The following is a 72,089-nucleotide window of genomic DNA, read 5'->3' as shown; positions in this document are numbered from 1 at the left end:
TTCAGAACCTGGCTGTATGCAAATTAGTCTGTCCCTGGCCCAGTGCATCATGGGAACAGGGCAGACCAGACTACAAAAGCCAATTCTTACACTGGGAAGGAAACAAGCTTCCGGTGACCCGTTTCTGGCATTACAGCCGTCTTCGGCCCGGCTTGCTTGAATCCTGATGGTGCAATGAGCAAAGGACTCACATCTGAGTATACCCTTCCACGCTTAGGGTGGACAAAATTATTTACAACAAGGATATATATAGCATATAGCCAGGTTCTGAGCTGGGATGGGGCAGTGAGATAAATAACGGTGATGGATCAAGCCCTGATCTTTGGACTGGGTAAGAGTGGTCTGCTTAATTCAGACACTCTGTTCATCACCACCCCCTTTTCTGAATCGTTTTTGGCCACTATAGGTGTGGTAGGGTATACTCAGACATGAGTCCCTTTCTCACTGCTCCATCAGGATTCAAGCAAGCCGGGCCGAAGAGGCTGAAATGCCAGAAACCGGTCCCCGGTAGCTTGTCTCCTTTCTGGTGAAGAATTGGCTTGGTAGTTTGGTCTGCCCTGTTCCCATGATGCACTGGGCCAGGGACAGACTAATTTGCATATAGCCAGGTTCTGAGCTGGGATGGGGCAGTGAGATAAATAACGGTGATGGATCAAGCCCTGATCTTTGGACTGGGTAAGAGTGGTCTGCTTAATTCAGACACTCTGTTCATCACCACCCCCTTTTCTGAATCGTTTTTGGCCACTATAGGTGTGGCAGGGTATACTCAGACATGAGTCCCTTTCTCACTGCTCCATCAGGATTCAAGCAAGCCGGGCCGAAGAGGCTGAAATGCCAGAAACCGGTCCCCGGTAGCTTGTCTCCTTTCTGGTGAAGAATTGGCTTGGTAGTTTGGTCTGCCCTGTTCCCATGATGCACTGGGCCAGGGACAGACTAATTTGCATATAGCCAGGTTCTGAGCTGGGATGGGGCAGTGAGATAAATAACGGTGATGGATCAAGCCCTGATCTTTGGACTGGGTAAGAGTGGTCTGCTTAATTCAGACACTCTGTTCATCACCACCCCCTTTTCCGAATCGTTTTTGGCCACTATAGGTGTGGCAGGGTATACTCAGACATGAGTCCCTTTCTCACTGCTCCATCAGGATTCAAGCAAGCCGGGCCGAAGAGGCTGAAATGCCAGAAACCGGTCCCCGGTAGCTTGTCTCCTTCCTGGTGAAGAATTGGCTTGGTAGTTTGGTCTGCCCTGTTCCCATGATGCACTGGGCCAGGGACAGACTAATTTGCATATAGCCAGGTTCTGAGCTGGGATGGGGCAGTGAGATAAATAACGGTGATGGATCAAGCCCTGATCTTTGGACTGGGTAAGAGTGGTCTGCTTAATTCAGACACTCTGTTCATCACCACCCCCTTTTCTGAATCGTTTTTGGCCACTATAGGTGTGGCAGGGTATACTCAGACATGAGTCCCTTTCTCACTGCTCCATCAGGATTCAAGCAAGCCGGGCCGAAGAGGCTGAAATGCCAGAAACCGGTCCCCGGTAGCTTGTCTCCTTTCTGGTGAAGAATTGGCTTGGTAGTTTGGTCTGCCCTGTTCCCATGATGCACTGGGCCAGGGACAGACTAATTTGCATATAGCCAGGTTCTGAGCTGGGATGGGGCAGTGAGATAAATAACGGTGATGGATCAAGCCCTTATCTTTGGACTGGGTAAGAGTGGTCTGCTTAATTCAGACACTCTGTTCATCACCACCCCCTTTTCTGAATCGTTTTTGGCCACTATAGGTGTGGCAGGGTATACTCAGACATGAGTCCCTTTCTCACTGCTCCATCAGGATTCAAGCAAGCCGGGCCGAAGAGGCTGAAATGCCAGAAACCGGTCCCCGGTAGCTTGTCTCCTTTCTGGTGAAGAATTGGCTTGGTAGTTTGGTCTGCCCTGTTCCCATGATGCACTGGGCCAGGGACAGACTAATTTGCATATAGCCAGGTTCTGAGCTGGGATGGGGCAGTGAGATAAATAACGGTGATGGATCAAGCCCTGATCTTTGGACTGGGTAAGAGTGGTCTGCTTAATTCAGACACTCTGTTCATCACCACCCCCTTTTCTGAATCGTTTTTGGCCACTATAGGTGTGGCAGGGTATACTCAGACATGAGTCCCTTTCTCACTGCTCCATCAGGATTCAAGCAAGCCGGGCCGAAGAGGCTGAAATGCCAGAAACCGGTCCCCGGTAGCTTGTCTCCTTTCTGGTGAAGAATTGGCTTGGTAGTTTGGTCTGCCCTGTTCCCATGATGCACTGGGCCAGGGACAGACTAATTTGCATATAGCCAGGTTCTGAGCTGGGATGGGGCAGTGAGATAAATAACGGTGATGGATCAAGCCCTGATCTTTGGACTGGGTAAGAGTGGTCTGCTTAATTCAGACACTCTGTTCATCCCCACCCCCTTTTCTGAATCGTTTTTGGCCACTATAGGTGTGGCAGGGTATACTCAGACATGAGTCCCTTTCTCACTGCTCCATCAGGATTCAAGCAAGCCGGGCCGAAGAGGCTGAAATGCCAGAAACCGGTCCCCGGTAGCTTGTCTCCTTTCTGGTGAAGAATTGGCTTGGTAGTTTGGTCTGCCCTGTTCCCATGATGCACTGGGCCAGGGACAGACTAATTTGCATATAGCCAGGTTCTGAGCTGGGATGGGGCAGTGAGATAAATAACGGTGATGGATCAAGCCCTGATCTTTGGACTGGGTAAGAGTGGTCTGCTTAATTCAGACACTCTGTTCATCACCACCCCCTTTTCTGAATCGTTATTAAAAGTAAAAACATTTATTAAAATCAAGTTTGTCATGAAACATAAACGGTTGATTAAAAATGGAAAAGTGCTTAGTGATTTATTTCACACATTTATGGTGGGCAAGCCGAGCCCTCACCTGGTTTGAACTTTAATTTTCTTTTTGGTGCTGAATCGTTGGTCACTCCGTCCTAGTGATGATGATCTGATCTTGCTCTTGTTCTTAGAAGTGAAGCTTCTGTCTGTTATGAGAATAATGATGCGTGTTAAAAAGCAAGCATTCATCAGTTGTGCCAAAAAGTGCAGCAAGACAACACCCTTCCCTGGAAAAAGGGACATTTTTACTTTAGAGTAGACAGTCACAAATTATTAGATTGGTTTCTGTATTCACATTTCTTCATTCCTAGACAAAATACTAGTGAGTGGTGTATGTCTATGACATCTAACATTCTTAAATGTACTTTGTAGGTGGAACATCTGGTGCTGGGGCCAGCGCGGAGGTGAAGGAGGACACTTCAGGAGAGGAGGCAGAGCAAGTGCCGGAGGAAACTGCTGTGAGGGTTGCCACGGTAGTGGCGGGCAGTGGTGAGCTCCTATATTCCTTACTTATTGATGTAAATGTAAATACACATTTACATTTACATTTACATTCCTTACTTATTGAGATTGCAGACTGCAGAGTGTGCTCTCTGCACGGGTGTAGTATATATGTTGTACAGTTAAGTTACTATACTGTTAAAAAGACTTTCAAATTTAGAACAAAGTTTTTATCAACCAGGTAGTAGCCTCCTCTTAATTTACTTCAACTCATCGGTGAATTGTTTTTCAAGAATCCAAATCAGATCTGAGATGAACTTGATGGATGGGATGAACGAAAAGCGAAAGAAGGGTGTAAGTAAGTGTGGAAGACCGAGCAAGTTAAAAGTAATGATGACTGACAAAGAAGAATGATACGTGTTTGATTGGTGCCCGAGGTGGCTGGGAAGGAATATGATGCATTGCTGGGTGAAGGATGAAGCAAGGATGGGTGGAAGGAGAACAGCCTGGGTGGGTGAAACAGAAACTGTATGTGTGCGCAATATATCCTTTGGTTGAAATTCAAATGCAAGTCAAGCACGGATGTATGGCTTGCGGTTTCCCAAATAAAATGAAAAGGTTGTTTTCCCGTGAGAAAACGTAAGGTTTGTCCAGATGAGAGACATGAAGAAGAATGATTGACATATAGTTTGAATGGATGGATGCCTGGATCATGGTACTATCTGACTCCTAGATAGCATATGTGTATCTAGAGAGAGTAGACGGTCACTGGATGAACTAAGAGTTACTTTGAAGAGCATGTAACACCGCACCCGCACGTCCATTCCAGTGTAGGAAAGGCAAGGAAAAGAAGTTTTAATTTTGTCCGAATTCTACCATGAATAGTAGCCGTAGTTTGTATTGCAAGCACAGCATATATCCGGCTATTACGATGGCCACTCACTACCTCTGTTAATAAGTTTAGTAGAACTCGGTCATTCATGTGTGGATGTATCACTGTTCACTCAATAAAAAGCAAAGCACCTAAACTCATCCCATATGTAAGCAAATACATACCATGTGCAGTGATAGATAATCAGATTATTTATCTTCTTCATTTTCCTTTTCTAGTATTCATTGGCACTGTAGGGTGAAAGTTAAATTAATTAAGCAGTAGCCCAGGTAACAGAGTGTTCTCAGTGCCACCCGTAATAGAAAAGTAAGACCATCACCACCTGCATGTACTGGACCAGTACAGTAACGCAAGTCTGTCTCACTCATCATGGCGGGCGTCTGTTTTTCTCGGGTGCAAGTTGACTGCGCTGGCATTATGCCGGCTTGCAGAAGTTAACGTACCAATTTTGCTAAACAAGAGAGAAGAAGAAGAATAAGACTGGTGTACTGTCATAGTCGACTCTAATGGAGTGAGTCCATAGTGCTCGTAGAATTGATTCCTTAAACTCCCACTAATGTTAGAGCAAGGATGAAGAAGTGGGAGGTTAGATAGATACTGGCCACAATAGTTATGTACTGCGCTTGAAAGTTGCTAGTTCTACTGTGACACAACTTTCTGCTTAATCATTTTGTGTTAATCTTAAAGAGCATTGGTTACAGACTATGTCTTTCTTTCTTCATATAGATGCTCCTTCCAAACCAACACGGAAGAAGCTGACTAAAAGGGCCCGGCAACAGAGGCTGGAGGCGACTGTCGACGAATATCGGCGGCTGGTGGCCCAGGAGGAGGGGGACACGCAGTCGACCACAACATCGACCGGGGCAGCTGCATCCTCCTCCGCGCTCCCTGGGTCAGCCAGTCAGTGCAGCAAGTCTCCAGCGGTACGGAGCTGGGGTACCGCAGCCACCCGCCACCGCCGAGCAGCAAAAAAATCAGCTGCCCCCCACAGCAGTACCAAAAAAAGGTTGCACCGCCTTTCACTCAGGGTGTCCTACCTCGAGCAGGAGCTGTTGAACACCAAAACCCTGCTTGAGACCCTCCGCAAGGAGCATGCCGACCTGGCCCAAAAAGTGAACAGCAGCCAGCAGTAGGAGGAGACTGTCCCTTGCCCCTTTTTTAAAGACTTCTGGGGGGTAGCAACTGGTCCACATATCTGTTGTCAGATGTATATTGTGAACAGCACTCTTCTGCAAAGCTGCCCCAATCGCCTCCAGCACATCTTCATGTAGTGCTGGAACCGCAACTCTGGCAAAATAGAACCGGCTAGGAACCTTCCATTTAGGGCAGAGCTTTGCCACCATTTCAAGAAAACCCACCCCTTCCACAAAAGAAAAAGGGAGAAGGTCCAGCGCTAGCATTTTATCCAGCTTAGTGTTATACAGACTCGCCGTTGGGTGGTTGCGTTCAAATGGCGCATCTGAAAACAACATGCTTCTAATGGTGGGCTGGACCATTTTACAGGATGATGATGACTTCTTAGACCCAGTAACACTCAGTGATGATGACGAACTTTTTCGCATTGGTGTCTCACTCTCTCCCACACTCTTAGTGTGGCTCATATATCTTGCAGGGGGTGTGCTGCTGACAGGGGTACTGGGTGTAACTGAAGAAATGTTTGACGCTTCTTCCTCCTCGTCATCATCAGATGAAACATCAACGGATACAATTTGTTGACTTGCAATTCGGGCTGCCTTGATCTCCCTTAGGTGCGCATGCCATTTGACAGTGTGCTGTCTTTCAAGATGACCTCTCTGGCCTCCGGTACCATAGTTGGTACCAAGCTTACCACGACTAACTCAAACCTTACAAATGGTACAATTGGCTATATTTTCCCTTGTTGGGCTAACACTAAAGAAGTCCCAAACTGCGGACTTCAAATGTCTGTGGGGGGCGGAGGAGGCGATACTGGGAATGCTAATGCCACATGAAGTGGAGGATGTGTGTTGCCGAAATTTACTACGTTGTGCACTTACAGCACTAGTGTACTAGTTAACTGCATTGGTGGTGGTCCCATTGACACGTCGCCAACATCACGCTCAGCAGCATTTCGGGAGAGGGTAAAAATGTCTGTTTGCTGCATGCCCGCTGAGGCTGGAGTGACGTCTATGATGACTGCGTCGTCGTCGTGAGAGTCTTCATCAGCAGGATTATACTCCACTTCTTGTTCAGCGTCATAATCACACTCCATAACTATGAGACTTTCGGGGACCTTCCTTTTACGCTTAGCTACCTTTGTCAGATCATGGTGTGCCTCAGTCTCAGACAGCACTGGTGGTTCCCAATTTTGATCCATATCATCAGAAGGAAGGGGGCTTGAAGAAGATGTAGACACCATCCTTGATCTTTTCCTTGCTGGGGATCTGGAAGACAATGAATCATCAGGAGGAGTGGCTTCCTCAGATGATACCTCGGCTCGAATGTCGATTTCCTGATGTGCCCCTACTTCGGGAGGAACAACTATTGTGGGCACTTGTGCCGCTCCATGCACCTCTGCTTGCGCCTCTCCTTGCGCCGCCTCTCCATCCACATGTACTTGGGCTTGTACTTGCACATGTGGTTGTTGTTGCGGCTGTGGTTGTTGAACACTCGTCAGATGAGTTACAACAACTTGTGTTGATTGAGGGATGCTGCTACTTTCTTGCGATGAGCCAACATCACTGGTCGATGGTGATGATTGAACAACTATACTGGCTGCCTCTGCAGCACTCAGGGCTTGGACCTAAGTTGGCGTGGTGGTGGTGGCACTGAGCCCAATGGAGCGGAGGTGCTGCTCCCAGCTTGGTCCCCAGCAGACCCCGCTGCTGCTGCAGGCGTACTTTTTTTTCCCCAAAAATGTGGCGGTCGGCACACCAGTCTCCTTGGTAAGTAGCGCCACTTGCTTCTTCTGCTCCTTACTGGCAAATTTCTTGCTAGAGGAGCTACGGGCAACTTTTTTTGGGGCCATCTTCTTCAGATGTCAGAACAGCAGGCCGCAGTTGCACAAGTTGCAGAGTTGTCTGTGGCCACACGTGACGTTGTGCTGCACACACCGCAGCAGGACTTCTTCCTGGCACTGATGAGGAACGATGAGGCTGATGATTCGTCTTTCTGCACCTAAAAGCAAACGAAGCCAGAGGAACATCAGTTAAATAAATGTTGCATATGTAGCGCTTCAATTAATAGTTTGCAAGTAAGCATTTTTATTATACCCACCCCCAAAATGGAAAAGACCAATAAAATGCACCACTGACAGAGTACCCCTGGGCATAATGGATGAAAGCATGGCAGACTGGGTGCAGGCCTATGGCACAACAAAGCACACTGCCTGGCTTCAAAATGGCCCTTAACCCCCACCACATGGCCAGGCCCTGCCTGTACCAGTCCTCAAAATGGCCCCCACCCACATGGCCATGCCCCATCAACACCCCAAAAAATCGAAAAACACACAAAAATCACCACAATCCAATGCCATCCATGCCCTCCATGATGTTTACATTAAAGAGACACCACAGAAAGACTCAGTCCATGCACCACTGAGTACCCCTGGGCAAAAGGCCCCAACAACAGCCAAAAAATCGAAAAACACACAAGAATCACCACAATCCAATGCCATCCATGCCCTCCATGATGTTTACATTAAAGAGACCCCACAGAAAGACTCAGTCCATGCACCACGGAGTACCCCTGGGCAAAAGGCCAAAACAACAGCCAAAAAATCGAAAAACACACAGAAATCACCACAATCCAATGCCATCCATGCCCTCCATGATGTTTACATTAAAGAGACCCCACAGAAAGACTCAGTCCATGCACCACTGAGTACCCCTGGGCAAAAGGCCCCAACAACAGCCAAAAAATCGAAAAACACACAAAAATCACCACAGTCCAATACCATCCATGCCCTCCACGATGTTTACATTAAAGAGACCCCACAGAAAGACTCAGTCCATGCACCACTGAGTACCCCTGAGCAAAAGGCCCCAACAAAAGCCAAAAAATCGAAAAACATACCAAATCAGCACAATCCAATGCCATCCATGCCCTCCATGATGTTTACAATAATGAAACCCAACAGAAAGACTCAGTCCATGCACCACTGAGTACCCCTGGGCAAAAGGCACCAACAACAGCCAAAAAATCGAAAAACACACAAAAATCACCACAATCCAATGCCATCCATGCCCTCCATGATGTTTACATTAAAGAGACCCCACAGAAAGACTCAGTCCTGCACCACTGAGTACCCCTGGGCAAAAGGCCCCAACAACAGCCACAAAATCGAAAAACACACACAAATCACCACAATCCAATGCCATCCATGCCCTCAATCATGTTGAAATTCAAGACACCCCACAGAAAGACTCGGTCCATGCACCACTGAGTACCCCTGGGCATAATGGATGAAAGCATGGCAGACTGGGTGCAGGCCTATGGCACAACAAAGCACACTGCCTGGCTTCAAAATGGCCCCATAACCCCCACCACATGGCCAGGCCCTGCCTGTACCTGTCCTCAAAATGGCCCCCACCCACATGGCCATACCCCATCAACACCCCAAAAATTCGAAAAACACACAAAAATCACCACAATCCAATGCCATCCATGCCCTCAATGATGTTTACATTCAAGACACCCCACAGAAAGACTAGGCCCATGCACCACTGAGTAACCCTGGGCATAATGGATGAAAGCAAGGCACATTGGATGCAGGCCTATGGCACAAAGCACACTGCCTGGCTTCAAAATGGCCCCTTAACCCCCACCACATGGCTAGGCCCTGCCTGTACCAGTCTTCAAAATGGCCCCCACCCACATGGCCATGCCCCATCAACACCCCAAAAAAACGAAAAACACACAAAAATCACCACAATCCAATGCCATCCATGCCCTCCATGATGTTTACATTAAAGAGACCCCACAGAAAGACTTAGTCCATGCACCACTGAGTACCCCTGGGCAAAAGGCCCCAACAACAGCCACAAAATCGAAAAACACACAAAAATCACCACAATCCATTACCATCCATGCCCTTCATGTTGTTTACATTAAAGAGACCCCACAGAAATACTCAGTCCATGCACCACTGAGTACCCCTGGGCAAAAGGCCCCAACAACAGCCAAAAAATCGAAAAACACAAACAAATCACCACAATCCAATGCCATCCATGCCCTCCATGATGTTTACATTAAAGAGACCCCACAGAAAGACTCAGTCCATGCACCACTGAGTACCCCTGGGCAAAAGGCCCCAACAACAGCAAAGGAATCGAAAAACACACAAAAATCACCACAATCCAATGCCATCCATGCCCTAAATGATGTTGAAATTCAACAAAACAGTTGTATCATGCACCCATAACTAACCCTGGTCCTACTGGATACTGTGGCTACCCACAATATATTTTATTTAATGTTCTGAAAAAGTTCCAAAATTGTAGTTGCAGCAACTGTAATGCCCCAAACAAACTTACTTGTGAAATTTCTAATCCAAAAGTGATCCAAAGAAAGTCAAAAAGGCCTCAAATCCAAATATCCAGCAGCATCCACAAAAAGTAATCCTTCCAGGTCAAGATCCAAATCAAAGTGACCAGGACATGAACAAAGCGCTGGGAGGAGCCTGCTGGACAGGAACAGGAAGTTGGAGACTGTGGGGCACTTCCTTCCTCCCACCCCCCCTCGCCCCCAAAATGGACTCCTTCCAAAACAAAGTGCAGGCAAATGTCAACCTGAGGAGTTATTCTGATAAAAATCATCATTTTCAGAAGGTTTATGCTGCCTGCTGGTGGATTTCTTGTGCAGAATTGCATTTTTCGCAATTTCGCGAGCGCAAGATTGTTGCTGCCCGCCGCATCTACGTGTTCGCAATTGTTTACTCTCGCGATGCGTGATCACTGGCTTTGATGACGTACTCGTGTTGACAAACTCTCGCTGTGCAAGATGGCGGGCCGCGATGACGTAATCGCGGTCGACAAACTCCCGCGGGATCACGCAGCAAGATCCAAAATGGCGCAGCACACGCAAACATGGAGAAAAACAACTCTTCAAACGCTGAATGACGGTAAGTGAACGCCGCGCGCCGCAATATTGTATTTGTCAAGCGCGACCAAGCAAAAAAATCCGCTGCGTGCGAATTTTCGGCAAATTCGCGAGAATTCGCGGATTGCGAATTTGCCGAAAATCCGCAAATTCCGTGAGCGGAACGGATTTTACGCCCATGCTTAGAATCAACTCTAGGCCCATTTCCATAGTTTGGATCCCTTATTTTTTAAACACAGGCTGAAGTATCTTTTTCCTTGCCTCAGTGAAGAATACACAATCCAACAGTAAGTGGCTCACTGAATATTCCCTACCTCTCTTACGGGGCGCTGGGTATTGTTCTTAACAACCTCTGTTTTTAATCCCTTAATGCACCACCCAGGTCAATTCCTACCCCCCCCCCCCGCACCTCAAGCGCAAGACTTAATTCCGCAAGCACTTGTCTGGAATATTATATAGGTAAAGGAACAAGTCCATGCTCTCCTGTGAAATTAAGAACAGGATGGCTGAGCTCTTAATTTTGAGGTAATGCAAATCCTTTGTTCAACTAGTTTCTATGGCACTTTGCCTGAGTGTACTCTTCATCTGGTTACTTGAAACCACTTTCCCTTCTTCCATACACTGTTCTGAAATGTTCAAGCCCTTTAGCATTATCATCACCCGGTTCCTTTTCCCGGAGAAAATTATCGTTATCTACGATAATTTGTCACCTTTGCTCCCATCTTTAAGATACAAATAAAAGCACAAGCCTCTGACATCACCCAGCACACTCTAGGCTACAGTTCTCAACTCCCTCCTACCAGCTTGGATCATAGCATTTTTAACTTATCCTGAATAACTTCCCTTACTGGCTTCAAGGTCTGACTGCCAAACTTACGGTCAAAACTTTTAATTGTCGAAAGGGCTTGCAATGCATCTTTCGTAATCTGCACTCTGGTTCTCTTGTGATAAACCACCTTCATTGTTATAACATGTGGACATGGTGAGAGAACCTATTTAAAACTCCAGCCTAAGGGCAATATGACAGCTGGCAATATGACGATGTGAAGCCGCTAGATAAACTTTGGGACTCCTACCTGCTGTGGGCTGCCTATTTTGTTGCTGCTGGGTCCGTTCCGTCCCCCTCCCGCCGCCACACCAACCACTTAGCGGCCGCCGAGCGGAGGGGGGCTCTTTACATCGGAGGACATCGGGGCTCCTAAACTACATTTCCTGCCTGCCCTAGCGCCGAGAATCCCGGAGCCAGAGCGCGCCAGGCGGCGCTTTAAAGAGGCGTCACCCCGGTGGAGCGGGTGAAGCCGCTAGATAAACTTTGGGACTCCTACCTGCTGTGGGCTGCCTATTTTGTTGCTGCTGGGTCCGTTCCGTCCCCCTCCCGCCGCCGCACCAATGACTTAGCAGCCGCCGAGCGGAGGGGGGCACTTTACATCGGAGGACATCGGGGCTCCTAAACTACATTTCCTGCCTGCCCTAGCGCCGAGAATCCCGGAGCCAGAGCGCGCCAGGTGGCGCTTTAAAGAGGCGTCCCCCCGCGTTGCGGGAGCGCCCGGGGCAAAGCCCGGGCAAAGGGCGGGCCCTCTGTGGCCCTCGGAGGCCCAAGGAGGACGGGACGGGCCATCTCCCTTTGATTATTGCCCGTAAATTCCTGTTCAAGGTGAGAGACATCATCACAATACCTGCCTGTTTGTACAGTGATTGATACCTACGATTTGAAGCAAAGGCATTTGTACTTCACTGCTGGAGATAAATTGCCTGTTTAAGGATAATCTAATACAGCATGATGAAAGCCAAAAAGACACCCATTGCTACTAGATCTTCCACCAGGAACAAAGTGGTCCCTACTACACCTCTGCCTACTCTGACTGCGATTGATAAAATGCTGCAGAAAACTATTAACGTTGTGGCCGACGCCATTCAAAATACGGAGAGACGTCTTTCCCTAACCCCTAATCTATGTTTCCCTAACTTATCACTACACAACACTCCCGTTAATAACTCTCTGGATCTTACCATAAATTCGCAGGAATCACTCTTAATGCAATCCTTTACAGGACTGCCGAATACCCAAGCTAGAGAAACTGCTAATCTAGACACATGTATACCAACAACTTGTAATAGTGTGGAAAGCAGCTTACCATTAATTTGCAGCTCAAAGATACATCCAGGTACCTCTTCCCCACTGAAGGTTATGCCTTTGATTCTATCGTGTGAAGTAGATTCGGGGGGATTGTTACCTTTAAATACCCCTGTGAATGAAAAGGACAGCCTGATAATCAAACCTAGTAGACGGTATAGGAAAAAGTTTTTAAAAAAAGGAGGTTAATTTCACGACCTATCTGTAAACATAAATCTTTATTAAAAGATGTTTGGTCTAGTTTTAGACTGACCAAACAGACAAATAAGATAACTACTCACCAGACTTTATTACCAACTAGTATGACGCTAATTCAACGGCCAGACAATATATCAGGTAGCGTTGATCGGTCATGTCAAACTGATCCACTAGTCCTAGGTGACATTACGTGTTTGGACCATATAGAACATCTAATAAGGTCCCTTTGGATGCCAATACGAGAGAGAATTATCAAGTTGGAAGAAATGATTGAGAAATCCGATTCCATACAAAATAAAAATACAGCATTACTGCTAGCAACACTTGAATCTATATCAATAAAAGAGGTGCCAGTCAAATGTCCACCTAAATCGACCAACAAAAAGACTGTATGTTCAAAAAACCCATCTGTTATTGGTAATATTGAACAGCCATTACCTCTTCTACTGACAGATTCTGCTTTAAGCATTTCTAATAAAAACTCTATTGCTTACAATATTAATAGTGTTCCTGTAGTAACTTCAGACACTAATGCAACTCTTGAGTCCCCTCTAGTCGATAACGACGAAAGTGAATGGGCAGCTGAGGGACTATGCTTGGACAAACAAACTGACCAGCATGGATCTTTAAGGACCTTAGTGGCACAAAAGGTGCCATTAATTGAGCACACTGTAAATTCAACTCGAAAACCCCCTAAAAAAACCAATTCATATTAACCTTTCCCCAGAGTCTCACCCATATATAATTGTGATGATAGGTGTCCCTAAACGGGGTGAGGGAAAGACAGAAACGTATGGGGAGTTAAAAAACAAGGTGTCTCATTGGTTAACTACCCATAGGCCACTAGATTTAAGTCTACAGAAGGTGAATGCATTATTGTAACTTTCAATGACACCAGAATGGTAAGGTACATCACTAGGTGGAAGGACAGCTTTACAAATAGCCTGATTCGTACAAAGGACCTTAGTTATTTCTACCCCTCAAATGGTCCTGGGCCAAACATTAGGTATCCTCACCCTCCGGGGGAACAGAGAGGGTCTTATACTCACACTAACCAACATCAAAACTGGCACAACGTAGGCAATAACAGCCACCTTAATATGGGCGACCTTTTATATCCAGGTCAGGCTATATCTTGGAATTATAGAACCACAGATTATTCTACAATGTACCCAGAGAGTAGGGAAGGTTTACATCAGGTACCTCAACAGGAATACCCCTACTTCCCTAATATGAACAACCAGTACAACGTTCCAATCTCAAATAGATTTCATGCCTTTTATGACCAGTGTGACTTGGAGGGGGTTGATTGACTACCTGAATCACAAACTTCCTGCGCATATAAAGACATTGTAAATTGTGAGTTGATACTTGACAAAAGTAACAGTACAAAGGATTTAAATGATTTTGAAAGTATTAACAGCTTATCGACAACTGAGCAAATGGGTTTAGATACAAGATCCCCAGTCGAGTGTATACCTCTACAAAATAGATCAGAGCTGCTTATAGACTATGAAGAAGCTCCTAGTCGTGAACCATCTAATGCAGAACAACATCACAATGTATCGGTAGAACAGGTAGTCACTAGAACAGAGTCTATTTTTCCAAAAGCTGCTAAATCCGTAAATGCAAATATAGACTTAAATGCTACAAGTCTGGTTTCCTGGAATACGGCAGGTTTGGCCGATAAAATCTGTGACCCCACATGGCTGTCTTTTGTTAAACAACACGTAGTGATATGCCTGCAAGAGACCTGGTTGGTAGATAAAAAATGTGCTCACATTGAGGGATACCAAAGTTTTTTCAATCCAGCAGAACCCTCAAGTAGCGGGAGAGCAAAGGGGGGTTTGGCAATTTATATAAGCTTGGCACTTACACACCATAAAACCATTCGTCACACAGGAAATAGGAATTTCCAAGTACTTGAGTTAAAAAGGGGCAAATACACCCTGACTTTGATTAACTTTTATAATGCATCTAATCAGTTTGGAGAATGTAACCTACTGCACTTGAGTGACTTCCTGAGTGACAATAAGGGGAATATGTCGAGCAAATTGTTGATTGCCGGAGACTTTAATACACATCCCTGTGGGAATCCTGGAGAGACGCCCGTGGGATATTTAGGGTGCAACTGCATAAAAGGATTTCACTTTGACCACTCGCGGCGCGGAACACAGCTTAACAACATGATGGATAAATACAATCTAGTTGCTGGTATGTCCGAGACAGCGGAGCATACACTCTTCGAAGTCACTACGTATAAAGGCAACTTAAATGGTTCATATATAGACCATATTCTATTATCCACGGATCTTGCCAATTTTGCTTCGGATTTCCACATTCAATGGAATGCCCATAGCGATCATAACCCGATTTCCATCAATATTGGTGGAGGCATTCTTGAATTGCGAGAGAATAGTGAAAGCCGTGGAATTATAAAATCTATAAATGGAAAGCGCCGACTAAAATGGACTATGGTGGACTGTGATAACTTGTATACATCGATAAATAACCTTTGTAGTTCTGATTTGTCAATCTGTGTGTCACCTACATCATCTCCTGGTCAAACTTTGTCTGCTTTTGAGGGGGTCGTTGTAACAGTGGGGTCTTTGTTAACGGTGCCAGCAAAAGGGCGTATTGGCAACAACCCAAAATGGTTTGATCATTCTTGCTCTAAGGCCAACAGAGACCTTAGGACAGCCGTAAAAGCTAGACCTAGAGACCCGGCTTGTATCAAAGCCATGCGAATACAATATAAAAAATGCATCGCAACACGGAAAAAAGAGGTTAAGGCAAGTACTTGGGAGTCTCTCTTAGACCCGAAAATCATGGGTAATAGTGCCAGGTTCTGGGAAATCATCAACAAACCTTTGTTTGATGACCCAAGTAACTTGGCCCTTGGTACAAATATTCCTGAGGAAGACTGGGTTACTTACTTTAGCGCTATTTTTAAAAGTAATAAGCCCCAGGCAGAATATTCTTTTATTACTCCTATGGAGAACTCTTTGCACTTTACAGCTAATGAGATAGTACTAGGTATTCAAGGCCTGACTTGTAACAAGGCCCCTGGGCCTGATGGCCTTCCCCAGATCTCTTTAAATCCCGGCCATCACTATGGGCCCCAGTCCTTACCGCTGTAATCAATGCGGCGGCGTCATCTGGCTGCCCAACGTCATGGGGGATTTCTACCATAATACCTGTATTTAAAAAAGGAGATCGCAGTAGCCCACTTTGCTACAGACCAATATCTTTAATCAATTCCGTAGCAAAAGTGGTAGGGGGCGTAATTTTAAATAGATTAAAAACATGGGCAGATGAAAATAATATAATTTCCCCAATTCAATATGGCTTCAGGCCTGGTCATTCAACGATTACCCAGTGCCTGAACCTGTATATGATTTTAGGGAAATATACTATGGCCAGAGAAGGTACAATCCACATGGCATTCATGGATCTATCGTCGGCTTTCGACCGTGTAGACCGAGGTAGATTATGGGATGTCATGGCAAAAATGGGCATAGAGCAGAATTTGATTAATTTCTTAGCAGACATGCATTCTGACACACGAGCAAATGTCAGATATACACAAGATTTAGAAGTAACAAGGGAATTTGGAATACACCGGGGCGTTCGCCAAGGGTGTATTCTAGCCCCATTCCTCTTCAACCTGTACATCAATGACTTAGAACAGTACCTCCTAGACACGGGAGTCGACTACCCCTATGTAGGCCGGAAAGGATTGCCGGTACTGCTTTATGCGGACGACACAGTCCTGATTTCCAGGACTGCAGCAGGCCTACAAACCTTGTTAAAAGCATTTCACGACTTCATGTACTCACGGGACTTGAGTATTAACAACTCAAAGTCCTATGTCATGAAGGTAGGCCTGGGGTATAAAAAACCAAATACCTTTAATGTTAATGGGGAAAAAATTCCAGTGACTAAGACATTCTCCTATCTGGGTGTCCTCTTGGACCATCAGTTAAACTGGGGACCAGCTGTACAGAGGAAAATAGGAGAGGTAACAAGGGCTAATGCAGCCATACTTGATTTTGCAAGAAAAATGGGAAATTCCCCAGTGGCTGCAATGCTCCAATTGTACAAAGCAAAAAGTATATCTATTGCGTGTTATGGCAGTGAGTTATGGGGGTTTACTTCTTCCAGAGGTCTGGAAGTTACAGAAAATAACTTCCTAAAACGTGTTCTGAGGGTACCAAGGGGCACTGGTAACTTCTCTGTCCATGAAGAACTGGGTATGCCATACCTAAGTGACAGTTTAGCCGTTAATCCTATATTATGTTGGCTAAACTGTTGGGTAAATACTGAAATACCCCTTACCCAACAAATTCTAAAAGAAGCAATAACCTGGGAAAACGGATCTAAAGTCAATATACGGAGGTAACTGTTTATATGTAGAGCGCACAGCAGGTAAAGGGTATCTCAATTGATACTAATCAAAGTTGGTGCTCAAAATGAACTAAGTCGGTTACCTCGACCTAATAATAGAGTTATAACATTTATAGCTCAAAAACATTCAACTATTTTCATTGAGCACTCAAAAGTCCACCAATACTTTTTCAAGCAGTAAAGTTCTGTTTCTTCTTTTTTCATAATTCAATTGTCTCCTTCATTGAATTTCAATCTTCTAAATTTCCATCAAATCAAATAGTACAGCCAAAGTGCAGCCAACACGTGTTTCGTTTGGTCCAATCTGACTTTTAACTTCCTCAGGGCTGCAACCCAAAACAAAATACAATAACCATTATTGTACTATCCACAATTTCAAGGTTAGATAAAATATATTTTATATTTAATGTACCTTTGGGGAAAAGAAGGAAATCCTCCCCAAGCCAAATCCGTGCTGTAGTCGAAATAAAAGTTATAGTTTTTCAACTCACCACCAAGAAGTAGCATAGAGTCACCCGTTTTCAGTATTATTAAAGATTGTGAAGATTTCTCTCATCTCAAAGTCACTAACAGTTATTATTATGTGAAGGTTAGAATCAATCAGAGATCGTGACTGTGTTTCAGGCTTCATACCTATATGTCCTGGCAGTACGCCCGCATACATACACGTAATCCAAATTCTTGTAGTTTATAATCCATCTATATATAACATTTGAAAATATAAGTTAGTTACCACTATGTCTCTGAGTTCATATCAACAAGATCTTAACAGCCATTGGACTTGCGTCCATTTTCTTACCTATTTCAGTAGAAATTCTCATGTATCAAATATAATGTTGACAGGTGGGAGTATCCATCGCCTAAAACAATATTAAACTTCTATCAGTTAAGGATCTGTTCCTTTTACTAGCCTGACACTTAGATATTATCAAATATTGTTATCTATGGTTCTCACCTTCTCATCTAATGTACATCGCGTAGGATCGCGTATCTCCGTGTCAGCGTCCTATTGCGGCGCCATCTTGCTATTCCCGTCTTTTATGCGATGAAGGCGCGAAGCGCCATTTTGGTATAACCGTAACTAGTTCGTATTCAGTATGATATTAGTAGTTTATTGCATGTCATATTTACATATAACAGCTATTATTTATTGCGCGAGTATTATTAGCAACATTCGACCAGTACGAAGTGATTTAGCAAATTATCATTAAAGCCTCAATTTCAATTTTACTTTTATTTTTTCTTTCAACTCTTAATATCACGCATCATCTATGTTTGTTAATACATACGTGATTTATTATCTCTATTCGTTCGTATGATTGTCATTCAATAAAATTAAACAGTTTACTCGCAATGACATATTCGAGTCCGCCATCTTGAAACGGTTTACTTTTTGGTAAAGTTCAATGAAATACATTCATCAAAGAGTAATTTAAAATGTGTCTACATTTCCGTCTCTGTGAATTCTCGCGCACAATCAAGTAATGAATGAAATTAATCCCTCATATCTGTCTTGCTAGTATCGGAACTGTACACTTGTTATTTCATTAGTCTGTCCGCCATTTTAAGACGGTCCATGTATCTGTTTACTATTTGTTAGGTTGCTTAATACTGGTTACAGTATGTTTACTAGCGCAGTGCCAGGCATACTAGCATTCCGCCCCGCACAGTCATTTACATCTGAATGGTTCATAAAGAGAAATAGGGGAAACTAGTTTGGAAAGGGAAACCATTCTCACATATATTCCAGATAAAGATCTAACCTTTACAATTTTCTGCTTCAACAGTACAAACATATCTCAAGTGTATTTAAAATACATACAGTTTTCAGTAATCGTTCACATGTATAGATTTCCATATAGATCTATGTTATACAGAGTGATAATTTACAAACAATTAAATACAATACAGTATATCATTGAAGATTGTGGTGATACATGTCATCTGCATTATTATAAAAACTGTTACTCATTCCCTAGAAAGAATTCATATTCATTATCCAAATTTAATCCCTTTTCAACAGCCTTCAGCTTAATTAGCCATGTCACTTCCTTTCTTCTCAGTGTCAGTATCCTATTGCCTCCTCTTGGGTCTGGGTCAATACGATCTATACCATGGTAGTTAAATATGTGTTTAGTTCTTTCATGTGAATTCCTTATCAGGTGTGAAACAGTAGGATAACATGTATCCCCTTGCTTTATTGCTCGAAAGTGTTCATACATCCTATCTTTCAATCTCCTCTTAGTACTCCCTACATATATTTTGCCACAGCTGCAAGCAATAATGTAAACGACATAAGTTGTGTCACAATTAATAAACTTGTCAATCACATACTCTCCTGTATCATTGTAATTGAAGGTAGCCACCTTGTTCTTTGCCCATCTGCATGAAGAGCATCTACCACATTTGTGGAAGCCTCTCGATCCAGATAGCCAATCTTTGTTTGCATGTTTCTTGGGGTAGCTAGGACACAGAATATTGGCCAGTGTTAGCCCTTTCTTATATGTCACTGAAGGGTAGTCACTAATAAAGGGTACAAGATCTTTATCTAGCATTAAAAGATGCCAGTGTCTTTTTAGGATAGAGTACAGTTTGGTACTATCTCTACTATAGTGTGTTATGAATCTTACTCTGACTTCTGAATCCTTCTTTTTGCTATCAGGCTTGCTTTTGAGGGTGTCTTTACGTTTAAGTTTAAGAGCTCTTTTCACAGCTGTATTAATCACTTCTTTCTTGTACCCTCTCCTTAAAAAACGTCCTGATATGTCTTTCATATTTGCTTCAAAATCACAATCCATAGAACAATTACGCCTGGCTCCTACTAATTCTCCATATGGTATTGTCTTCAATTGGTTATTAGGATGACAGCTTTTGGCGTGAAGCACTGCGTTACAACTAGTCGGTTTCCTATACATACGGCTTCTCAGATGACCTTCTGCCACAAATAATTCAATGTCTAAAAATGTAATTCTCTCAAAATCATACTCTGTAGTAAATTTTAGGTTAACAGTATTATCATTTAAGTAGTCAAAAAATCCTTTAAGTTGCTCTACCGTTCCTGTCCAGATTAGAAGGCAGTCGTCGATGAATCGACCCCAGTAATGAATATACTGGATCCATTCCTTGTTCGCGATGCCCCAGATTCGCTCCGCCTCGTACCAACCCATGAACAGGTTTGCAAAAGACGGAGCGAATCTGGCTCCCATTGCTGTCCCAAGTTCCTGCCGGTACCATTTTCCATCAAATAGGAAGACATTATTTTTCAAAACCAGTTCTGTCATTTTTAATATCATTTGTGAATGATCATAAAATTCTGCTGCTCTTTTACTCAAAAAGAAATCAAGTGCATTAATGCCCAAATCATGGTCTATGTTAGAATAAAGGGACACTACATCTAGTGTAGCTAATATCATCCCTTCATCCCATGGCATATCATCAAGTAAGTTAAGAACATGTTTAGTGTCCTCAATAAAGGATGGTAAGTTATATACATGATCTCTCAAAAAAGTATCTATATATTCAAATAGGTGTTCAGTTGGTCCACGTATGCCAGAGACAATCGGCCTGCCTGGCGGACTGTCCCGGCATTTGTGGACCTTTGGTAAGGTATACATGCATGGTGATTTGGGATAAGTAGTTTGAAGGTAGAGGTATTCGTCACGATCTAGTAGAGACAGATCATACCATTCTCTTATTTTCTCATTAATAGTTGTCACTATTGTTTTCATTGGGTTACTTTCCAATTTTACATAATAACGTCTGTCGTTTAGTTGTGATAAGACTTCATTATTATAATCTGTAATATTCTGTATGACAAGATTACCACCTTTGTCTGCTCTCCGTGTTTGAATATCCTTGTTAGTCAACAGTGATCTAAGTGCTTTCCTTTCTCCAAATGATAAGTTATCCTCTCTTGGGTTCAGATAGTTTTGATAATGATTTAACTCTTTATCAATATCCGTACTCACTGCTTTAAAAAAGACATCTATCGCATTACCCTGTACCAGTTGTGGACTCCATTTAGATCGTAATTTCAGACCACTTCCCTCTGTCACATACCGTTCTACATCTAGTTCTTCCAATAGTCTGGATAGTGTTACCGGGTCTTCTTCATTTTCTGTCAGAGACATCAATAACTGTGTCTCTTTAAGTTCTTGTATAGTGAGATTGCTTAAACCTTTAGAAGTAGGCTTTGTTTTTTTATCCGGTACATGCGTAAAGAATTTTTTCAGTTTTAAAAGTCTAGTAAATTTAAAAAGATCTATTTTGGTCATCACCCAGTCTTGTCTCCTAGCTGGACAGAAACCTAATCCCTTTTTGAGTATACTAATCATGTCTTCAGTCAATTGTAAATTAGATAAGTTAATAACCTCAATGTCACTTACTTCCTTGTCTCCTATGGTTGTTTCTTCCATGATCTCAAGCTCCTTTTTATTGATCCTTGATCTCCCAGTTCCTCTCCTGCCTCTCCTTGTCCTCTTATATTGGTATTGCGATTCCTTCCTGTTTCTCGATTCCCCTTCCGTAGCCGATGGACTTCCTCTAAAAAATTATTTTCTAATGTTGAAGCATTAGTCGTAGGTGCCGCTGTTAACTCATTCTCATCACTAGAAATATTGCTAGATGATGCTTCTGTCTCACTTAGAGTTGTGGAGCTACCTGTTTGTTTCGAAGTAGGTGTTCTTTTCATTAAGTAATCGAATCTCTTAGCATAAGTATATACTCTGCCTGAAAGGTAATCTTTCTCGTCCCTTTTGATTTTACGAGCCTTCCTTCTCTTTATGTCTGCTTGTATCTCATTTAGAATCTCATCCATTATCGTGTAATTTTTGACAGTAGCTTCCGGAAGGTTCATTAACTTAATCTCGTCCTCCACTTTTTGTATTTCAAGCAGTAGTTTTGCCATTTTCTTGTCGGCATTATCTATAAGTATGTTCATCAAGTTTCGTGAGCTATCACTTAATTCCTTTTCCCATACCTTATAAAGTTCTGGTTCCAGGTCCTCATATGCAGGTATGATCTGAGAACGTAGACCACGAGGTATTCTATACATTGTGATGTATTGTTTTAGTGTAGCAGCATCCCACCACTTATTTAACTCCTGTCTCTTAAGTGATTCCAGCTTTCTAAACTTGGTGCTAAGTCCTTCTTTCGTATTGCTTGGTGGTCTAACTGATGATCCTATAGAACCACCCGCCATTAATTTGCCAAATAGTTCCTCTGCCTCTTTTTCTCTATTCATTTTCCCTTTGCGGCTGCTCTATTAACAAATTGAATAAATATACGGAGGTAACTGTTTATATGTAGAGCGCACAGCAGGTAATGGGTATCTCAATTGATACTAATCAAAGTTGGTGCTCAAAATGAACTAAGTCGGTTACCTCGACCTAATAATAGAGTTATAACATTTATAGCTCAAAAACATTCAACTATTTTCATTGAGCACTCAAAAGTCCACCAATACTTTTTCAAGCAGTAAAGGTCTGTTTCTTCTTTTTTCATAATTCAATTGTCTCCTTCATTGAATTTCAATCTTCTAAATTTCCATCAAATCAAATAGTACAGCCAAAGTGCAGCCAACACGTGTTTCGTTTGGTCCAATCTGACCTTTAACTTCCTCAGGGCTGCAACCCAAAACAAAATACAATAACCATTATTGTACTATCCACAATTTCAAGGTTAGATAAAATATATTTTATATTTAATGTACCTTTGGGGAAAAGAAGAAAACCCTCCCCAAGCCAAATCCGTGCTGTAGTCGAAATAAAAGTTATAGTTTTTCAACTCACCACCAAGAAGTAGCATAGAGTCACCCGTTTCAGTATTATTAAAGTTTGTGAAGATTTCTCTCATCTCAAAGTCACTAACAGTTATTATTATGTGAAGGTTAGAATCAATCAGAGATCGTGACTGTGTTTCAGGCTTCATACCTATATGTCCTGGCAGTACGCCCGCATACATACACGTAATCCAAATTCTTGTAGTTTATAATCCATCTATATATAACATTTGAAAATATAAGTTAGTTACCACTATGTCTCTGAGTTCATATCAACAAGATCTTACCAGCCATTGGACTTGCGTCCATTTTCTTACCTATTTCAGTAGAAATTCTCATGTATCAAATATAATGTTGACAGGTGGGAGTATCCATCGCCTAAAACAATATTAAACTTCTATCAGTTAAGGATCCGTTCCTTTTACTAGCCTGACACTTAGATATTATCAAATATTGTTATCTATGGTTCTCACCTTCTCATCTAATGTACTTCGCGTAGGATCGCGTATCTCCGTGTCAGCGTCCTATTGCGGCGCCATCTTGCTATTCCCGTCTTTTATGCGATGAAGGCGCGAAGCGCCATTTTGGTATAACCGTAACTAGTTCGTATTCAGTATGATATTAGTAGTTTATTGCATGTCATATTTACATATAACAGCTATTATTTATTGCGTGAGTATTATTAGCAACATTCGACCAGTACGAAGTGATTTAGCAAATTATCATTAAAGCCTCAATTTCAATTTTACTTTTATTTTTTCTTTCAACTCTTAATATCACGCATCATCTATGTTTGTTAATACATACGTGATTTATTATCTCTATTCGTTCGTATGATTGTCATTCAATAAAATTAAACAGTTTACTCGCAATGACATATTCGAGTCCGCCATCTTGAAACGGTCTACTTTTTGGTAAAGTTCAATGAAATACATTCATCAAAGAGTAATTTAAAATGTGTCTACATTTCCGTCTCTGTGAATTCTCGCGCACAATCAAGTAATGAATGAAATTAATCCCTCATATCTGTCTTGCTAGTATCGGAACTGTACACTTGTTATTTCATTAGTCTGTCCGCCATTTTAAGACGGTCCATGTATCTGTTTACTATTTGTTAGGTTGCTTAATACTGGTTACAGTATGTTTACTAGCGCAGTGCCAGGCATACTAGCATTCCGCCCCGCACAGTCATTTACATCTGAATGGTTCATAAAGAGAAATAGGGGAAACTAGTTTGGAAAGGGAAACCATTCTCACATATATTCCAGATAAAGATCTAACCTTTACAATTTTCTGCTTCAACAGTACAAACATATCTCAAGTGTATTTAAAATACATACAGTTTTCAGTAATCGTTCACATGTATAGATTTCCATATAGATCTATGTTATACAGAGTGATAATTTACAAACAATTAAATACAATACAGTATATCATTGAAGATTGTGGTGATACATGTCATCTGCATTATTATAAAAACTGTTACTCATTCCCTAGAAAGAATTCATATTCATTATCCACATTTAATCCCTTTTCAACAGCCTTCAGCTTAATTAGCCATGTCACTTCCTTTCTTCTCAGTGTCAGTATCCTATTGCCTCCTCTTGGGTCTGGGTCAATACGATCTATACCATGGTAGTTAAATATGTGTTTAGTTCTTTCATGTGAATTCCTTATCAGGTGTGAAACAGTAGGATAACATGTATCCCCTTGCTTTATTGCTCGAAAGTGTTCATACATCCTATCTTTCAATCTCCTCTTAGTACTCCCTACATATATTTTGCCACAGCTGCAAGCAATAATGTAAACGACATAAGTTGTGTCACAATTAATAAACTTGTCAATCACATACTCTCCTGTATCATTGTAATTGAAGGTAGCCACCTTGTTCTTTGCCCATCTGCATGAAGAGCATCTACCACATTTGTGGAAGCCTCTCGATCCAGATAGCCAATCTTTGTTTGCATGTTTCTTGGGGTAGCTAGGACACAGAATATTGGCCAGTGTTAGCCCTTTCTTATATGTCACTGAAGGGTAGTCACTAATAAAGGGTACAAGATCTTTATCTAGCATTAAAAGATGCCAGTGTCTTTTTAGGATAGAGTACAGTTTGGTACTATCTCTACTATAGTGTGTTATGAATCTTACTCTGACTTCTGAATCCTTCTTTTTGCTATCAGGCTTGCTTTTGAGGGTGTCTTTACGTTTAAGTTTAAGAGCTCTTTTCACAGCTGTATTAATCACTTCTTTCTTGTACCCTCTCCTTAAAAAACGTCCTGATATGTCTTTCATATTTGCTTCAAAATCACAATCCATAGAACAATTACGCCTAGCTCTTACTAATTCTCCATATGGTATTGTCTTCAATTGGTTATTAGGATGACAGCTTTTGGCGTGAAGCACTGCGTTACAACTAGTCGGTTTCCTATACATACGGCTTCTCAGATGACCTTCTGCCACAAATAATTCAATGTCTAAAAATGTAATTCTCTCAAAATCATACTCTGTAGTAAATTTTAGGTTAACAGTATTATCATTTAAGTAGTCAAAAAATCCTTTAAGTTGCTCTACCGTTCCTGTCCAGATTAGAAGGCAGTCGTCGATGAATCGACCCCAGTAATGAATATACTGGATCCATTCCTTGTTCGCGATGCCCCAGATTCGCTCCGCCTCGTACCAACCCATGAACAGGTTGGCAAAACACGGAGCGAATCTGGCTCCCATCGCTGTCCCAAGTTCCTGCCGGTACCATTTTCCATCAAATAGGAAGACATTATTTTTCAAAACCAGTTCTGTCATTTTTAATATCATTTTTGAATGATCATAAAATTCTGCTGCTCTTTTACTCAAAAAGAAATCAAGTGCATTAATGCCCAAATCATGGTCTATGTTAGAATAAAGGGACACTACATCTAGTGTAGCTAATATCATCCCTTCATCCCATGGCATATCATCAAGTAAGTTAAGAACATGTTTAGTGTCCTCAATAAAGGATGGTAAGTTGTATACATGATCTCTCAAAAAAGTATCTATATATTCAGATAGGTGTTCAGTTGGTCCACCTATGCCAGAGACAATCGGCCTGCCTGGCGGACTGTCCCGGCATTTGTGGACCTTTGGTAAGGTATACATGCATGGTGATTTGGGATAAGTAGTTTGAAGGTAGAGGTATTCGTCACGATCTAGTAGAGACAGATCATACCATTCTTTTATTTTCTCATTAATAGTTGTCACTATTGTTTTCATTGGGTTACTTTCCAATTTTACATAATAACGTCTGTCGTTTAGTTGTGATAAGACTTCATTATTATAATCTGTAATATTCTGTATGACAAGATTACCACCTTTGTCTGCTCTCCGTATTTGAATATCCTTGTTAGTCAACAGTGATCTAAGGGCTTTCCTTTCTCCAAATGATAAGTTATCCTCTCTTGGGTTCAGATAGTTTTGATAATGATTTAACTCTTTATCAATATCCGTACTCACTGCTTTAAAAAAGACATCTATCGCATTACCCTGTACCAGTTGTGGACTCCATTTAGATCGTAATTTCAGACCACTTCCCTCTGTCACATACCGTTCTACATCTAGTTCTTCCAATAGTCTGGATAGTGTTACAGGGTCTTCTTCATTTTCTGTCAGAGACATCAATAACTGTGTCTCTTTAAGTTCTTGTATAGTAAGATTGCTTAAACCTTTAGAAGTAGGCTTTGGTTTTTTATCCGGTACATGCGTAAAGAATTTTTTCTGTTTTAAAAGTCTAGTAAATTTAAAAAGATCTATTTTGGTCATCACCCAGTCTTGTCTCCTAGCTGGACAGAAACCTAAACCCTTTTTGAGTATACTAATCATGTCTTCAGTCAATTGTAAATCAGATAAGTTAATAACCTCAATGTCACTTACTTCCTTGTCTCCTATGGTTGTTTCTTCCATGATCTCAAGCTCCTTTTTATTGATCCTTGATCTCCCAGTTCCTCTCCTGCCTCTCCTTGTCCTCTTATATTGGTATTGCGATTCCTTCCTGTTTCTCGATTCCCCTTCCGTAGCCGATGGACTTCCTCTAAAAAACTTATTTTCTAATGTTGAAGCATTAGTCGTAGGTGCCGCTGTTTCCTCATTCTCATCACTAGAAATATTGCTAGATGATGCTTCTGTCTCACTTAGAGTTGTGGAGCTACCTGTTTGTTTCGAAGTAGGTGTTCTTTTCATTAAGTAATCGAATCTGTATGTATAGGAAACCGACTAGTTGTAACGCAGTGCTTCACGCCAAAAGCTGTCATCCTAATAACCAATTGAAGACAATACCATATGGAGAATTAGTAAGAGCCAGGCGTAATTGTTCTATGGATTGTGATTTTGAAGCAAATATGAAAGACATATCAGGACGTTTTTTAAGGAGAGGGTACAAGAAAGAAGTGATTAATACAGCTGTGAAAAGAGCTCTTAAACTTAAACGTAAAGACACCCTCAAAAGCAAGCCTGATAGCAAAAAGAAGGATTCAGAAGTCAGAGTAAGATTCATAACACACTATAGTAGAGATAGTACCAAACTGTACTCTATCCTAAAAAGACACTGGCATCTTTTAATGCTAGATAAAGATCTTGTACCCTTTATTAGTGACTACCCTTCAGTGACATATAAGAAAGGGCTAACACTGGCCAATATTCTGTGTCCTAGCTACCCCAAGAAACATGCAAACAAAGATTGGCTATCTGGATCGAGAGGCTTCCACAAATGTGGTAGATGCTCTTCATGCAGATGGGCAAAGAACAAGGTGGCTACCTTCAATTACAATGATACAGGAGAGTATGTGATTGACAAGTTTATTAATTGTGACACAACTTATGTCGTTTACATTATTGCTTGCAGCTGTGGCAAAATATATGTAGGGAGTACTAAGAGGAGATTGAAAGATAGGATGTATGAACACTTTCGAGCAATAAAGCAAGGGGATACACGTTATCCTACTGTTTCACACCTGATAAGGAATTCACATGAAAGAACTAAACACATATTTAACTACCATGGTATAGATCGTATTGATCCAGACCCAAGAGGAGGCAATAGGATACTGACACTGAGAAGAAAGGAAGTGACATGGCTAATTAAGCTGAAGGCTGTTGAAAAGGGATTAAATGTGGATAATGAATATGAATTCTTTCTAGGGAATGAGTAACAGTTTTTATAATAATGCAGATGACATGTATCACCACAATCTTCAATGATATACTGTATTGTATTCAATTGTTTGTAAATTATCACTCTGTATAACATAGATCTATATGGAAATCTATACATGTGAACGATTACTGAAAACTGTATGTATTTTAAATACACTTGAGATATGTTTGTACTGTTGAAGCAGAAAATTGTAAAGGTTAGATCTTTATCTGGAATATATGTGAGAATGGTTTCCCTTTCCAAACTAGTTTCCCCTATTTCTCTTTATGAACCATTCAGATGTAAATGACTGTGCGGGGCGGAATGCTAGTATGCCTGGCACTGCGCTAGTAAACATACTGTAACCAGTATTAAGCAACCTAACAAATAGTAAACAGATACATGGACCGTCTTAAAATGGCGGACAGACTAATGAAATAACAAGTGTACAGTTCCGATACTAGCAAGACAGATATGAGGGATTAATTTCGTTCATTACTTGATTGTGCGCGAGAATTCACAGAGACGGACATGTAGACACATTTTAAATTACTCTTTGATGAATGTATTTCATTGAACTTTACCAAAAAGTAGACCGTTTCAAGATGGCGGATTCGAATATGTCATTGCGAGTAAACTGTTTAATTTTATTGAATGACAATCATACGAACGAATAGAGATAATAAATCACGTATGTATTAACAAACATAGATGATGCGTGATATTAAGAGTTGAAAGAAAAAATAAAAGTAAAATTGAAATTGAGGCTTTAATGATAATTTGCTAAATCACTTCGTACTGGTCGAATGTTGCTAATAATACTCGCGCAATAAATAATAGCTGTTATATGTAAATATGACATGCAATAAACTACTAATATCATACTGAATACGAACTAGTTACGGTTATACCAAAATGGCGCTTCGCGCCTTCATCGCATAAAAGACGGGAATAGCAAGATGGCGCCGCAATAGGACGCTGACACGGAGATACGCGATCCTACGCGATGTACATTAGATGAGAAGGTGAGAACCATAGATAACAATATTTGATAATATCTAAGTGTCAGGCTAGTAAAAGGAACGGATCCTTAACTGATAGAAGTTTAATATTGTTTTAGGCGATGGATACTCCCACCTGTCAACATTATATTTGATACATGAGAATTTCTACTGAAATAGGTAAGAAAATGGACGCAAGTCCAATGGCTGTTAAGATCTTGTTGATATGAACTCAGAGACATAGTGGTAACTAACTTATATTTTCAAATGTTATATATAGATGGATTATAAACTACAAGAATTTGGATTACGTGTATGTATGCGGGCGTACTGCCAGGACATATAGGTATGAAGCCTGAAACACAGTCACGATCTCTGATTGATTCTAACCTTCACATAATAATAACTGTTAGTGACTTTGAGATGAGAGAAATCTTCACAATCTTTAATAATACTGAAAACGGGTGACTCTATGCTACTTCTTGGTGGTGAGTTGAAAAACTATAACTTTTATTTCGACTACAGCACGGATTTGGCTTGGGGAGGATTTTCTTCTTTTCCCCAAAGGTACATTAAATATAAAATATATTTTATCTAACCTTGAAATTGTGGATAGTACAATAATGGTTATTGTATTTTGTTTTGGGTTGCAGCCCTGAGGAAGTTAAAGGTCAGATTGGACCAAACGAAACACGTGTTGGCTGCACTTTGGCTGTACTATTTGATTTGATGGAAATTTAGAAGATTGAAATTCAATGAAGGAGACAATTGAATTATGAAAAAAGAATAAACAGAACTTTACTGCTTGAAAAAGTATTGGTGGACTTTTGAGTGCTCAATGAAAATAGTTGAACGGATCTAAAGTCCCCTGGCTTAAATATATTAGAAAATGTTTAACTGAACAAGGGCGACCTGATCTTTTTGTAACCCCAGAATTTAGTAGAAAATCTGATGTTACCTCTGTGAAGAAGTCATTTATTTCTCTTAGGTACTTAGCCCGGGAGGAGGCCGAACTAAAGAAAGACAGTGTACGGAAACATGTACTTGTAAAAACCTCTGTGCACATGGAACCGTACCTGTCATGGCCCCTGTCAGGCTATGACCGTTTTTTGCTCTCACGGTTCCGCCTAGACTTATTTCATCTTCTACTGGCAGTACCGAGGGGGGCCCATCGAGGCCAAGTGTTGCCACCTTGCGGCTGCGACGATAAGTCTCCGCAAGATTTGGCACACTTTTTATTCATCTGCCCTTTTTATTTGGTAGCACGGAAATTATACCTAAAACCAATACTCAAACAGCTGAAATTTGCACAAATTCGACCAGCACTTTCTTATCTCCAACTACTAAGTAGTGATTGCACTTTGTTTGTATGTAGTTTATTAAAACTTGCGATCAAATTCAGGAAAAGCATGGAGGGATAATTGTGTTTTTGTCGAGAGTTTTTCCTTTAATAAGTTTAACTATTTAAAAGCCTTTTATTGTGTAGTCTGCCTATAAACTTTTACCTTATGAGATTTTTAGGAATATATGAATTATATGCATTAATTGTATTTTATTGAAATGTGCTTTTATGGATGTTACTATGAACATTTGAATAAAGTTCTTTTGACTTGACTATGACAGCTAGGACCCATATCTACAACTCTAAAATCTTTCACCTGATGGAACTGGTGAACTAGTACATCACATAGTCAATAGGTAGTTCACTATTACTATACTTAAATTATTCCCCAGCTCAATAGATCTACTACAATTTGGCGATGGATGAAGTAACCACAACACTGAACCATGATGATGATCTGCGGCACTCTACAGAGAAGGTCGACAGAAGTCTTGGGGGGGAACTCTTCGATTTTGTGAGGACATTTACAGGCCAGTGCGCAGCATGTTATACAGGTTCACCTTTTTTGATGGTTATGGGGGGTTCATAGTGTCTTTGTGTACCTCCTGGAGCTCCTTGAAACAGGACCAGAGGTGGGCCGCTGGGGCAGTGGTCTCTGTGCGGAGGCCGAGCACTAGCCGGGTACGAGCAGAAACAAACTTGCTTGCCTAGTGGAAGGTGTATCATCGGCAGCATATGTAATGCAGACATCATTTGCTGCATGAAGACTCCTACTCCAGGTTACCAGACAGCGCTTCTGAACAGAAAAAGCCAACACAAAACTGAGGGTTGCCAGGCAATACGGAAATAACAAAGCGAGGAAAGCTGACTCTCTGTAGTGCGTGAACTTCATTCTATCCGTCCATGCAGCCAGCGCATTACATGGCCATTTTTTGCAATTTTCACTGTTATTCTTGATGAATTAATTGAGTCCATCCTCAAAGCAGATCCTTTTGGGTTTGGCATTACTGTGATAGCACACTAAGTGCTTGTCACATTCTTCAAGATTTAGTGGGTGGAATCATTTGTGAAATACATACTCTGCCTGCATATTTCCTTTTGAGGAATCACTACTGTGATACGCACACAAAAACTGCATATCACATCCAAGAGCACTGTTTTAAGGTGGTTTCTACTGTAGTGTGCACACTTTGATGTTCAGCACAAAGACATTTGAGAGATACGCTAAACTTTACTAATTGTCTTGTACAAGAGAACGGTGGGGGTAAATTCAATTTGCGGTTGAGCATATACATTGGCACAAACTGTCAGCTGTGATATCCACACACTCTTGCAGTCAATATTGATCATCTAAAAATACAGTGAATTAACCCCTTCGGTGGGCGTGTGCTGATGACGGCTGGGGGCCGTCATGAACCCGCCCACTACGGAAAACGCCGCACAGGCGCCGAATCGCAGCCGCGTCCAAGGCGTTAATGCACCACCTGATTTTCTTCAAACATCTGGAGACCCACCTATATTGTGGAAGTCATGATTCAGGGTGTTTACAAAATATATTGACGCCACAGGAGGAAATAGGTATTGTCCGAAATGAAGAGGTTTCTTCTCGTATGCAATTTGTGGCTTGAAGGTCAACCCATCTAAGAACATTTACTACCGCTTGAGTTAGGGGAGGAGGAGGAGGCTAATGATGAGCGTCAATTAGCTGTCATGAAGCTAGAACAACTTTTTGATGTTAAACTAGTTTGATAGTCATTCAACATAAATATTTCACGAGACAGCAGCGTCAGGATGAGTCTATTTATAGTCATGTGTTACGAAAAACAATGGTCCTGCACCTTATTTAGTAGATGAAATAAATCACAGCCTACAAGAAATTATTTAACATATTATTTTTGGGCCTGTAACCTATTGGCTCATGGTACCTGATACAAAACAGTCTATCAAGATGCAACAACCACGAATTATTTGATTTACATTTTATTTAATCACAATGAGCGCAACAATGTTTGCAATTTGACAATTTCAAATGAATGGCGGGAAAGGGGGGGAGGTTGCTCCACGAGAACGTGCACGAAGAGGGAGTGCTCTAGAGTGGGAAGGTGAGTAGAAATCAAACAATGTGATACAAGAAAAGGTTACAAAAATTAATTCATTAGACTGATCCAAACTTCTCACTCTTTTTTATGCCTGGCCATATTCTCATAGTACAATGCCAATGTTATAATTGATTCTAGAATACACAATACAAATCTTGTGTTGCACGTTACAATCAGGGATTCGTGGTCTAGGTAGGATGAATGTGGGCATCGACGTTTCGACCCGTCTTGGGGCTCAATGGGTATTTGTGGGTCTCGGCCTTCGGGTCTTCCTCAAGATGGAAGGAGCCGCCTGAGTGCAGGTGTGGTGTCAATGTCACACACCTACTGGGTAAAAAGGGGAGGGGGGTTGTCAGGGTTGTGCATATAATGGTAAATTGCATGAATAAGTTATAGGCAAGTTACAATATAGCTTACCCACTAATCCAGTGTGGGATATGAGGATTCTCCAGTTAAGTTGGAGAAACCGTCCCCATCTGTAATAAAGGGACTGGTTTAGGGCGGGTTGAAGCGCATGATTATACTTCTGCCCAAATAGAATTCAAAGCCAAGTGACACTTACCCAATGTAGGAGTGGTAGGGTAATGGCATAGTTCCAATGCAATGAATGCTTGAGCTGAAATGGAGTTAAAATCTAGGATTAGGACCACGGTCTAAATTCAACCCTCCAACACACCTCATGCCACACAATATCTTGGCGTACGGTCAAGTAGTGATGAGGGATGTGAACAAGGTCCTTCAAATAGACAATATGTTAAATATAACATTACCAAAGCTGAACGCCAAGCCCTAGGGACACTCAAGAGTAACACCAGTATAGTTAGCAAACCCGCCGACAATGGCGGGGCGATAGTTGTACAAAACCTTGAGGACTACCAAAAAGAAATTCTCTCACAGTTGGCAGTTGCGGGCAACTATGAGGAGCTTAGAACAGATCCTACTGAAGAGATAAGCAACATTATAGAAAAAACAACTAGGAGTGCCCTAGAGACAGGCCACCTGAGCAAACATGAATATGATTACCTCAACAACAAACACCCCAGGATGCTTACCATCTACACCCTCCCAAAAATACATAAAAGTATGCGGGACCCCCATGGGAGACCAATAATTTCGGGTTGTGGTTTGCTATTGGAACCTCTATGTAAGCACGTTGATGTGTCCCTAAGACCCCTAGCAGAGATGACAGTCATGTACCTTAGAGACATGATGCAGACCATACAACTGGTGGACGAACATCCACACAATCATTCAACCAACCTACTGGCTACAATGGACATCTCCGCATTGTATACCAATATCCCCCAGGTCCCTGCCCTTACCTGCATTGAAACAACTTTGAACACATGGCCGGCACCGCATAAAGTGCCTACAGAGTTCATTTTTGAACTGCTGGTTATCACCATGAGTAGGAATTACTTTTTCTTCCAGGACGAATACTATCTACAAACCAAAGGCGTGGGAATGGAGGCTATATTCACCCCTAATCTGGCAATCATCTATATGGACGCTTATGAACAAAACTATGTCCTGAATGACCACAACCCCTACAGTGAGTGTATAGAACTGTGCCGTCGCTATATAGATGATGTGTTTATCATATGGAAGGGTAGTGAGGAACAACTCAGATGCTTCCATGGTTGGATCAATACATGTTCAAATGACATCCAATTCACATTGGAATTTGACAGGGACTCAATACCCTTTCTAAATATTACCATCAAGGTGGAATCAGACACACTATACACAAGCCTCTACAGGAAAGAGTAGCGAACGTAACACACTTTTGCGCTACTCAAGTCACCACCCACACAACCTCAGGGACAACCTGTCCTTTGATCAGTTCCTGAGGTTGCGGCGCAACTGTTCGAAGAAAGAAGACTACTTTGACGAATCCGCAGACCTATTGTCGCGTCTTATTGAGAGAGGCTACCCCATCAGACTCCTCAAGAAGGCACGCAAACGAGCTTGGCACAATCACAGGGAATTCCTCCTTACACCCCAACAGAGGAATAATGAGAATGGAGAGCGTATAGTATGTGCGACCACTTTCTCAACCAAAAGCAATGCTGTGAAAAAGAATGTCAATCAGCACTGGCATTTGATATCCGACAAATTGGGCAACATACCACCACCCCTACACGCTTTTAAGAAAGCCAAGAACGTGAGGGACCATATCGTCAAATCACTGTTACCTCCATCTAATATCCCTCGCCAAACAACACTTTGGGGGTCTACCACCAGTAAAAGGGGCCACCTCAAAGGTGGACAATGCAAAGCCTGCCCTATGGTACGAATATAAAAACAATTCACACATAATAACTCCACTCATGTACTACAGGACCATAGCAATTGAAACACCGCTGGAGTCATCTATGCCATAACTTGCCCCTGCGACTTTATGTACATAGGCCAGACCACCCAAAAAGTCAAGTGTCGTATTTTACAACACTGCAGTCACATAAGATGCAAGACACAAGGTGCGCCACTCGTGGAACATTTCACCACGTTCAGACATACACTGGAAAGTCTCAAATGGTGGATCTTAGAAAGAGTCAAACCCAACCCCATAGGAGGTGATTTCAACAATGTTCTCAGGATCCATGAATGTAGGTTCATACATCAGTTTGACACCATAACACGGGGACACAATGAATATGAGGAGATTAGCAAACAAGTCTCTATACTTAAAAATAGATAAACCTCACAGCCACCAGTCCATGTCTGACACTGTTGACACACACCTTGACATACCATTGGGTTTTTAAATAATTACAAGTAGCTTCTGTACACTCCGTACAACTGTTTAGTCACCATGTCCGTAAATTTAATGTCACTGCAGCGCACCACTTGTTTTCCATTTAACATCATTTATTATTCACTGTTGTCACTGTCTAGGCTAATTAATGCATTGTAATATAAGCCCTTGTTTATAATTGGCACTTCTGCATATTGCCCTGCTACTTAAGATAATGCAGTATGAATTGTCGAGCTCGGTGATTGCATCCAGATTGCACAATATGTAAATATGCACACATGCACCCGATGGTATGTAACCTCTCTATGAGTATGTCATACAATATTACTGTGTATGCTAATAGTGTGCAATACTGGCTAATGCCTATTGTTTCCTCTTCCCCGGCGGTACCCTGTGTTGCCATGACTACAGCTGGGACCACATTGCGCACCGTCTGTATACACACGTAAGGCTGTTAGGCACTGAATTATTCTGGACGCATACAATCTAACGGAAGACGGTGATCCATGTCTTCTTTCAGGGTGGATTATCATCAAACACACAAATGCCGAATTACGATTCCGTAAGATCTGCTCGTACACAACACAGTTGGGAAGCAGTAGTCTGTCTTCCATGTCCGCGCAACAAGCGTGAGGTTCACGCTCGCGGGACACTGGATTTAAAAACGTCCTCGCAGTCAGACAGTGCTCCGGGCGGACCGCGGACGCAGGACACTCATACTTACAGGTAAGGGCTCCCAGGTTCTCTGTGGTACCATTGATCCTACCCCTTGTATATAATTGTAAATAATCCTATACCCCAGTCCTAATCCTAGCTTTTAACTCCATTTCAGCTTAAGCATTCATTGCATTGGAACAATAGCCAGTACCCTACCACTCCTACATTGGGTAAGTGTCACTTGGCTTTGAATTGTATTTGGGCAGAAGTATAATCATGCACTTCAACCCACCCTAAACCAGTCCCTTTATTACAGATGAGGACGGTTTCTCCAACTTAACTGGAGAATCCCCATACCCCACACTGGATTAGCAGGTAAGCTATGATGTAACTTGCCTATAACTTATTAATGGAATTGACCATTATATGCACAACCCTGACACCCCCCTCCCCTTCTTTCCCAGTAGGTGTGTGACATTGACATCACACCTGGACTCAGGTTGCCCCTTCCGTCTTGAGGAAAACCCGCAGGCCGAGGCCCACAAATACCCCTTGAGCCCCAAGATGGGTAAAAATGTCAACGCCCACATTCATACTACCTGGACCACGAATCCCTGATTGTAACGTGCCACACAAGATTTGTATTGTGTATTCTAGAATCAATTATAACATTGACATTGTACTATGAGAATGTGGCCAGGCATAATAAAGACTGAGAAGTTTGGATCAGTCTAATTAATGAATTTTTGTAACCTTTTCTTGTATCACAATGTCTGATTTCTATTCACCTTCCCACACTAGAGCACTCCCTCTTTGTGCATGTTCTCTTGGAACAACCTCCCCCCCTTTCCCGCTGTTCATTTGAAATTGTCAAATTGCAGTAAGGTAAACATTGTTGCGCTCATTGTGATGAAATAAAACCTGTTGTAAATCAAATAATTTGTGGTTGTTTCATCTTGATAGACTGTTTTGTATCAGGTACCGTGAGCCAATAGGTTACAGGCCCAGAAATAATATGTTGATTCATTTATTGTAGGCTGTGATTTGTTTCACCTACCGAATAATATCCAGGACCATTGTTTTTCATACCACGTATAACCCAGGTCCATGACCACTGGGTCACCCCATTTTTTGGTAATGGCTATTTATAGTAATGTGGCAGCATTGTGAATCCTTGTGGCAGATTTCGAGTTTGACTATCTTACAACAAAAATGATACAGGACCAAGTTGTTGTAAGATGTTGGATAATAAGGTTCTGGTCAAATTGTTAATGCTAAAAGATCCCACACAGGCAGCGACCATTGCTATTGTAAAGAGTAGTGAGTTGTCACAAAAGTCGTGCAAGGAGTTAACATGCAAAGAGTAATGTGGTGATACTGTAGTGAAAGAGTCATGGAGTTACAAACGGGGTACTCAGAATAAGAGAAATTTCGAGAGAAATGAAGTGAAAAATCCATTCTTCAAGCACAAGAATATGTGTTTTCGTTGTGGTTATCCAAATCACAAACTGAATGGTTGTCACTGTCCTGTGAAAAATATCAGTTGTAGAGTTTGTGAGAAACTGGGACATTTCACTAAAGTATGTCAGTCATAAAAAAAAAAATAATGCCATTCCTGAAAAAGAAATTAGTGAAGGATCCGAAGATGAGCATAATTTTGGAAGGAAGTAGTGTTGGCTGTTCAGGGAGACAAGTCAGAGTGTGTTGATCCTTATGAGAACATCATAGATTATGGAAATGTCTTAAATTTGCTGGTCAATTCAGGGGCAATTACGAATTAGTTGTATAAGGAATCTTGGCCAGATAAGGACTTATGCCCACCTGTTAGGAACCCGGTATCAATATGATGGAAGAAAAAATTAATTACCAGGATATTTTATGACAATTTGGGAGTTTAAAGGGAAAAGCATTAGTGGGAAAGTATACATAGCATAGAAAAGTCATAACATTCTTGACTGATATCATCAAGGTCTGTTTGGGATGATACATTGGCCGGGTAGGAAGGCTGCCGAAAGAAATGCTTCAGTGTCTGCATCCTTGGAGGACAATGTTTGGCTTAAGTTGTAAAAAGCAGTTTTCAGTGGCAAATTGGGCAGAATCAAAGGGTTTAAGCACATGATTTGTGTCCAGGAGGTCAACCTAGTCAAGCACAAGTTACAAAATGTACCATTTAGTGTAAGTGAAGATTTAACAAGCATTTTGAAGACAATATGTGAAGATGATGTTATTGAACCAGTGGAGTCTTCCTTGTGGTTGTCTCTGGTTATTGCCCACAAAAAGAATGGCCAACTAAGGGTCTGTGTAGATCTCAGGAGTCTTAATAAAGTAATGTGGGAGGATTTTCATCCACTACTCAGAATCAACAATATAATCACAACTTTTGCGGGTACAATTGTGTTTGGCAAAATCGATCTGGCATCTGCATACCACCAAGCAGAGTTATATCTCTTGGCCAGACACCATACTGGATTTGTTTCACCGATGGGCACTTTCCAATTTAAAAGGATGTCGTTCGGATTGGTATTTTTGGAAAATTGAACAAGTTGCACTGGGTTCCGTGCATGAATTTATAAAACAAACCAAACGTTGAGCACTTGTACTTCTAAATAATATTAAACAAGAAAATATAAAAAAATAAGTATTTAATAAAAAGAATATTTTTCTATGTTTTTACTTATTAAAAACTTTTACATTTGTTTCTTATATCATCTGATGATAAGTCTCATGTATATCTTACAACAACATCAGGTCAATTGATCCTAATTACATAAAAATTGTTTTATCTTATAAATCATTGACAGACAAAAGATGGAAGTGTTATAGTTGCAATGATCTATGGAGATGGTACACAGAACCAATCAACGCGTTTCGGCTACTGCCTTCTTCAGGAGTTCTGTATAACTCTATGATTCTATGAGACAAGAAAATATATATGAGTTGTCTGAAGTGACAACGTATTGGAGAGATTCTTATTTATACAACCTGAAAATACATTTGGAGACTAGAATACATGTGGGTTACAGAGTTCCAGCGCTACTTATCTTGCAGCTAAACAAACCTTGTCTATTCCTAAAATAGTAGACAATGCTAAACACATATTATTAATCAATACATCATTCTTTACCAGCAATACTATACAGATTATATACAAAAATAAACAATTGTACATATTATACATTTTATACATGGCCTATTTACAATTTTACTAAAAACATGATATCTGACCTTCCTATATTAATTGCATTCCTTCGAAGGGTTCTCTGTCCCTCATTCTTTTCCCTTTTAACTTGTTAAATAGCTATATAGATAAAAAATTGTATAGCTAAGTCAAGATAGGTGTTACTGAAATTCTATTTACTAGACTGTTTCTAGTTGTTTCTGGAGGTTGTATCTGACGCCCTATAGTTATATTCTGGGTTGCATAACATGAGTAGGCAACTCAATGCACTCTGTAGCTTTGTATGATTCTGTCATATCTAACAAAAGGGTCAGATTATAGGCTTTGGTGTACTTAATACTTTTTTATCACTCCTCCTATTTAGCCTGTGTGAGACGGGTAAGTATGTATGGCAGCTCCTACTTACATCAAATGCCTCGATGTTACTCGGTCTTTTTATTTCTCACTCCTGGATAACAATTCCATATGTTTGACAATATTTCGTGGTGCTAGGTTTGAAAAGAGACATTTCATATTTACAAATGAGGCGTAAATTGCCAACTGTTTAAGGGATGAGGTATGTAGTAGATAGTTGCATACCTAATGACCTGGATTTGAGGGATTCGCGGCTCGCGATATATGGTGTTAACAGCCCACTCGCTTCCCTTGTTATGAGTTACTAGACTCACTTTCTGCAGTATATATGTGAATCTCTAAGGAATGGAAAGACATTTGAAATAAGGTTAGCTACTATTTTTCCACTTGGTCACCTATTATGACATTAAACATGAGTCAGTTTATATACAGATTTTCAGGAGATACCAGGTTTGGAGGAGGGAATCACGTGTCAGACGGTGGTTTGCAGTACATATTCCATATTCTTTAAACTAACAATCTTCTTGTTGGTCAATTTCAATTCTAAAAGGTAAAGGACATCAGCTCGTATCCATAATGTTTGACATAAAGGGGAGAATTATTAATTCAGTATAGGCATGCAATATTGTAGTTCTTCAAGGCGATACTTAAGTTTTCTTATTAGCCCACATGATTGGAAATCATTATTTAAAGGGGGGGTGGCAATGCGTACATCGACCCTTTGTGGATGCCTGAAGCAATTACACTCTCCATATATAATCCACCCCCGAAACAAACGGACCCGATTACGACCTGAACTTGACACTTATGCCGGTTCCCGTTACATACTCCCCGTTTACCCGGGTAGATATAGATGGTACAAAGGCTGCCTACATTTGGATCAATAGGTCTTACTATCTCCTACTACTCCATCCATGATTCTATACATTATGATGTATGTTGACTCAAAGTTAATCAACAAAATGCTACCCGCTCTTATTCTCTCTGACTCTATAACGTTACTACGATTTCGCGCTACCCTCCGAATGTGTACCTATAGGCTATACGACTTACTTTCAGATCCCGTACATCAGATATGTATCGGCCCGTCTTTGCGTTGCACGCCTGTCCTCGGCCCAAAAATCCTACGTCATTTAAAGCCTCTATTTTCGCGGTTTTCTCTCGAACCCTTGCGATATGTGGGAGGGACGTGAAAACAGTATATGTACTCCATTTACCTGAACTACAAACCAGCTTTTTGGCTGCCATGATGGACTAGTGCATTGTTGCTGCAATATACCACAGAAAAAATGATCACTACATGCTACAAAGGTTAAAAAGATCTAATTTGTATACTATTCTGATGGCTATTTGTATTATTAAAGTTTCATACAGACAAAAGTACACGAGTATTCCCGGCAAGTTAGGATTGTTTATTCCCTATTCTATGGAGTTTGAAGGCCTTATTAAATAGATTTTCGCATTGCCTTCCTATATTTTAAACGTTACTTGTTTCGTTCAGAGGAGTGTTTATGTAGAGTGTGATTCCGATGCCTCTTAAAATTGCCGCCATGATGGATTGGGAAGCTCAAACTCCCTACATGGATAAACTATACAGCCCTTATGAGACTGAATTCTCCTTTCCATATCTTTATTTGGATTGGCCATATGTCAGAAAATTTACTGGTATTTAATAATAACAGTATGATCTAAAAATAAAGGTTACCCTGTTACTCCTGTTCCTACTTAAGTTGGTTGCCTGTCATTTTATGTCTTTTGCTGGTCTTCACACTTATTTTCGTGGTGCCCTAGTATATTAATTTATGGCTTGTTCCCACGGTATCTCCATGTTGAGGCCCTTGATCGCTGTTTCTAAAATACAAATCCAATAGACCTCTCGCGTTTTCCTAATCTTGTCTGGATCTTGTCCTCTATTTTGGTGGATCCTTTCCAGGATATACCATCTCATGTCCTCCGGTGCATGATTTTTCTCAAGAAAGTGGCTGACCATTGAAGCTACAATCTTGTGTGTCCTAATGGCCGAACGATGTTCTGTTAATCGGACATTCATGGCTCGTCCTGTTTGGCCCGCATATCCTTTGTTACAGGGACAAAAGACTAGGTACACTACATTGGTACTTCTGCAATTACTTAAATCTTGTCGTTCGGATTGGCACACAAGGCATCAGTTTTTCAACACATTCTTGAAAATGTTTTTGAAGGGATAGATGGTGTGGTCACTTTTCAAAATGACATTTTGATTGCTGGAAAAAAACATGGATTAACATGATAGAGTAATGGGTGAAGTTCTGAAAAGACTGGGGCAGGAAGGTGTGGTAGCAAATGTAACCAGAAGTGAGTTCCAGTAGGACAGCATTGAGTATTTAGGCCATGTTATTTCAGAGAACGGTGTTCAACCATGACCAACTTTGATTGATGCCATAATTAATGCTCCAACTCCAGAGTCAAGTAAGCGGGTTTCCTATTTTATAGGAGTGAGCGAGTTCTATGTCAAATTCATTATGAACTTTGCTTCTAAAACTATCAATTTATGTGAATTGTTAAAGAAAGAAAGGAGATTCCTATGGGATGAGAAATGCCCAAAAGAATATTTGTCCTTAAAAAATTACATTGTTTTTGCAGATGTTTTAGCACTCTTCGACTCTACCATGACGTGCATTATCACGGTGAATGCGAGCAATAGAGGGTTAAGTGATACGCTAGCTCAAAAGGCAGATGTGGAAAAAATTATTGGTGTTTCATCTAGGGCATTGAGAGAGAATAAAAATTATTTTTGGGGATTGAGAAGGAAATATTAACTTTCTGTTGGACAGTTGAACACTTTAGGGGCCAGATGTAGGTCGGTCGGTAACGGCCGAAAATCGGTATTTTCGGCCGTTACCGACCGGTATTTCAGAAATGGTATGTAGGGGCATTATTTTACAGAATCGGTAAATTTACCGAATCGGTAAATTTACCGATTCTGTAAAATACCGAATCGGTATTTTTACCGATTCGGTAAATCTGAGATGTAGGTGGGACTCTTCTGAGTCCCACAAGCCTTACCGAATCGGTATTTTACCATCAAATCCAATTTGATGGTAAAATACCGATTCCGGTGTCCATGCACATGTGTGCATGCACACGTAGGCCATATGACAGGCAGACCTGCCCTTAGGGCATGTATGCCTGCCACATGGCACCCAAGCCTGTTTTGGGGGGGCCAGAGGGTGTCAAAGTGACACCCCCTGCACCCTTGTGAAAGTCGGTATTTACCGATTCGGTATATACAGAATCGGTAATGCCCATTCATTCCTATGGCCTTCAAAACCCATAGGAATGAATGGGCATTACCGATTCGGTATTTACCGAATCGGTAAATACCGAATTGTTCCGATTCGGTATTCCAGCACATCTGGAATACCTACATCTCCACCCCTCTGATTTACCGATTCTTAATTACCGAATCGGTAAAATTCGGTATTTAAGAATCGGTAAATCATTTCTACCTACATCTGGCCCCTAAGTGTTTTATCTGGGGAGGAAAATTCTCTTTAAAAACAGATAAGCCTTTAGTAAACATTTTTAATGGAATTCTGATAAAAGATCACAACCCAGGATAACAAGGTTGAGTTCAAAATTGTTGCACTATAATTTTCAAGTTCAACATGTGGCTGGTGGAAAGAACATCAGAGCTGACTATTTGTCACAATTCCCTTTACCATTTGATGATGAAACTACAGGCGGTCTAGATAATGACAAATAATGTTTGATAGCCACCATTGATGTGTGTGATGAATGTGGTTTCACACAGTATAATTGGAGTGCAGTGTTTTCTGAAGATGAAGTGTTGAGAGAAGTAACTGGTTTGTCACAGAAGGGTGGCCTACAGAGAAATTGCTGTTTTTGAGACTTTAGCCATTCTTCAAGGAGGCAGAGGAGCTGTCTTTGGAGGGTGATGGCATGATAATGTGAGGAGAAAAATTTGTACCGCCTTCTGCTTTGAGAGAAAAGATTATGTCTTGTGCCCACGAGGGGCATTTAAGACTACCCATCACTAAAAGCAAAATCAGGACGCATTATTGGTGGCCAAGCATGGACCAGGGCAAAAACAAGGAAATGAAGGCTGTAGCACTGAAACTTTTGAGACAATCACCCCCAGTCACAGGTCTGGGCTGAATCCATCATCGTTGTTTAGCTCACTTTGCCACCTCAGTTCAGAACCAGCCATATGCATACCCATCTTGACCCTGTGCCTTATGGGAACAGTCCAGCCCAAACTACCAAGCCAGTTCCTCCCTGGACCGGAAACAAGCATCCTGGGACCGGTTTTGGCATAATACCCCTCATCAGCCAGGCTAGCTTGAATCCAGTGGCAAAGTGAGCAAGGGACCCACTTTTCTGCCTACCCTGGCAACTTAAGGCGAACAAAGCAAACACAAAGAAATGTTGATGTAGCACTGAAACATTTCAGACCCTCACCCCCAGTCACAGATCTGGGTTGAATCACTCATCGTTCTTTAGCTCACTTCGCCACCCCAGATCAGATCGAGCCATATGCAAATCAGTCTTGACCCTGTGCCTCATTGGCACAGTCCAGTCCAAACTGCGAAGTCAGGTCCTCCCTGGACTGGAAACAAGGATCTTGAAACCAGTTTTGAGTAAATACCCCTCATCAGCCAGGCTAGCTTTAATCCAGTGGCAAAGTGAGCAAGGGACCAATGTTTGGCCATAACCTGACAACTTAGGGTGAAGAAAGCAAACACAAGGAAATGATTGACAGAGCATTGAAGCTTTTCAGACACTTAGCCCCAGTCACAGAATGCATCATCATTCTTTAGCTCGTTTCGCCACCCCAGTTCAGAACCAGCAATTTGCAAATCAGTCTTGTCCATGTGCCTGATGGGAACAGTCCAGCCTGAACTGCTAAGTCAGGTCCTCCGTGGACCTGAAACAAGCATCCTGGGACCGGTTTCGGGGTAATACCCATCATCAGGCAGGCTAGCTTGAATCCAGTGACAAATTGAGCAAGGGGCCCTTGTGTGGGCATACCCTGCCAACTTAGAGCGAACAAAGTAAACACAAGGAAATGAGAAGTATGGAACAGTACATAGTAGAAATGTTCATTGGATATATTATTTGTTCAAGTGTTGAAAACTGTACCTGTACTACAACCTACTGATGTGACTGAGGGTCCATGGTCAAAGTTAGTGATTTAATGTATCAGCCTCTTTAATGCTCTTCATTGGAGATTAAGATTTGCCATGTTTATGATAGATTAATATAACAAGTAGGGGGAGGTAGAGTTCATGGAAGAATGTTTTTGCCATGATGGATTCAGTCTATGGCATCGTTGAAGATTCTATGGGACTCTGTGACCTTGCTTTATAAGTTTCTTTCATAACCTTGCATTGTTGATCACAATTAAATATGTAATTGCATTTGTATTGTTCTTTTTGTCCTCCTCCTTGCTTGTTGCTGTACCGTCACCTTTAGGGGTGGGTGGAACTTGCAGAGATTCACTCTGCCTAATTTCGTGGAGTTATATAAAAACTCCACGAGATTCTGCAGAGTTCTGCCAATGGGTGCAAATATGCAACTGGCACTGCAATTTAGTGCTGGTAGCATGGGTAGCACTGAATAATCAGTGTGAATGGCACTATGCATTGTGCAAGAGGACATGTCATTTGAGTTGATTTTGCTGCCACTCAAATAGAAACACTTCTCGAGCTGCAGCAAATCTATTTGGGCAGCAGCCCTCTGACTGCGACCACCTCGACTTCCGCGACTGCCTGTGTTAGAAAATCAAGCAAGGGGATGCCAAATCTGGCTCGCCCTTGCCAGCTTGCATTTTCAGGAGCCTCACTGGAGAAAAATTGGCAGAATTTGGCCGGAACTTCACATTAGAGAGTGACGAGGCATGACCAGAATCCCACCAATTCCACTAGTGGAATGAAACATACCACCCACCCTTACTTCAGGTATGTCTCCGCGATGATGTGAAACAGCCTTTATAACAAAGCTGAAACCCCACATGCCTTTACCATGCAGGCTTAATCATGCAAGGGACACTACCACACAAGTCTTCCATGCAGGATTTTACAACAAATTTCCCTTACCATGCATGCCTTTACAATGAATTTCATTTCACCTCCCTGGGGCACACTGTCTTTTTAACGAAACACAGGGCCACGGGCCCCCAACAGCCCTGGGAACTGCCACCTCACCAGGGCATGTATTTATAATTAAATCACAGCCTTGGGGACCACCACCTCCCTGGGGCTTATTTACATTGGAGGTGGGTTGTGCGGCCCCCAATCGTGAACCCTTACATTGCCCAGAGGATTGCCAGCTCCAGCAATGTTTCAGGGTGCCCACCCATGGGACATTGCAGTTTAGGACATTGGAGTTTCCTATGGGTTGGTGCGAGCACCATTCCTGCCAAGCCATAGCAAACTCTCTGATTTCAGCAAGTAAGAGCAGAAATGCTCTTGCTTGCTGAAAACAGAGCAGTGTGTGTTTCACCTGCCTGCTGTGAAGTGAGCAGGGAAACAGACACTTTGGGGGTCATTAGGATGGCGGGCGAACTTAGTCTGCCCGCCATCCTTTCGTTGATTGGGACCACCCGCCCTAAGGGCAGGGGTCCCGTGGGGGGTATTAGGATGCGCCCACCACTGTGGCGAGCGCATCCTGCATGTTTAGTATTATGGCGGGCGGTGCTCTCAGCACCGCCGGCCAAATGCTAAACATGCATGTATGCATTTACATAAACAAATCGGCAGGCACCACGCGGTGCCTGCCGCTTTGTTTATGTAAATGCAGTAGGGGTACCACAAGTACCCCCCGTGTGCACCCCCCACCTCTCCTTCACTCTGGGGGCCCGCGGGGGGCCCCCATACTGAAGACCGCATGCCTTTTCGTGGCGGCATCGCCGCCACGGAAAGGCATCTAACTGAACCCATGGTAATATAGCTGGCGGTGTCTAATAGACACTGCCACCATATTAAACCTTTTCTGCCCCGGCCACAAGGCGACCGGGGTGGAAAAGCGGCGGACGATCTTTCCGTCCGCCGCGGTCCCCCTGCCATACTAATATGGCGGGGGGTCATTTAGCTGAGGATGGCGGGCGGATTGCCCCCGCCAGGCCGGCGGTAGCTACTGCCAGCCTGGCAGGGGCAATCCGCCCGCCAGCCTAATGACCCCCTTTGTTTTGGGATCCATGGGGCATATGTAGGTAAGCGTTTGCGATTCGCAAACGCCGGAATTCGCAGACGGTGCTTTGGTATGTAAGTGCATATTTGCAAATATGTAAGTGCATATTTGCATATTTGCAAAATAAGGAATCGCAAAAATTGCGATTCCTTATTTTGCTCAAGCATTTAAGGAATCGCAATTTTGCGATTCCTTAAATGCTATGTAGGAGTGAATTTTAAAATGCGATTTTGGCTTAAGGAATCGCAAAATACCACCTACTCCAAGTAGATGGTATTTTGCGATTTCCTTTCAAAATGCATTTTTTTTTATTCAAAGTGCCATGTGGTGCACAGACATGCCCTTCGGGCGTGTATGTGCACCACATGTACTTAGAGGCACATTCCAGGGGTGCAACAGGTGTCCTGGCATCCTTGGAATTGCGATCCTCAAATTGCGATTTTCTCATAGAAAATCGCAATTTGAGAATGTATCCCCATTCATTCCCATGGGCCTTTTACCCCATAGGTATAAATGGGACACTCATTCCTTAATTGCGATTCGCAATTTGCTAATCTCAATTAAGGAATGTTAGAGATTCGCAAAAAAATAGCGAATTATTACCTACATTCCATTTTGCTATTCTCACATAGCGATTCCTTAAAAATTGCTATTTGGGAATCGCAAAATGGAAATTACCTACATATGCCCCCATGTTTGCAGCTCCCTGGGTCTCACAGCAATGCTGGCTCCCACAAGAGGTGGAGTGCCGGCAGGATAACGGGTTCCTTCAAGCTCCCTGTGGTCCCATTGGTGAGTGGGTGCCCTTGAGGCACCCACTTTAAATGGACAGGCGCCAGGGCCCACCTAGGGAACAGGCCCATAGGGCCCAATTCGGCCTGGGGAGGGGGCTGTGCAGCCCCTCTCCCCATCTGTAAAATGTTGGGCCCCAGGGGATGGTGTCCCCAGGGCTGAAACCGGCCCGGGAAGGGGAGTTGCCCAGTCCCCTTTCCTCTTTCACACTCAAAAAACAAAGGCCAGGCCCAGAGTGATTGGGTCCCTGGGGTGAAATGGGCCTCGGAGTGGGGCCGCATGTCCCCAACCTTTTAATAAAAACATTATATACATTAACAAGCATTGGCATAGCCAATAGGTCTCGCTTTCTGGACCTTATGTGTTTAGCCTGAATTTTTGGCTATGTTGTAGCACATTGTGGCTGCTGTGCACCATGTTGAAAAGTTATAATAAAAAGTGTTACTTTTTTTGTTAAATTTATACAAGCAATACGACATTATATATAACTGAACAACCTGATTAAAAAAAGACTTCAACATGAAAAATGTCATCTAGTTTCTTTGCAGTTGCACTGCTGGCAACTTCTTACAGACTGACGTGATGCTTAGGTGGTGCACTGATTTAAAATGGTGGTGGTGAGGGATGTTTGGTGCTTAGGTGGTGTCAGTATATGGTGTGGATTGGAGGTACGTTGTGGATTGTGGAGTTGTGGAGTTGAAATATGTTGTTTGGTGTGTAATTATGTGGTGTATATTGGAAATATGTGGAGTTGAGTTGTGTGGCCTGGAACTGTGGTGTTGAGTGAAATTATGTTTAGTGAAATTGTGTTATGTGTGGACTGCATTTATGTTGATTGGTGGTATGTGTCATAGAGTGTATTGATGTGGAGTGTATTTATGTAGCATTGAGTAGAGTGCAATTATGTGGGGTGTAAATATGTGGCACTGAGTGTTATTATGTGGAGTGTATTTATGTTGCATTGAGTAGAGTGTAATTATGTGGTGTGTAATTATGTGGTACTGAGTGGTATGTGGAGTGTATTTATGTTGCATTGAGTAGAGTGTAATTGTGTGGCATGTAACTATCTTGCACCGAGTGGTATCTTGTGGCGTGTATTTATGTTGCATTGAGTAGAGTGTAATTATGTTGCATGTAATTATGTGGCACAGTGGTATTATGTGGAGTGTATTTATGTTGCACTGAATAGAGTGTAAATATGTGAAGTGTAATTATGTGGTACTGAGTGGTATTATGTTGAGTGTTTTTATGTTCCATTCAGTAGATTGTAAATGTGTGCTGTGTAATTATGTGGCACTGAATTGTATTATATGGAGTGTATATACTTTGCATTGATTAGAGTGTAATTATGTGGCACTGTGTGGTAGTATGTGGAGTGTTTTTATGTTGCATTGATTAGAGTGTAAATATGTGGCTTATAATTATGCGTTGCTGAGTGGTATGTGAGGTGTATTTATGTTGCATTGAGTAGAGTGAAATTATGTGGTGTGCATATATGTGGCACAAGGTTATTATGTGGAGTGTATTTATGTTGAATTGAATAGAGGGTAATTATGTGATGTGTAATTATGTGGTACTGAGTGGTATTATGTGAAGTGTATTTATGTTGCATTGAGTAGAGTGTAATTATGTGGAGTGATTTTATGTTGCATGCAGTAGAGTTTGAGAGGGTGGGAAGGAGTATGTACAGTTAAAGTAGGGCACTAGTTGTGAATTTACATTATTGCATGAATGGTACAGGTTGCAGGTTCTAGTCACATGTTCTCTCACGGAAGACCCTCATCTGTGCTTGTTTCAAGTTGGACCAATATTGTGACCCCTGTGAAGCGTGCTGGGCATCCAACCCACTGCTTATAAATACGTGTTGAGGTATCCCCTTTGGCCACTGCCTGCCTATTTAATATCTTTTAGCCATTGTTTAGTGGCTCTAGCCTCTGGCTCTTTCAAGGGTTCTTGGAAAGAATAAAGGCTCAATCTACAAATCTGTATACATTTTCTGATTGTGGGAGTTGGCTCAATTGGCACCTGAGGAGCATCAGTGCACAGTTGTGTCAGTACCTTGTGTATGTCTTCCCAGTATCTCACAATGACAGGACAAGTCTACACCATGTGGTAAAAGTATGCATCTGGTAGTCGGCAGTAGCCCTCCCCTGCCCTCCCCCCTTTGCTTTTCTCCTAATAAGTTTAGGAGAAAGGTAGGTTTGTTGAAGATAATTGTATTGTGTGTTTTTTAAATGTCAGTTTCTGCTGAGAGCTTTGGTATAGTCAAACATTTCAATCACTGGTTATCTGTATAAGATTATCCTGTCTAAGTTTCTCATTTCAGTTTCTGGTTCTCATTGAAAGATTGTGGTAGTTTTGGGGTGTGTACAATGTGATGATGGCCCTCTTGCCTTGTCTGTGAGCAAAAAGATCTGTTGTATCTGATTTTGCTTTATCTGGTCTGCCCGTTTGTTGGACCGCCTTGGCAAGCCCAAACCAGGCCTGTCGTTGTGCAATGGACCTCCCTCACATTCTCCAATGAATGTTGCAGCAAGTGCTTTAATGGGCACCCATTTATTGTGAGGCCCACCTTCACCCATGATCTTCATTTGTGATGTTGCGAAACGTTTGGCGAGCACTGCGGAGGTCTATTTGGAGATGATGGTGTGGTCGATCGCAGAACTCTTGTGGGGGCCACCAACCATGTTTAGAAACTGGTAGCCGGACTGCAGAAGCGTGTTGTGGTCTGAGTACCCAGTAGCGTGCGGTGGGTAGCCCTGCCTGTAAGTCCTCACTCTCTGTATTACTGTGGGTAGAGGTGCACCTCAATATCACCTGCAAGTCCTGCTGAAGAACAGGCTTGTATTGAGGGGTACCCGGTCCTCCCCTGTGTCTTATAAGGCACCTCATGTTTTCTACCTGTGCCCTGTATCAGTTTTGTCCGAATCCCCTGTACTGTCTTCTTGGTAGGGATGCAGAAAAATTTAGTAGTCTGGGCAATATTAGCATTTTAGTTAGCGCTACTCAAACTTCAAAGTCATGTCACCTCCACAAAGCATCTGGAGAAGTCCATTAATAAGTATGCTAAGGGATAAATTACTAACACTGATTTTCAGTAGCCAGTGCTCTAAACTAAAGTAAAAACAACAATTGATGGAGAGAATGCAGAACAATGTCATACATTCTCCCCAGTACAGAGATCTGGGCCTAAATCCATCGTTTTTTTGCACTCCACACCACCTCAGGTCAGACATGGCCATATGCAAATCAGCCTTGACCCTGTGCCTCATGGGAACAGTCCAGCCCGAACTGCCAAGCCATGTCTTTCCTGGACCGGAATCAAGCATCCAAGGACCGGTTTCTGGCTGTCAGCCGTCATCAGCCTGTATAGCTTGACTCCAGTGGTGTGGAGGGCAGGGGACTCACGTCTGAGCATACCCATCCCACTCGCGGTGACAAATGCAAAAACAACAATTGATGGACAGAATGCAGAACAATGTCATACATTCACCCCAGTACAGAGATCTGGGCCTAAATCCATCGTTTTTTTCCCCCCCTTTTTTTTGAAGCTGAAGACGGCTGATAGCCAGAAACCGGTCCTAGGATGCTTGATTCCGGTCCAAGGAAGACATGGCTTGGCAGTTCGGGCTAGACTGTTCCCATGAGGCACAGGGTCAAGGATGATTTGTATATGGCCATGTCTGATTTGGGGTGGTGTGGTGAGCAAAAAAACGATGGATTTAGCCCAGATCTCTGTACTGGGGTGAATGTATGACATTTTTCTGCATTCTGTCCATCAGCTGTTGTTTTTGCATTTGTCACCCCGAATGGGACGGGTATGCTCAGATGTGAGTCCTGTGCTCTCCACACCACTGGAGTCAAGCTATCCTGGCTGAAGACGGCTGATAGACAGAAACCGGTCCTAGGATGCTTGATTCCGGTCCAAGGAAGACATGGCTTGGCAGTTCGGGCTAGACTGTTCCCATGAGGCACAGGGTCAAGGATGATTTGTATATGGCCATGTCTGATTTGGGGTGGTGTGGTGAGCAAAAAAACGATGGATTTAGCCCAGATCTCTGTACTGGGGTGAATGTATGACATTTTTCTGCATTCTGTCCATCAGCTGTTGTATCTGCTAAACTAAAGTAAGGCAGTGGGTGCAAGAAAATTTGAGCATTAAAATGCTCACAAAATAGCAGGCGCTGATTAAACTACAGGGTTTTCATAAAGTGCTCTAGAAATTCATTCATTCATAGTTCACATTCTAAAAACGGATTCGGGCAAACCCAGTATGTGGATTTCACAAAGCTGCACTTTTTGTTCAGGTGTTTTATGTAGCTAGACTTTTGGTGCGCAGAGTATTTGCTCAGAACAAATATATTTCTTTTGAGTTCCAGAGCCAGGAGTGTACCCAGGTCTTCAATCAGTAACTATGCCAATTGACCACATCTTCAATTTTAATGCCATATAAATAATTGCACTTAACCAGAGCTTCTGCCGAAGGCAGAATAAACAGACATCATAGTAACCACCTTGAACATCAAGCTCATCTAAAAGGGAGCATGCGTGTTTCTCCCAACGTGAAAAACTTGCCTCACTTTCCTTCCAGATTCGCTATTTTTAGCCTGAAATTACAAAGACTGCGCCGTCCGCATAAAGCTCAAAAAGGTGGTGGTACAGTGATTTCAGTGCTGTCCTGAATTCAATGCGGCTGAAATGAAAAACGCCAGGGCTCGAAGTGAGCGTGTTCCTATTTGCTCCAGAGTTTCTATGGAGAGGGGCAGTTTGGTAATTTTCCAACAGGACAAACGAGCTGGTAAGCTGCAAGCGCGATGAGAAGGGGGCAAAGGGCACACAAAGCATGCACTTCCCCCTATGTAAGGAACAGAGCCTCGCCGGATCAGAGGTGATTGAACCCAGAAGAGCAGCGCATCGGGACCTGTGGGGACCGGTTTGCATGCGTTGCTGCGGACGGTGAAGGAAGCTTCCAGGCTTACCTGCAACTGCTCAGGAGAGGAGACAGCATTGGGCCGGCTCGGAAGCTCCGGGAACTCTGCGGTAACAAGGCCCATGTGTTTAGAGCAGGCAACACCAGGGGACCAAGGCAGTAAAGGCTTCAGTTGGGAGCATCGGCTGGCAAGCATCGGTGGAGCTGGCTGTGAGCAGCGAGATGACACGGGAGATGTGGTATGGCTGCAGGCTGGGCAGGGCGGGATCTGGGAAAAGCTCCTCACTTAAAGGCACAGGAAACCCCTCAACTGCTCCACGCTCCAACAACAGTGAGCGGCGAGCGGCAAAGGGCCAGTGAAAGTGGCAGCAGGGGAAGGCAGCATTGGGGATTTCCTTTCACTAGCGTGCAACCATATGGCACCACCATATGGTGCTGCGAGCTCCCCAAAGGAAATCGCCAAGATGTGCACGCGTTGCATTGCAAGCAAGGCAACACGTGCACTTCATTGTTGAAAAAGCTCGGCTGATGGCATTAGGTCTTCACCAAGTAGTGCATGCGGGCTGCATAGGCGAGACCTAAAAAACAGGATGGCAGGTTCCCGGGTGATGGGGTCCATGGGCCGAAATTGCCCTGGGGCCTGTGGCGCCCCCTCTCTTTATTTTAAGACAAAATACAAAAAAAGCGCCAGGGCCTGGGGGATGGGGTAACTGGGGTCCAAAATGGTCAAGGAAAGGGAAGGCCACGCAGCCCTCTTCCGAAAAATAGCAATTATTTTAAAAGACGCAACTTGCTGAGGCTTTGCCCCTTTTCTCTACCACGCAGCAAACACACCTCCTGGTGTGCTGCTGGATGGGGAATGAAGTCCCCTTGGTTACTGAGGGTCATTTGGGGCAACAAGACCTTCTGTTACTCCAGTAGTGGGACTGCTGAGAGGTGGTTCGAGGCCACTATCTCTTTCTCCACCACTCTGCAAATGCTCCTCTCGGTGCACTGCTGGTGATGGGACTAATGTAGACTTCATCCCCCAAGCAGCAGTGTGCCAGGAGGAACATTTGCAGTGTGGTGGAGAAAGGGGGCATCGCCTTTGATGACCTCTCAGCAATCCAGCTGTGTTGGTCTTACCGGAGGTAACAAGAGGGCTATTTGGCCCCCAAGAACCCTCAAGAACCAAGGAGACCTCATCCCCCAACTAGTAGTGCGCCACGAGGCGTGTATGCAGAGTGGTGGAGAAAGGGGCCGTGGCCTCGAACGATCTCTCAGCAATCCCACTGAGTGGGGCTTACAGGTGGGGTAGATGGCCCCCAGTGACCCTCAACAGCCAAGGGGACTTCATCCCCCTACTAGTAGTGTGCTAAGAGGTGCGTTTGCAGAGTGGAAGAGAAAGGGGGCGTAGCCACCTACCAGGCCTCAGCAAACCTGCTGTGTGGGACTTACTGGAGGTAACAGGCTGGGTAGTTGGCTCCCAGGGATGTCCTAGGGGGCCAACTACCCCTCCTGTCTCCAATAAGTCCCACACAGCGGGATTGCTAAGAGGACTTCGGAGGCCATGAACCCTTCCTCCACCACTCTGCAAACATGGCTCAAGGTGTACTACTGGTTGGGAGATTAAGTCAAATTCACTCCTGAGGGACCTTGGGGATCAAGAAGCCCCACCTGGTACCTCCTGTAAGTTCTACACAGCAGGATTCCTGAGAACTAGTCGGAGGCCCAGCCCCCTTTTTCCATCACTCTGAAAACACGACTACTAGTTAAAAAAAACCTAAGAAATGTACTTACAAATCCAAAGATTCAGGGATGTTATAGTTAGGAAATGGAATATCAAAAACCTTAGAAATTCACTGAAAAAAACAGGCTACAGAGGCGTTATGATTAGGCTCATGTGTCACTCATACAAAACTAGAGACATTTGGGCGTTATAGTTAGTTGAGCTAACTATAACTCATGCCCCCACAATGTAATGCCTAGGACCTCACATAGTGCATCACTCATGTCATGGTCAGTGACATTACTGATAACATAACTGATGACACCTCAAATTACATATATATAATTATTAACTAGTACGTTTTTACCACGCATATGCCTTTACCATATGTGCCTTAACAACGCAAATTTTGTTGTAAAAGCATGAGTGATACAGGTATATGCATAGTAAAGACTTGCATGGTAGTGTGACAGGCATTGTGATGACCATGTTGTCAAGCCATGCTTGGTAATGGCTTGCATGGTTCAGTCATACATTCCACTTTAATGCATGCTGTTGGTTCACCTTCAACTGTGCCTTTGCTGTGATGTTTGCTGTTCACTTTGTTTCTTTGAGTACTGTTGAGTGCAACTTACTTGTTGCTTGTGGTAGGGTTTATGCTCGTAACTCAACTTACAAATCAGTTAACAATTGCTTGAAAAAATAAAAACACCAGCTGTGCACTACAGAGTACTACAATCAGCCACAAGCACAAACAAATATATCAAGAAAAATATGTTCAGAAAAAATAAAAAAAATAACAAAATTAGAACTCTAACCTGGTGCGTTTCGTCCGGAGGGTGCGATACACATCCACCTGGATTTGAGCCCTCACTAGGCGATCCAATTAGTCCGGTCTCATGAAGGTAACACAAAGGTAAGTACCAGAAGGACAGAGAAAGGGGGCTGTGGAGAGAGAGAGAGAAATTTGAAGTGCATGGGTACATCACAGGGCGGCCTTGTGTGTCGGTTAGAGTGGAGTCATCAGCCTGCTGTTGCTGGGCCTCGGTTGGTTAGTGGGTATTGCAATGGTAACACTGACTATAAACACCAGAGTTGCTTGCATTATCCCTTTGAGGGTATTAGATGCATCTTTCTTAAGTCAGTCAGGATTTAATTTTTCCAACTTCCCAACATACCTAGCATTCACCTCTTCCCCGCTGATTAATCGAGGTATTCTCTGGCTCCCCGTTGGCCGCTTATCTAAGGAGTTTCTCTAGTCCCTAGATTTTGTGCTAAACATTACTTTCGGTTACCTATTCCCTCCTAGGTTTGCTTTTCCCTTTGTGAACCTCTTTTTACCAATTAAACTAAGTTAACATCCACTCATTTCCGAGAGTCTGTTCTCTGGATATCGTATCCTAAATAACCAATTTTTCCTTGAATGTTGATGACACCCAAAGTGTGAATTTTTCTTTTTGCGTAAGGATTCTCTGCACTTTCACTAGAGTTCCTCAAAGGATTGCATGCAATTTTTTTGTGTGTCTTTTATTTTTAAATCATTACATTAAACAAATGAAAATAGTTCCTCAAAAGTATACATGGTTTGTTAGAATTTCTTTGTTTAAATGTTCATCACTCTGATAACATGTTTATTTTCTTTCCTAGTAATTGCCTATGCCCATCTGGATGGAGTGGCAACTAAGATAAGTCTCTTTCTATAAGGTGTCTGCACCATCCCTTATTTCAATTAATGTGCAGCTCTTTTCTCACGTTCTGTCTTAATTTTTCACAGGTCGGAGCAGGTCGCGCTGTGCCACTTCTGGAGTCTGGCTTGGTCTCTGGGAGCTAGGAAAAAGGTAGTGGAGACAGCTCATATTCACACTTCATGGGAAGAGATCCTACTCCTGCAGGATCCCTGGATAATGAGTGAGGTCAAACATATGGACATGGCTTAAATAGTCTTGACAAAAGCAGTAACCAACTAAGCCTTGCACATAAAATACTGTTCTGTAATCTGCAACGCCCAAATTGGCCCCTGATTCTCATGAGATGTTGTGTAATCTTGCTGGAGGTTGGCAGTGTGAAAGGAAAACTTACCAGCGCTGTCTCCCCCTTGGGCCCATTTATTCGTTTTTAACTGGCTGTGCCCCTCGAGGCCTTGCATACTTTACTCTCACCAATTCTTGCCCATCAGCATGAGCACTAGGCGCCCTTGTTGATTCGCTGGTTGGTTGCTGGACTCTGACAATGACATGGGATACTAATATTAGTGCTCCTAGAAAATTACTTTAAAGGGGAAATTTAGTGATTAATAATACGCACATACTGGCTCCACACAATGGCGGTCGCTCATCACATGGCCAGCAAAGAAAAGGAGACACGAAGGACAAAAACAAGGAGGCTATAACACACACTGGCTCCATAAAATGGTGCTTACCACATGGCTGGCAAACAAGAAGGCATGGAGAATAAAGACAAAATATCCACTTATGACACAAACAAATACATTAGGTCCACAAAATAGTGGTCAACAATCTCCACTTGGCAAAGCAAAGGCGAAGACATGGAGAACAAAGAAAAAATGGCCGCATATGAGACACACACACACACACATAAACACACACACACTGGCTCTACAAATTGCTAGTTGCCACATGGTCAGAAGAGAAGGATGATTGGAAAACAAAAAGAACACAGCTGCCCTACCATGGCTGGCGCCACTCCCTCCTCCATCAAGGTTTGCAGGGAAAGGATTGCTCAAGTATACACCCAAACTGTGACTGGGCCTATCAGTGCACCTTAATGCACCACCAGTGAAGTAGCATTAATAATGTAAAAGGAAATCAAACCAAGATAAAAATATATGTACGATAACAGCACAACAAAATGGAAACAGTGAGAAAGGAGTAAAGTAAACTTTAAAATTCCCCAAATACAAACAGCACAAGGCAACAGAATGTGAAAAAAAACACTAAAGAATACTTCCACGACCTAGAGCAGCTTAAGCCCCACATTACGAAGACACGTTTGCTACTATATAAATGTTCACAAAAACACAGGAAAAATGGAGAAATGTTACCAGCCCCAGTTGTCCACCATCCAAAAATGTCCAGTATGCCTTAATCTCACAAGGCCCTGCATGCACCCTCCCTAACTTAAAACCCAGGCCATCATCAAGAAGCAAAATGAAAAAAGCAACTAAATAGTGGGGCCTACCTACAGAAACATTTTGCTAAGAAATGCTCTGAACTTACTTGATTTTCCCAAAAACAGTAAAGATTCCCACTACCAAGAGTGGATGATGCAGCAGAGATTACAGACAAAGAAAGGGTGATATTTTCGAATCGAAATCCAAAATAATCAAGGGCTGGAGAAAGCACAGGGAGGAATATTCCGGGCATGAAGAGAAGTTGGAACTGTATCTATAGTAGGCTCACTCTCTTTGCCACTTCCTATGTGAAAACAAAAAAAATGCATTACACGCCTAAAATTCACCCAACAAGTCCACTCGGGTAAAAAAATTAACACAAAATGAATGACTTATTTAATGAGGCCCCATCTTGAAAGAATGCTGCTCACGTTTGGGTCGATCTAGTTGTTGTTGTAGCGCATTGATTGCATTGTTTCTGTGCTCCTGCAATAGGATTTTGTCATATTGGGTATTATGCATAATTTTCCTAAATTGAAATTCCTAGATTTTGCTAAATTACGCCAGCATAGCAAAAACGTATGCTTGGCTTATATATAACTACGGCTTTAGGAGCCAATGCAAACAAATGGTCATATTTCAGTTTCTTCAGAGCCACAAAATGACTTCACTTTCACCAACAAAGAGTTTTACAATTTGTTTCCAGGCAGCCAAATGACGTTATCATCCCAGCCCAAACCTTGTAGATCCCTTACTCTACAGAGCAAGCAGCTGACCTGGCACAACAAAGGAATAGTACTTTCTGCATGACCAGAAAAGTGTGCCCCACCTCTAGATGGTGTTGGCAGCTCCAGGAGAGGCTTAATCAACGTTTTGAGACATATTATTTGATAATTATCACAAGACATGTCTGCCTGTGGGGAGAAGGTTTATACAGTGTTAACTTAATCAACCGACGATACAACGCTGTACAATGGAGGGATGAATGCAAGATTAGAGGGAAGCTAGCAGCAGAAATATTAACAAAAGTGTCTGGGAGGAAGAGAGGGGTGGTAAGTATCATACAGTGGATGGTTAGGAATGTGGAGCTGGTAGAGGCTAGAGTGAAGAGAGGAAGTAGGCGGTGGAGATGGGGTTTTATCCAAGGAGAAATGCCGTGCTTCTTCATATGTTTGCAACAAGATGTTGCTTGAGGAGGAGGGTATTTTATGAAGTGAAAGAAGGTTGACTGACAACTTCAATTAAAACAAGCATTTACAATGCAACGGTCTCGGCATTGCAAAAGTTAGAGCTATTAGCATTGTACATGAACGCAAGTTTAAGGTCTTGACATTGTAAATGACAAGGTCTTTTATTTATGTTTTAAAAACCAAAACATAAATAAAAGTCATTGTCATTTACAATGCCAATAGCTCAAAGTCGCGTAATGTGTATGGCTAACTACAGTAGCCTCCTGACGAGTGCCCTTTCACTTAATTTTTTACAAATGAAAGCCCTGGCACTTTTTTTTTTACAAATTAAGCACGGGTGGTGTCCGTGTCTGTGCATGGCAGTGGTGGTGTCCGTGTGTGCATGGCAGTGGTGGTGTCCGTGTGTGCATGGCAGTGGTGGTGTCCGTGTGTGCATGGCAGTGGTGGTGTCCGTGTGTGCATGGCAGTGGTGGTGTCCGTGTGTCTGCACTCTCAATCTGCACTCTCAATCTGCACTCTCAATCTGCACTCTGCACTCTGCATCTGCATCTGCACTCTGCACTCTGCACTCTGCACTCTCAATCTGCACTCTCAATCTGCACTCTCAATCTGCACTCTCAATCTGCACTCTGCACTCTGCACTCTCAATCTGCACTCTCAATCTGCACTCTCAATCTGCACTCTCAATCTGCACTCTGCACTCTCAAACTGCACTCTGCACTCTCAAACTGCACTCTGCACTCTCAATCTGCACTCTGCACTCTCAATCTGCACTCTCAATCTGCACTCTCAATCTGCACTCTCAAACTGCACTCTCAATCTGCACTCTCAAACTGCACTCTCAATCTGCACCAAACTGTGTGACGCGCCAGGTATGGGAACTCATGGAGAGAAATATTGCCCTTTAGCGTATAATGGTATAGTCCAAGGGCTCTGCAAGGAACGCTAAAGGCTTATGAGCCACAGGCATACCCTACTTTTCTCTTAGCAGAGCACCAGCACTGGAAATCCAAGAAGAAAGGGGAGGATTGTTTGTAGAAGTTCTGAAGCAAACTCATAATGGAAACAGTGCAGTTTGTGAGGACAATACCAGCCCATTTTTGACCCCTTCCCCAACCACACACCCACAACCCACGCAGCCCTCCGGAGCAGTCCAGTGAGGTTGAAGGCATTGCACTAGTACATCAATAGCCAGAGACCACTTTATTTTAGAGTTTTCTAGGGCCACCTGGTTAATCGGTCTATAAAACCTGAAGATTCACATGTGGGGAGTTACTAATGAAGGTCTACTATGGTTTCTGGTGCACTACTAGAGACGCATATGCCAGTCAGAACATGCTTTAGGCTCAAAGACCTTAATGAAATATTTGAATTTTAAAATACAGAAATAATCAGGGTTCAGTGGTCACCTAAGACCTCTGTGCCCCGGTGCAAATGAACCTGCTGCACCACTGGGAGCTACGCCCCTGTACGTGGCTGCCCATTATTGACATCCATGGGGAACGTACCGCGGCATTTGCAACTAAATCAACGGAAATAAGGCACGAGGTTACCCTTAAAAACAAACTCACCACTTCCAATTCCACTCGTCAGCCTTTACTAGCAACCCTTTGACAACGCTTAGTAAAAGAAAAAAATGTATGGAACGTAGAGCTGAACTTTGGTTGTTCCTGTTATTTCAGTAGGTGATTTGTACCACCCTCACGGAAAGCGCCATTTCTCATCCTAGGTGATGGTTGGCGCTTTGGAGAAGGACCAGAAGGAAAGGGCAGAGAATGACCTCAGCATGTGAAGGGCAGAAGTGCGTTCTCATCTCCGCAAAAAACATAAGGAAAGCTGTAAAAAAAAGTGGTGATTCAGGCACGAGCCGGCTGTGGTACCAGCGAGGCAGAACAACAGGTCACCACGGAGAATCATAAAACTGCAAGCAAACAAACACCACAAATGTCCAGCCATGAAGAATCGCCCGCGCAGCCTTAAGTACAAGATTCTGTCAGCAGCGCAAATAATTGCAAGACGGAAATGTGTTCTTCTGGTCTGAAAAAATAGACATTTGAGGAGGATTGTGCCTGGGGGAAGGATCGGTTATTTTAAGCTACGGCTGTGGACGCCCTCAACAGCCTGGAGTCACAAGTGCAGCCCTTGCAGGGCTGAGTCAGGCTTTTATCCTCCTAGAGCCGTACAATCTGTAAGACTGATTGTGTAAAGAGCCTTGTATGAAATTCCCCTGAGAGATCCCCAGCGCATACCAAAAGGTGCATACAGTTACTAAAAGTCAAAAATGCTAAAGATGGAAAGGGCAGCCAGGCATGAGAGATTTTTAAAAATTGCGCGGGGTCTGTGTTTATTAAAGAAAACAGGGCACGCACCCCCGGCTGTGGGCTGAGATGGGACAGTGTGCGGCGTCAGAAAGCATCAATTAAAACAAAAAACGAGCACTCCATGTCACATACCCTAATGCCAGTGAAATAGATCGCGGGGTTCAAGCTCCTGCTGCGCACATCTGTGCATACCCTGTAGAACACAGCATGAGTTACCAGGGGAGGCGACTCAGCCTTTCATCCATTCGAGGTTGGAAATAGGAGTACCGTTCAGCTGAATAGTGCTACCTATATTCCTACATACATTACTTACAGCGCCTAGACACAGGTCCGCATACCCTGTAGAACACAGCATAAGTTACCAGGGGAGGCGACTCAGCTTTTCATCCATTCGAGGTTGATAATAGGAGTACCGTTCAGCTGAATAGTGCTACCTATATTCCTACATACATTACTTACAGCGCCTAGACGCAGGTCCGCATGGGTTTGTGCTGTACTGATGACGGACGTAAGCATGCTCGTTTGATTTGAAAATGTGATGTTTCCAGCATGGGAGAAAGAGTTTGTCATTAAAAAAAAGTCTACGGGCTCCTGCTCGGGCAGCTGTTCATGCGCTCACACAGAGGTGAAGGGATAAAAAAGTCGCCTGTGACGGGGGCGGGGCTGCGTACGTAACCGGAAGAGAAGGCAGAGTGAAAGCGTCTCGCGACGCCAGAAGGAGAGCGGAGTCCCTCAGAATTCATCTGGTAAGTTACAAAGGGCTGGGGGGGGGGGCTCGGTTCCCTTGTTGTGTATGTGGCTGTGTGTGTATGCATGTGTGCGACGGCGGGGGAGAGGGGGGGTGCACTCGTGTGTGTACGCGCGCGTGTGTGTATGTGTGCGGAGGGGGGTGGGGGGGTGGATGTCTCTGTATGTATGTGCGTGGGTGCTTGTGTGTGTGTATGCGCATGCGTGTGTGCTTCCCAGGAGACAGCGCCAGGCCGCAGCGTTCGTTCGCGTGCGCGTGTCAGTTTGAAATCGCCTCCAAGGCGATGCGCGCGGCCAGGATTGTCTCCTGGGAAGCACACATGCCTACAAAAGAGCCTCGGCGGAGACGCGCTTCCGCACGTTCAGCCGAGCCCTTAAAAAGGGAGTCGTGAGAAAGGCCTTCTCTTCCTTCAAGCAGAGATGTATGTCAGAATATAGAGGTCACAAATATTTACCAACAGAACATTGATTACTAAAATATCGCCATGGTAAGTAGATATGAAGAAGTATATAGTTATACAATTCTTATCTCCATATCTGCATACATTAGGGGCCAGATGTGCGACGGATATTTGCATGCATTTGCATCCTTTTGGCCATGTACAAACCCTATTTTGCGACTCGCAAAATAGGGTTTTGCGACTCGCTATTAAGGAAGGGGTGTTCCCTTCCTAATAGCCACCCCAAATGCCAAGTCGCAGTTTACCACCCTTCTCAGTGGTGTGGTAAACCACTTGCAAACGGGAAGGAAACCCCTTCCCCTTTGTGACTGGCTCTAAAAATATTTTTTAAGGGCAGGCAGTGGTCCCAGGGACTACTACCTGCCCTTAAAAAATGAAACCATACATTTCATTTTTCTTTTTTTAAATGCATCCCGTTTTCCTTTAGAGGGCCAGCCATTCCCAATGGGGTAGCATATTGCGAGTGCCTCATGAATATGCATGAGGCGTGCAATTTGCGACCCCATTGGGAATCGCAATCAGTGTTGCAGGCACTGTGGTACATACCAATATGCGACCCGCAAATTGCAGGTCACTATTTCGACGCATTTTGTGAGTCGTAAATTCCTTGGTCGTACATCTGGCCCTAGGTTCTTCTGTATCACTTCATGTACAGAAACTACATGCTGTTCTAACTCAGGACAATTACAATCCCCATAGCATTGTGTAGATCCACTTTAGAGTGATTTAAGTAATTTTATCTGTAACAGCCCATAGTGTGGTTCCCAATTTCAGATCCTGTTCACATACGACACATTTTTCTTTAGGAACATCATGAAATGGATTATTATGATTAGACACAAGCTGTAAATTGATTACCAAATGCATCAGGAACCATGGAGCCCACTATCAATACTAACTGAAACATGCATAATACTCAGAATGAACATGGGTGGCAAATTAATTCATGAATTTAGTACATAGAACATATTATCTCTTTTCAAATTAGTTTTTGCTTATCTTACACGTATGGAGCACTTTGAAGAGAAACTTAATTTCAAATAACTTATCTTTTCGTGTTGAAATTGCGGACTGCTTAATTTTGTATACGTAGACCTAACACGATTTTTATTTCATATAAACGATTTGACTATTATAGAAATGATAATGAATTTAACATATGATATTGCAAAACATGTGTTGCATAAAGACTGTTTAGATTTAGGAAAACATTGAATTAATGAAGATACATATGTAGCATTTAAGGAAGATTAATACATGGAAATAGAAAAACTAAAAACATTTTTGGCCTAATTTGTCATCACACAATATTGCATGCAATGCTTGGGTTGTGGGCATTGCAACTTTAGAAGACCCCCTCTCCTTTTGAAGGTCTATTTACAGGTTTTCTCCCTATAGTCTAGAATTGAAACATACCATTACTGGAAGCTTGTTTAGAAGAGAAAGTATAAGCATAGATGTTCTGTTAAGTAAGCGGAACATTAATGCCAGCTGCTCCCACCCACTTTATTCTCTGGACGTGCTTAGATCATAACGGAAAACACAGGTGACCATAATGATCAGGATGAACACAGCTCCTGGCAGTCACATAGGTCACATAGGTGAGTGGGGCACCCAAGGCCTTCTTTAAACAGAACCAGACAAAATAGTATGCTGGACGAGTCGTGACTCGTGAGTGAACAAGGAGAGAAAATATAAGAACTGTAAATGAGGAGGTATAATGGAGTAATCGCCTACATTGCACATCCACAGGCACTGGTTTGAGTCCAGTGGGACCAACTCAGATGACCCTTACTCTGAGGTGACGAGGGAAGCACACTGCAGACATTCAGCATCATTTCCCTCTGGCATTGCGGTAAATGCAGCTCTTATATTTTCAGTAACTCACATGTAATGACGTGTTCACCATCAGTTGGTGCAGGCAGGGCTGGAATTCCTGTGCATTCCTGGACATGTGCTTCAGATAGTAACAGTTCATAGTCAGGCAGGCTGAAGTGCTGCTTGTATTTCATCAGGTCAAGGACCGCTCTAGAGCGTGCAGCGGTATGCCACGGCTCATTAGCCTAATCACCCCTGGAGGAGCTGTAACATTAGTGTATACCGCTGGCATATTAGCCTAAGTGGCACACCGCTGATTAATTGGGAGTATGAGCTCTATTGAGGACTGCATCCGCCAGAAAGCATTGCAAGGAGTGCTGCATTCAAGCAGCGTGCATCCTGCGCACACTATTTAAATGTCCTAAAGGCTTGTCTAATCCTGGTGGTGTTCCTGTGACATGAGAGTGAGTCTGAACCTGATCTACTGAAAGTAGCTTTCCGGGCCACCCTAACCTAATGGAGTGCTCCTTGCGATAAGCGCCAAATAGTATGAAACGCGTGTCCAAGGATAGACAGCATTTGCTGTGCCAACACTGGGTGGAAAACACTTCGATAGCTGTGAGTAGGATCACTATTGAGGACTGACTCTACCAGAATGCTATGGGACGACTGATGCCCGCAGATAGAGTGCTCCCCTTACCACAGTGTAAAAATATTTCCTATTATAAAATACGTTTTTATAATGAGAGCAATTGTTACAAAATGTAATGGATTGGTTTGTGTTAATAACTGTCAATGTCATATTCTTTTGATTTAGTGTTAGCAGTTTAACCCAACTACTTAAGTCCCTGAAAATGAATCAGTTAATGAAAAACATGTCTTACTTTTAAGAACAAAGCTACCATATGGCAGTGAAACGTGAACTTGGAACGGCAAGAAGAATTTGGGAAAGAGGTTAAAACTAGTCTTCAAATTAGCACAGCACTTAATTAGAAGGAATTCGAACTACATTTTTAAAGGTCAGCCTGTGTGTTAAGCATTAAATCCGAATTTCCGCCCCTAAATTGCCTCAGATGTACAGTGAGAGTCAGTGTTTTCGCTCACGACCTAAAGCATGCATATCTTGAATAAAACAAAAAATAGAATAGAACTGGTAGCTGCTGGGTCACTGTCTCGGAAATTAATAAATTAGCCATGTTAGTCCACATGGCATTTTCAAACGAACACACAATTGGAAAACTATTAAACGCACAAACAATACAGTTATCAATCCATTTCGGAAGCCTAGTATGACTCTCCTAAATAGGCTACGTGGCCTAAAAATTTAGCAACTTAAATGACACTGATGGGTTCTAACCAGAAAGAAGCATTGGCGAAGCCAATAGGTATAGATTTAACATGCCAACGCATGTAAACAGATGTGGCCAACGCATGTAAACAGATGTGGATTATCACGTTAAAACCTGCCGTACAGGCTTTGCCAGTGCTGGGGGAAAAGGAGAAAAAAGTCTTACTGTATATAATACACATAGGGGATAAATAATTCAAGTCACAAGCAGCGCAATGACTGGGTTATGTCAGATAGTCTCGCACGCAGTCCAGTGGAAGCTCTTCCTGGAAGGAAGAATGGTACATCATAGGTCCAATAGCATAAGGTGCGGTGAAAGACTGATGCTCTTCTTCGCAGGTCAAAAGCACACTTTATGCATATTTTATAAAAATTGGTAATAACAATACTGTCAGCGAACAGCTGCGCTGCAAAGTCAGACCTATAAAAACATGATTGAGTATTGGTATTTTCAGGACCAGACGCCACTGACATAATTTTTTATTAATACTTTGGATGTTGTCATCTCCCAAAATGTTACCCACCATGTATTAAACAAGGAATGAGTTCCAAAATGTCAGACCAAGCATCTCACTGAAGCATCTCACTGAATGCACCTCAGTCATGGTCTCCAGATCTGTAGACCTCTCTGCAGTTACAATACTTGGACTCACACAGCTCAGCATTAGTCCTGACCTGATAATAGTCAGCCCATTAAAATCTTGCCATTACAGTCCGCATACCCTAACACACCTGACCCAGGACAGATTGCTGCAGTGAGGAGAAAATAAGTCTCGTTTTCAAACCGAGGGACAAGTTTCAGGAAGGGTACTTCTTCACGCGTGCGTCGGTGTTAGATACAGCGATTGGTGTTTCCCAACTAAGCTCTAAGTCAATATTCCTGTTTTACTTTGTACTGTGGGATTTGCAGTTTTCCTTTTTCCCATTATACACAAATACACATGGTAGAATACAAGGAATGAAACCAGAAATGTCGGGGTTACTTACCGGTAATTCTCATTGTTTTAGTCCAAATCGCCCTTGTCAGTCATTACTAGTGAGGTGATTTTACCTCACAATGGGAACAAAGCAAGAGGAACCATAATGCTAGCCCCACCCACCCAACCTGGATGCCATAACGCGGGGGGTGGTGCTCCTGGTTCCTCCTGTATGTATCTAGGCCCCCTCAAAGGACTGTAAGGAGGGAGGGCGGATGTATTGTAACGACTGAAAACCAAGAGCACGAGTGACGACTAGCCACATATTCTCCACCTTCTCTGAAAGGGGGACAATACACACCATGATCATCAACAGGCATTTGCCATATTTTACACCTCTCTATACATGGCAGATGAGTCTAAGCAAACAGATAGAGGCATTAATGGACACCATCCCCCTGCCACGACTCCCAGACTCCTGATAATAAGCACTAGAGAAGCCCATAGAGGTAGAAGAGGTCATCTCCGCCATCTCACGACTAAAATTACAAAAGTGCCGGGGGCGTGGCTTGCGCGCCGCTACATGATGGCGAGTCGCGCTTGAGCTCCAGGGTGATTGAGGTCCGTTGGAGGTTTTCACCCGTTTCCAAGTGCCCCTGTTCAGCGCAAAAGCTCTCCCGGACTTGGGAATATGCCGAGAGCCGTTTGTGACCATTTCCTTTGGATTCAGGCTGGGGCTGCTTGATTTATGACAGTCTGAAGTGACGCTCGCTATCTTTACGAGTGGCAGCCATTTTATCTGGTTGTGACGGAGATCGGCATTTCTCCTCAGACACGACGACATGGCTACAGTCTTACCAGTTCAGCGAGATACCAGGTGCTATTGCATATATTTGGTTACTTTTTGACTTTCATGTGCTCCCTTCTTTCTTCGCGCTGCTTGGCTGGTTATTTTGTGACTGTTTATTCTTACATATGCTTTGGATTACCTCAGTGCCGTATTATGAAGTCGGAGCTGCATTTCACCTGCTCTGTGTGACTCTGCTTTGGCCTTCTGGTTTCTGGAAGATTATTTTGTTAGTTCCTGCGAGTGCATACCATATAAGTCCGCCCTTTTAGACTATTTTGCTTTGTTTGCTTTCAGTGCGCTCTATTACTTTACTTTTGGTGTGGAATAAACGCCCTCTGACCTTTTGCCTGCTTCTATTGTACCTGAAGTGGCTTTATATTTTTCTCTGTGGCTGTTGGTTCCATGGCTGCAACTATGGGCCGTTCATCAACTACTAAAGATTCAAAAGATTCCGGTGCCTCTCTTAAAAGAGCCAAACAATTGTCTCCTACGCCTGAGTCTTCTCAAACAGACACCAGTTCCACTCTTGAGACTATTTTAACGCGCCTCAATGAGGTTCATGATATTGCGCAGTCAACAAAGACTAACACCGATTTACTGCAAGTGGAGGTGTCCGCTATTAGGAATGACTTTAAGGCTCTCTCTATTCGTGTTTCGGCCACGGAGACACGTATCAGTGGTGCAGAGGATAATATGCAGAAGCAATCTAGGTCTCTTTTCCACTTGGAGCGCTCAATGGCGGCATTGCGGAGGGATCTCACTGAGCAGGAGGATCGTAATCGCAGATCTAATCTGCGCATTTTTGGCCTTCCTGAAGAAGCAGAGAAAGCAGCCCCTTCTATGATTGATTTTTTATACCAATGGATTCCTTCTACTCTACAAATCTCCTTCCAAAGGGACTTTGAATTAGAAAGGGCACATCGTGTCCCCACCTTTCGTTCTAAATCTGCAACACAGCCAATAGCGATAATTTTTAAGCCACTGCGTCATCAACACACGGAGCAGATTCTTGCTCATATGCGAAAGGTTAAAGCTGTCTCCTGGGAAGGTCATCGAATTTCAATCTCTCAAGACTTCGCCAGGGACACAGTGATAAGGAGGAAGGGCTTTCTTAATCTTCGGAGACGTCTTTCTGAGATGAACATCCCCTTTTCCTTTTCTGGTCCTTCGAAATTTCGTATTACCTTCAAAGGTCGTTCCAGAATTTTCGATGAACCCGCAGATCTGGCTTCTTTCTTAGACAATCAGATGGAACTGCAGATGGAGCTTCAAACGGAATCTTCACTTGATCCTGGTGCTTCTGGCACTTGAAATGTATACTTTGCCTCCTCTGCTCTCTCTTTTTTTTCAGATCTATTGACTTAGTTTTCTCTTAAGATCTGTATGGTGGTTTCATGTTCCTCTGTTGCTGGTGTATTGATGCTGTCTGTTTGTGGCTTTACCAGTGGAGTTTTGGTTTTTGTTTCCTTCTTTTCTCTGTTTGTTGTTCTTCCTTCTCCTTTTATGGGGTAGATGTTTGTTATTTTAGTCGTCTCTACGTTCTGTCTTTTTCTCACTAGTTGTGGTATTGTCTCTTTCTCATGTCGCCCCTATTCCTGCTCTTCTTTTCCTTTTCTGTTCGTGGGCCTGTCTGTCCGGCCCTTGTATAGTTCTTTTGATCATGTGTTGGTCCTTTTATTTCCTTCTTTTCTTTTAGGTTCTTCTTTCCTCTCTTATTTTTCTGCGTGTGACCTGTTTCTTACTTTTTTCTGACTCCAGCTACGGTGCTTATTCCTTTTAATGTTTAGTCTGTCCTTCTCCGTGGGCTTTTTTATGTCTGCTCTGTCTTTCTTTCTCACACAATTGCATTCTCTTTTCATGATTTTCCAAACTATATACATGAGCTGTTTCTTACGTTTCTATTGTTTGCATTCATATCTCTAGTTTTAGGTTTTTCCTATTATATCTCAGTTAGTAATAGTTTTTCTGTTGCTCATAATCCAATGATAAATATTTATTTGTTGTTTACTTGTATTTCATGTTGGAGTATCTACGTCTCAACTTCCTGGATTTTTCCTTATTTGTAGGATGTTTCTTCTCTTTTAAATTGACTATGATTAGATTTATATGCCCATAGGCAGTTATTTCGGCAGTTTTTAAGTTGCTTCTCCTTAGTATTTATCTATTTTCTAGATAAATTAATTCTTTGAAGTAGTTGTTCTATAGCTTCATGGATTGTTTTGTTTAGTAGCTATTTGTTGTTTCTCTTTACTTGGTTCATATTCTTTTATTTATATAGCACCTTATCATCTTCTCGATTAGTAACCTTACACATCATTATTAGTTTCTAGATTTAAAGGATGGTCTACTTTCGTATGGTTCTGTTTAGTTTTAACCTACGTTTCATGAGGTTCCTTCTTTTTCTAATTAACAATACCAAGTTTTGTATAATCTGGTGATTGCTATTGTATTGATTTCTGTTAGCTTTTTGCCTATTTTATATGTTCTTAATTCAAGTATCTATTATCACTAACGATTCATTGATTGTTACTTCGAGTACTTATTAGATGCTTTTTCTAATATGACTAATTTATTGTATTCATATTGGGTTTTTTTAATCCTCTATTGTAGTTTCTTTATTTATATCTATTCTCTCATACAATTAAATGATAGTCTGCTTCTATAATATGTTTTTTACTATTAATGCTTATTCCAGATATTTTTTCTTTTAATTATCTGTTTCAAGAAATGTTTTCTATTGGGGCTGATGATGCTGAATGTATTTCTCCTCATAACGGTTCCCTTGATCCCCCTTTTCACGTTCCCCCTTAGTATGAATTTGGTCTTTTTCAGACCTCCCTTCCTTGCTCTTCTTCCCCTTCTTCTCTCTTCTCTCTTGCTTTCTCTTTTTCTCCTATCTTGTCCTCTTTTTTTTCTCCTATCTCTTGCCTTTTTTTCTCTCCTTGGACTTCCTTATTGGACTTTCCCTTTTTGACGATTTTGTTTGGTGTTTGGAGGTTTGCAACTGTTCTTTTGTTTATATATTACCATCTATGTATTATCTTTTCTATCTCCTACATAGAGCATGTCTGGCTTGAATGTATTATCCCTTAATGTTAAGGGTTTAAATTATCCAGTAAAAAGGTCGAAAATATTGAACTATTGCAAATCTCTTTCTTCGGATCTAGTACTATTACAGGAAACAAAGGTCTCGGTCAGGGAGGCACTATTCCTGAAGAAGGAGTGGATATCAGATGTTGCTTGTTCGGATGCGTGTGGCAAAAGAAATGGGGTCATTACGTTGATTTCTAAAAAGTCCGGCTTGTCTATAGTCTCTTCTGAACAGGACACGGAGGGTCGTTGGTTATTATCTAAGTTGTCTGACGGTAATGATGATCTCTTTGTCATGAATATTTATGCCCCTAATAAGGATGATCCGTTGTTTTGGAAAGCAGTAACCAAAAAATTGCATGACACTCCTCATTCTGGTAATCTTATTGTTGGTGGAGACTTTAATTTACCAATGGATCCCATCCTAGATAGGAATTCAGCCTTTCATTTTCGCCCCCCAAAATCACATAAACAAATGACTAATATGTGTTCTCTCCTCCATCTTCAGGATGTCTGGCGTCTCTATCACCCCACTGGTAGTGATTTCTCCTTTTTCTCCTCCCCTCATTCTACTTTTTCGCGTATTGATTATCTTTTGGTACACTCCTCGCTTCTTCAATCCTCCTCCTCTCCTCTTATTCATCCTATTTTGATTTCAGATCATGCCGCGATTTCTTTCACGCTGTTGTCCTTTGCTCCCAAGACAAGATCTCGTTCATGGAGACTAAATACAGAAATTTTGTATGATGATTCCCAGGTTTGTGAGTTCTCTAAGGAGATTGAATCTTTTTTCCGTGAAAATGAAGGCTCAGTCACTTCCCCAGTGGTGCTTTGGGATTCCTTTAAATGTACTTTCCGCGGTCAGGTCATTAAATGTATGTCAAGGAGAAATGCTGCTATTAAAAAGGAATTAACAGATTTAGCTGTTGAGATTAAAATCCAAGAATCTCTTTTTCGTCAATATAAAGATAAAGCCTGTCTACAGTCAATTAAACAATTAAAATATATGTATAATACTATTGTCACCAGAAGAGCTCATATCGGACTTCAGGCTCAAAAATCTAAGAAGCTCTTATTAAAAAATCGAGCTGGCAAGATTCTTGCGGCTACATTAAAATTTCAGGATTCTTCTTGTAAATCTTCCCGGATTTCTTCTATTAATGACCACTTGGGTAATAAAAAATTTCAGACTGAGGAGATTCTTGAGGTATTTCGGGATTTTTATAATTACTTATATACTCCCTCTAATCAGGCCTCTTTTGAGCAATGTCAAGAATTTTTAAAAACAATTCCAGTAAAATCGATATCAGTGGAGGATAGTACCTTTTTGAATGGCCCGATTACCTCTGCCGAAATTACTGCTGCAATTAAAGACACTCGTTCTGGGAAAGCCCCAGGACCTGATGGCTACCCTATTCTGTTTTATAAAACCTTTCTTCCTGTAATTGTACCCAAATTACAATCCGTCTTTGATGCTTTTATTAGGGATGGATCTGTTTCTGGTTCTGCCGCTGATGCTACAATTGTAGTGATTCCAAAAGAGGGAAAGGATCATTCCGACCCCAAAAATTTCCGTCCTATATCTCTTCTCAACATGGAAGCTAAGATTTTTGCTAAAATCTTAGCTAAGCGCTTAGAATCCTTTATTCCTCATCTGGTACATCCCTCTCAAACGGGATTTGTAAAGGGTCGTCTGGCGCGTGATAATATTCGAACATTCTGTCACATTCTCGGATCAGCTAAACGTTCCATTCTTCCGGCCGCGGCCTTGGCACTCGATGCTGAAAAGGCCTTTGATAAGGTTTCTTGGCCTTTCCTGCGTGCTATTTTATGTGCTCATAATCTTGGGGACTCCTTCATTCATATGGTTATGTCTCTTTACTCCCGCCCTAGAGCTAACATAAGAGTCAATGGTGCTACGTCATCTTTTTTTAATCTTCGCCAAGGTACTAGACAGGGTTGTCCCCTATCCCCCCTTTTATTTTTATTATCCATTGATCCTCTTCTCAGATTGATTGACCTCCATCCAGATATTAAAGGTTTTTCTTTTGGTTCTCATTGTATAAAAACAGCTGCTTACGCGGATGATGTCCTTATTTTCTCTGATGACATTGCATTGGCCCTCCCTGCTATTTCTGACACGATTTCTCTCTTTTCAAGGGTTTCTGGATACACCTTAAATAAGGATAAGACTGAGATGTTCCCTTTGAATGCGTACTGTTTCTCTCACCATATGGGCTCTGCTGGCTTTAAGTGGCAA

The sequence above is a fragment of the Lissotriton helveticus genome, chromosome 5_1, assembly GCF_964261635.1.
Source record: "Lissotriton helveticus chromosome 5_1, aLisHel1.1, whole genome shotgun sequence".
Lineage (NCBI taxonomy): Eukaryota > Metazoa > Chordata > Amphibia > Caudata > Salamandridae > Lissotriton > Lissotriton helveticus.
This window is presented reverse-complemented; position numbering follows the sequence as displayed.